Source organism: Acipenser ruthenus, chromosome 1 (assembly GCF_902713425.1).
Source record: "Acipenser ruthenus chromosome 1, fAciRut3.2 maternal haplotype, whole genome shotgun sequence".
NCBI lineage: Eukaryota > Metazoa > Chordata > Actinopteri > Acipenseriformes > Acipenseridae > Acipenser > Acipenser ruthenus.
Genome location: NC_081189.1, coordinates 105853430 through 105925518, shown reverse-complemented (window position 1 = coordinate 105925518; position 72089 = coordinate 105853430). Strand labels below are relative to the sequence as shown.

At 38.2% G+C, this 72089-nt stretch overlaps 1 protein-coding gene and 1 long non-coding RNA gene across 2 annotated transcripts in view; one reads left to right on the top strand and one right to left on the bottom strand.

Annotated features, from left to right (window-relative positions):
- Positions 1-18291: 18291 nt before the first annotated feature.
- Positions 18292-57935, top strand: LOC131739424 (uncharacterized). The gene is made up of 3 exons (XR_009330522.1): positions 18292-18445; positions 26890-27108; positions 57897-57935. It is a non-coding gene; the product is annotated as an uncharacterized LOC131739424 (long non-coding RNA).
- Positions 57936-67745: 9810 nt separating this feature from the next.
- The window catches only part of LOC117421006 (carboxypeptidase Z-like), a 21033-nt gene continuing 16689 nt past the window's right edge, over positions 67746-72089 (bottom strand). The window contains exons 7-11 of the mRNA XM_034034847.3: positions 70781-70939; positions 70533-70668; positions 70127-70266; positions 69711-69810; positions 67746-68904 (exon numbers count right to left, since the gene is read on the bottom strand). Of these exons, the coding sequence (XP_033890738.3) occupies positions 68564-68904; positions 69711-69810; positions 70127-70266; positions 70533-70668; positions 70781-70939 (876 nt within the window). The 3' untranslated portion in view covers positions 67746-68563. The remainder of the gene's footprint in view (positions 68905-69710; positions 69811-70126; positions 70267-70532; positions 70669-70780; positions 70940-72089) is intronic.

Here is a 72089-nt window from a genome sequence, read left to right as displayed (position 1 = left end):
TGTTATACAATGACATTCGAAATGCGTGTAGAAAAGGAGAAGCCATACTAATGGGGGATTTCAACTTCCCCCGTATAAAATGGGAGAACCCGGTGGGGAGCATGATGGACGAAATTGAAATGGTGGAAATGACTGCATCCTAACGCAATTTGTCAAGGCACCGACTAGAGGGGAGGCATGCCTTGATTTAGTCTTTTCAAATAATGAAGACAGAATAACTAAAACAGAGGTCAGATAGCCACTGGCAAACTCAGACCACAAAATGGTCTCATTTGAAGTATTTTTTAAAACCCCAAAAGTAATGACTAAAGCTAAGGTTTACAATTTTAGAAAAGCAAACTATGAAGGTTTGAAACAGAGACTAACAGAAGTAGATTGGAGTAAAATAGAGAGAACATCCACAGAAAAAGGATGGCTGTTTTTTAAAAATGTAGTACTAGATGCGCAAAACAATTACATCCCAAAAGTAGACAAATCTAAATCTAAAACAAAATGGCCAAAATGGTTTAATAGATCAATTGAAAAAAAAATATTCAGCGAAAAAAGGCACTTTACAGAGCGTTTAAAAGGGACCAAAAACAAAGTACACAGAAAGAGTACTTGGAACTGCAAACACAAGTCAAAAAGGAAGTTAGAAAGGCCAAGAGAGAGACATAAATCAACATTGCTAAGGGGGCTAAAACCAATTCCAAAATGTTTTTCCAATACTATAACAGCAAGAGAACATTCAAAGAGGAGGTTAAATGTCTAAGAGACACAAAAGTCAAAAGCGAAGAAAAAAATAGCAAATATATTAAATGATTACTTTTCACAGGTTTTTACAAAGGAGGACACGGACAACATGCCCCACATGTCGACCTTTTCCCATCCAATTTTAAATAACTTTAGCATAACAGAGGCAGAAGTGTTAAAGGGACTAGGAGCTCTTAAAATAAACAAATCCCATGGACCGGATGAGATCCTCCCAATAGTACTCAAAGTAATGAAAGAAGTTATTTACAAATCGCTAACCAAGATCATCCAACAGTCTCTTGACACAGGGCTTGTACCGACAGACTGGAAAATAGCAAACGTAATACCGATCCACAAAAAGGAAGACAAAACCGAACCAGGTAACTACAGACCAATAAGCCTGACTTCTATTATATGTAAACTTATGGAAACTATAATAAGAACAAAATGGAAAATTACCTATATGGTAACAATATCCTGGGAGACATCAGCATGGTTTTAGGAAAGGGAGATCGTGTCTAACTAAACGTACTTGACTTTTTTGAGGATGCAACATTGACAATGGATAATTGCAAAGCATACGACATGGTTTATTTAGATTTCCAGAAAGCTTTTGACAAAGTCCCGCATAAAAGATTAATTCTCAAACTGAACGCAGTAGGGATTCAAGGAAATGCATGCACATGGATCAGGGAGTTCGTTAACATCTAGAAAACAGAAAGTACTGATTAGAGGAGAACCCTCAAAATGGAGCGAGGTAACCAGTGGTGTACCACAGGAATCAGTATTAGGTCCTCTGCTATTCCTAATCTACATTAATGATTTAGATTCTGGTATAATAAGCAAACTCGTTAAATTTGCAGACAACACAAAAATAGGAGGAGTGGCAAACACTGTTGCAGCAGCTAAGGTCTTTCAAAATGATCTAGACAGCATTCAGAACTGGGCAGACACTTGGCAAATGAAATTTAATAGAGAAAAGTGTAAAGTATTGCATGCAGGCACTACAAATGTGCATTATAAATATCACATGGGAGATACTGAAATTGAAGAAGGGAACTATGAAAAAGACATAGGGGGGAAGCTATAAAAAAGGCCAACAAGATGCTTGGATATATTGTGAGAAGTGTTGAATTTAAATCAATGGAAGTAATGTTAAAACTTTACAATGCATTAGTAAGACCTCACCTAGAATATTGTGTTCAATTCTGGTCACCTCGTTACAAAAAGGATATTGCTGCTCTAGAAAGAGTGCAAAGAAGAGCAACAAGAATTATCCCAGGTTTAAAAAGCATGTTGTATGCAGACAGGCTAAAAGAATTGAATCTATTCAGTCTTGAACAAAGAAGACTACGCGGCAATCTGATTCAAGCATTCAAAATCCTAAAAGGTATAGACAATGTCGACCAAGGGGACTTTTTTGACCTGAAAAAAGAAACAAGGACCAGGGGTCACAAATGGAGATTAGATAAAGGGGCATTCAGAACAGAAAATAGGAGGCACTTTTTTACACAGAGAATTGTGAGGGTCTGGAACCAACTCTCCAGTAATGTTGTTGAAGCTGACACCCTGGGATCCTTCAAGAAGCTGCTTGATGAGATTCTGGGATCAATAAGCTACTAACAACCAAACTAGCAAGATGGGCTGAATGGCCTCCTCTCTTTTGTAAACTTTCTTATGTTCTTATGTTCTTAATGCACATATGCATTTTGTTTTTTTCCCTATAATACATCTTAATCTAATTTAATTCATTAACAAAACTGGGGGCATTCTTGTGCAACATGAAACAAAAACTCATTGTTTTAGAATGAACTTGCAAAAAAAAAAAAAAAAGGATGGTGTGGTTTGGTCTGGCAAATTTCATAATAGTGCTCACCAATATGATGTATAAGATGAGTTGTCTGCTTTTTGTCATAATAATTTTAAATATGTATTATTTATTTATTTATTTATTAAATTAAAATGATTATCAAATCAAAACGTCTATAGAAAGCACACCACCACATTTGCAGTTATCCATTTTTCTATCAGTCAGAAGGAAAATGTAATTGAGCCTTTAGACATCAATGATTTTTTTTCAGTTCCCCACAAAGTGGATGCATTCTTCTTTGTATTCCTTGTCTTAAAACTAAGGTAACCAGATTTCCAAAGCTCAGATTAAAAATAGTTTTAAAACAATACATTGTTTTTTAAGCATACTTCTTACTTGAATATAGTTGTATCACTATTACTGTTTTCACATTAAACTAACACAAAAAATGCCAACCTGACTGCTAAATAACCACTCCACCTTCCCTTTCCAGCTCATGGCCATGTTTTAACTAGATGTTATAACCATGTATTGTGATTTTTATCCTAAATTACTATCATTTCACATACTTTTAATTTAGTATAGTAACCTATATAAAGAAATATGATTCTGGAACCGTATTTTAATATGATTGCTGATTGTTAGTTAACATAAGTGCTATCTGGCACCAATGGAAACCAAGACTTTCTTATGTTTTGGGAAAGAATGTTGTGACACTGGGACAGTTGATGGGAAAAGGGGACAGTCCTGATCAAACTGGGATGTCTGATAAACCTTGAAACGCATCCCCTTTGCAGTAGGCTACTCACAGTTTCCTCAGAACATGTCTGCATCCTATAATAATATCATGAAAGTTGCCACACAGATACAATTTGTGATTTTTTCCACTTGCCAGAAGGCTTGCTTTTCCAAGACAATGTTACAATGTTACATGTCACTGACCTGTATTGCCAACGTTCTGTGGTTGTCATCGTCCCACATACTGTACTTACCTCTTTTTGCCAATGAACTTTCAATTCCCTATTTGTCATTACCAAATCTTTCCTTTCCCATATACTAGCCTGATTTTTGCAACATCACAGATACACGTAAGTGGACGTCCCTTACCTCTTCACAAGAATGGCTTCTCATGCATTCTGTGAATTAAATCTCTCAAAATTAAAATTCAACACTGAAACATTTTGTACTATTGCAAATGACCTACTAAACACATATGAAATAAATCAGAACTACAGAAATAAGCCATATATATATATATATATATATATATATATATATATATATATATATATATATATATATATATATATATAGAATATTCGTGATTAGCAAAGTTTCTACTGGAAAACAGGAGGTGCAAGAGAGCTCTAGGGATTAGTTAAGTGACACAGCATATTCACAGCAGGCCTATAAAAAACAAAATGTATTGGAAAATGTCACTTGACAAGATGGCTAAGGTAAAATGTTCTTAAGTGGTTTAATGTGTTTCTCACTGACAGTTCAGGGAAGAATAGAGACACTTAAAGTCATTCATAAATATGTATTTTTAAATGCCAGGCCTGCTTCAGAATAAATATTAAGCACTACAATGTCATTAAATAACTATCACCACACTGCTATTATTTTGTAATAATCTAGGCTTAAGGTAACAACAAAACAGAGGTAGTACCTTTTGGGTAATTTGGGTTTCCATGTAGTTTTCTTTAGGGAGAGAACAAGGCTGTGTGTTTTTCTTTTGAAAAGTCACATTGTCACGTGATTTGAATAGAGAGAACAATGCTGTGTATTTTTCTTTTGAAAAGTAACATACAATCAATCAATCTTTATTTTATGTAGCGTCTTTCTTAGGGGGCCACTGTCACAAAGCAGTAACAAGAAAATCCATAATACTTTATATACAGAGAAATGCATAATACATTAAATACAGTTAAAAAATATATATATATACAGTAAAAAAAAAAAAGCATAATACAATACAGTGAAAAATGCATAATACATGATATAGTGGCATAATATATGAAATAGTAGCAACAACACAGCAGCTAATAGTAGATATCAGACTTTAAGAGCAAATGCATGACAGAGTATCTCCCCATCCGGAAGGGAAAGGTAGGGACAGACTTTGGAGATGTTTTGAAGATGGTAGAAACTAAGATTTGACCACAGAGGAAATGTGGGCGTCAAAGGAGAGGTTGCTGTCCAGAAGTACCCAAGGCCAGGGACCTATTAAGAGTGTGCATAATTGAAAGAGCAAGATCAGAAGCACGGAAATTGACAAGATTAGTCAGCCAGGGGTCCAGGGGGCAGGTGGCAGTGGTTGATTGCAGCAGTAAGCCGGAGAGAGGAGAGAAAGAGGAGAGCGCAGGAGGGGCAACCGGAGGAGAGTTAAGGTGGTCATGTAGTAAACTGGGTCTGTGGCAGGAGAGTGTAGAATAGAAAGAACGAGGAGAAATCATGACAGGTACGAGAGGAGGAAAAACAGAAGATGGATCGATCGGTGGCTGGATGTAGGAATTGGTCAATGGTTTTAAAGAGAACATTGGGTTTACCGTTTCCAATAGTTATGATTTCAGAGAAGTACTTCACCCTGGCAACGGTGAGCGCATGCCTGTAGCTACGGAGATGGTCGGTCCAGAACTCTCTGTGAACCGTTACTCCTGACGATCTCCACTTGCACTCAAGCTTGCGGCAGGCAGACTTAAGCAATCGAAGTTCGAAGGTGTACCATGGGCAGTGTCGATCTTTCTTCACTGTTCTGGTTGTAAGCGGATCAACAGTGTCGATGATCTGAGTAAGGGTGGCATTGTAGAGGGTCACCGCATAGTCAACTGATGATGGGAGAGTACCAGTTTGAGGGGATGAAGAGACACATACGGAAAGAAATAACAGTATCAGTAGCGGAGGAAGGAGCAGGAAGATTAATATTACCAGTGATTAGGAAATGGTCAGAGAGAGATATCTGAGATGGAGAGATCTGAGAGGTCAAGACCCCTTGTGATGAGCAGATCCAGGGTGTGTCCTCGGGTGTGAGTGGGGACATTGACAGATTGAGAGAGCCCAAGACAGTCCAGGAGCATATTGAAGTCGGTCACTAGGGGGGAGAAGGCAAGTCAACATGAATGTTGAAGTCACCTAGGAGTAGGATTTTGTCAATAGAAGTGCAGACGAGGGAGAGGAATTCTGAAAACTCAGAAATAAAAGTTATTCTTAGGTGGACGGTAGATAACAGGAAGGGTGAGGGACATGGGAGAGGGGAGCTTGATGACGAGATGCTCAAATGAAGAAAAGGCTGGCAAAGAAGGAACCGAGGAAGCAAGCACTGAATCTGCAATAACAGCAGTGCCTCTGCCTCGGCCAGTGAGGCGAGGTTTGTCAGAGAGGGAATAGCCATTTGGGGTGGCTAGATGCAGCGAGTGCATGTTGTTTACAGAGTGCCAGGTTTCAGCTAGACTAGATAAGTTCACTGAGAAGCAGAGATTTGTTAGTCAGAGAATGACAATTGAAAAAAGAGATTTTTAAATTTGTAGCAGGCAGTGTAGGGGGAGAAGGAGTTAGTAGCAGTATCTGGAGCAGGTACTTAGCAGTGTTCATTCTAAGAGGAGAAAGAGTGAGCACGCTTTGTTCAGAGTAGAATGAGGCCTCTAGTAGCCATTGGGAGAGATCTGGAAAAGGTCCTCACTCTACCTGTCCTTGTTCTGACTGCCACAGCTCAGACTGCCCTTGGACGTGTGGCCCTTTGTCGGCTGGTGCTTAGAACGGCTGGCATTCTAAGACACTGTTTGCCAATTTATACTGTCCTGCAGGTCTAGAGCTGGTCCAGTTTACATGCTCTGAACACTTTAGATCAGTGGTGCACAACTTTTTTTGCTGGCAGGGCCACATTGACAATCCAAATGACTTCTGAGGGCCACTAATAAAACGTGTTTTTTTGTTGTTGTTGGTTTTTTTTTAACCATACATAACCAGATAATATTTTTTTGTTTACATCAAGACTCAAATACCAAAGTTTGTTAACAGCCTAGTTTCTGTTAAGATTTCTGCCAAACAATAACAAGCTGATAATAGTTACGTTATATAAAATGCAGGGAATTATGACCGGTGTTTATAGGTGTTTGACAGCATAATTTGCTTGAAATCACTTTTACAGCCTTTATCAGTCCTGGAGACTCACTAACAGTCCGGGTTTTTGATCCAACCAGCATCTCGTCATTGATTTTAAATTATTCGCTGCTTTACAAATTAAAACAATCATATTCTGGGACCTAAATGGACTGTGGGAATTGTTTATTGTGCACAAGCAATCTACAATTATTATGTTTCCCCTGAATATTTTTTTAATTGAAAAAAGCAAAAACCTGGGCTGTTAGTGAGAACTTATGACTGGATGGAAAACACTGATAACTTAAGTAGGTGATACTTACCAGGGATGCTTTTTCGGGATTAATGTGACGTGTTGCACTGCCTCTCGGAGACCAATTTCAGAATGCCAGGTTTTATTTTTGACGTTGCCAGACGCATACTGCTTCAAGATTATCATCCGTAATCTGATTCCGTAGTTTTGATTTGTTGAGACTCAGCAGAGAAAAGGCATGCTCGCAAATGAACGTACTGCCAAAAAGACAAGCAAACTTCTTGGCTGTCTGTCGCAGTTTCGGAAACTTTTCAGAATCAAGGCAATTGTAGAAATTGAGCAGATTTCCTTCGCGGTATTTACTGCGAAGCGAGTCAGAGCATTGCAGGTCTATAAGTTCAAGTTGAATACTCGATTCCACTGCTTTTGGGTCAGTTGAAAATGGGTCAGCAAATAACTTCAGCTTTTGAGTGTCTATGAAAGTCTGAGAATCGCTGCTCAAATGAATACTGAAGCTTCCCCACAACTTCAGTATAGGGCCCGGAGTCACTATTGTGATCTGAAAACACCTGCTGGCATGTAGGAAATTGAGAGAGATCACCTTGCTGCAGTTGCGTATAGAACAGTTTCTGAAAAGACGTGATTTGGCTGGTGAGGTCACACACAAGTTGTTCCTCTCCCTGAAGCCGAACATTGAGATCATTAAGATGGGCAGTAAGGTCAGCAAGGAAAGCAAGACCAGAAAGCCACTTAGCATCCTCCAGTAGGGTCACAGGTCTTTCTTTCTCTATCAAAAAAGATTTAATCTCCGGCAGCAGCGCCACAAACGTTTTCAAAACTTTACCCCTGCTGAGCCACCTGACTTCTGTATGATAAAGTACATCACTGTACTCAGCATCAATTTCTTTTAAATACGTTTTAAATTGACAGTGGTTGAGTCCATGAGATTTTATGAAGCTGACCATGCAGACAACAACATTCATCACATGTTGTAAACCCAGATCTTTCCCACACAGATTTTGCTGATGTGTAATCCAGTGATACTGGATGAGCTGCTTCTCTCTATCGCCCAGGTGCTGTCTGAGATGTGCAATCATTCCATTATGCTCCCCTGTCATTGACAGTGCACCATCTGTCGAAATGCCAACCAGCTTTTGCCATTCAAAACCTAAAGACTCAATTTTATCACAGAGACTGTTAAACAGGTCAATGCCAGTTGTTCGCCCATGAAGTGATGCCAGTACCGCTAGTTCTTTGTAAACCTCAAACTCATTCGTCACACCATGCACAAAAATTGCCATCTGAGCTGTGTCTGAGCGGTCAGTAGTTTCATCTGCTGCCAGGGAGAAGTACACAGACTTTTTTGCCACATCTTTTAGCTGACATAAAATGTCTTTTCCCAGATCTGACACACGGCGCTGCACGTTCATACGATTCAAACAGATTTTTTTTAAATTTCAGACCTTCAGTAGGACATATTTTTTCGCATGCTATTAATAAACAAAATCTCCATCGATGAAAGGCCAAGATGTCTTGGCAATTAATTAAGCAATTTCGTATCTTACCTCCATTACAGTTTTTGATTCTTTCTGCACCTTCTGGAAGACGTTTTGCTGGGCAGATAACTGTCGTTTAAGATCTGCAATTTTTTGTGTGTGTAGTTCTCCTGTTTATTCATTAAAACTGGAATGTTTAGTGTCGTATTGCCTCTTCAAGTTGAATTCCTTTGGCACTGCAACTTTCCCATTACAAATTAAACATATTCAATCCTCAGTCTTCAATAAAGCAGTATTTTTCTGTCCAAGCCTTGTTGAACCGTCAATGCTTAATATCAATTTTTCGTTTATTTATTTTAGTCATAACTGAATGCAACTACACTGTGAAGTATATCGCCGGCACCAACCTAGTAGTATAAGCAAAATCCCTGCTTTGATTGGTTTATCTGTTATGTCACTGATTTACATCTGGAGAACCAATGCGTTATTTAAAAAAAATGGAATATCATAAACTAATCATGATTGGATTTGCTGGTTACTATAGCTACCGCCTCAAATGAGTAGGTGTGTAAAAAAGCATTTTCTTGTGTGTTGGCGGGCCACATGAAACGTCTTAGCAGGATGGATTTGGCCCACGGGCCATGTGGAAGGGTGGTGGGCAATTCACTGGCACACACGGGAGACAGAAGTTTTATTTGAAAACACCGCACTGGTGCCCAGTTTTATTATTTTTGCTGTTTTCTTTTAGCCCGCAGAGGGCGCTGTTGTCCATGGCCTGAGTAACAGCAATGGTACACAGGACCACAGGAATACCAATACTGGTAAACAGTAAAACAAACTGGCGCACTCACAGGTGCTTAACATAATAATGAAAACAAAAGGCGAAATGAAAAGGGAAAATAAAACGGTAATAAAACTACAAAATAAAGGTGCTGCTTACGCACTGCCCCCACTGCTGCTAAGCCGGTCAGCTCGGGATCTCTGTCCTACACTGATATGCACTATACTCTGGGGTGGCTAAGGTTCCCCTATCACTACACACGTCCCCTTGGGTACGTAACAGTAGATTTTAATGAAATTGTTTATTTATTGCTGGCTGTTTTCCTCAGCCGTGCTTGCCTGTTTCAGTCACTCGCTCCAACCACTGGCCTTCTCAGCCAGCGTCTCTGTGTGTTTCTAATCACGGCCACCCAAATGCACAACCAAGCGCTGTTCTTATGGGCCGAGCAATCTCACAAGGCCCGCCTCTCAGCCACTCAGAGAGAGGGAAAGCCAACACACCCTCTTCCCCACCTCTCCGTGTCATCGCCATGACTGACAGGCGGATCTTATGAGACTGCTGCCCTCTTCCTGCAGTACCACGCATGTGCCAGATAGTCAGCACAGATCTCTCCCGTTACAGGCCGTATGTTGTGCACCTATGCTTTAGATAATTAATTCCTTCAACTAGCTAATGTAGTTACATCAGCAAACAAGCATTCAATTGTACTTACCAAATCACTATTTTTTTCCTTCTGACTGCAAACAGCAAACACAATCCAAGCAGGTCAGTCGCTAGAATCTGATTAGTCAAAGGAAAACATGTGATTTCAATGGAACAAGGAAGGATGTCTAATCCTGTCTGTTAAGGCTGCAATTCTTTTAAAAATCCATTAATTTAAATAATGTATACATTTCTACTACCCTTTTTGATTAAATGTATGATATTGATGTGAAAAAATGTTTTCATTCCTCTTCATATATTTTTCCACACTTACATCTTATGTAATCTAACCTTATAAATTAGTATAACGTAGTGAACATGGATGCACTTCTAATTAATCCTTTTATATTAACTTTATATTACCACTTTCTGTAGCAGTAAAAAAAAAAATTTCGGTAGCAACATACAATAGGAAATGGTCTTAATTGTTTGGTTTGTTATGTCTGTTTCCCCCTGCCATCGTAAGGTCTTAATAAAGTAGTATTTCTTTTGCATTTTACATGACTCTAGGGCTTACTGTTCTCGCCTGTCTGGTCTCCTCAAATCACTTAACGTTAACTGGAATAGTTCTAGGCTGCAGGTTTTGCTTCTCTGCCTCCACAAATGTCTGCCACATACTAAAATTATACAGGCGACAAATATTATGTGGACAGTAGTAACTGGAGCAAAAAGAAAAATGTGTTAAGCTTCATTAGTTATATGCACTGGGAATTGTATTTGTTCTTTAGGATAACTATTTATTTGCAATACATTAAGGAAACAGAACATTTTGGAATAGTATTGCGTTCTTTATTGGAATAATACTGTACATAGTGTAGGTGCTACAAAAAAAAGAAAAAAACATTTATTAGTTGTGTTGAAAGAAAACAAAGGTATATCTTTTTTTTTTATTTCAAAACGGATTTAATGTGAACTGTGTGAAAACATGGTGGTTAACTATGATGCTTTTATAACAGTGATTTTTCTTCCCATCAACATTGTCAGCTAAACGTATAAATACATTGTCACATCTGTCGCTGCTGCAGCATCTTGCACATACAGGTCTGTGCTACTTTCATAAATCTCAAGGCTTTCCTGCCTGGCAATGGGCTTTTTATAGCTTATTCTCAACCACTGTTGTTTATATGATTTTGATCTTCATATGGCTTCAGATTAAAACACAAAAAACTTAAAAGAAACATAATGTGCATTGTTTTTATGGAGCTGTTTCCTTATAATGACAATGTCAACTCACCTTTGTTGTTTTAATTTTTTGATTTTTTTATTTATTACTTCAATAAGTAAGCGATCTGCTCAATTCCTGCAAATGTGTACATTTTTGCAATACCGTCCCGAAATACCCATACCAGTACTTTCATCTAATCATCTCATTAAATTTTTTTGTTGTTTTTCTTTTTTTTCAGCTTTCCATTTTGTAAGACAAGTTTGAGAGTGTTTGTAAAAAAAAAAAAGACCACTACCACAGCTTGAAGCCATTCTCTATTACTGATAGACAGGAGACAGGGCTATCCATTTTTCAGAAAGACCCACGACTGGGGGAAGCATCATTTATTTTAAAAGTAAAAGTTTTTTTGTAATTTTATTATTTAGTTTAGTTTTAATGAATCATCCTCCTGTTTTGCTTTGTGTTTGCCTTGTCATCCTGTCTCTCTGCTGAATGCTATTGGTATGATTAAACAATTCATTAAACAGCAAGTCATTCATTACATAACAGTGTTAAATACTTAATTGCTTCATTATTTACATAATATACATACATCTATAAAGAATAGATGTACAATTTTGTAATTCAAGCGATTTTTTTTTTCCCCAGCATCATTTGTGAATAACATATGCATTTACTGCAGCAGCTCATCTCTGTGAATGCGACCAGTGTGATACAACCGTTGGCGAGAGGGCGAATGCAAGCTTTGTATTGTATTTGCTATACCGTATCAGACACTAACATTTAAATGAATTACAATGTAATCCTACGGCTATACTGTGCTGAATATTTAGTTTTGTCTGGGGATCTATACATTTCATGATGATGCGTCTGTCTAAATGTGCAGCTGCACAATGACCCACATTTACTGAGAAAATAGCTGCACTCTGACCCTTCAGCAGGCACGCGCACACACACACACACACACACACACACACACACACACACACACACACACACATTGTGTGCAATAATTATGTTGATTGAGTTGACACAAATTAGACAAATTATTTCTCACATTTGATATATTTATTTGCAAGAAGCTATATTTTCCTGAAATACTTTGAATTGGGCCACTCATCAGCGACCACCTATGGTAATAACACTGTATCCACATTACAAACTTCATACTGTATGCAGGGGGCTAAGTAGGCTGAATTCTAAGGGAGATATGTAACACTGAAAAATACTTTATGCTAAGGAAATGAACACAAGGATGTGTTTTTTTTTTTATTTTTATTCAATGCACATTTAATGAGGCTGCCTTTTATGCCTAAAGCAAAAAAACAGATGAATCAAATCATTGAGTATGACAGGCTGTAGGCTGAATTATTGCTCATTAAAAGGACTAATTACTTTTGCCGCTCTGATGCAAGATTTATTGGACAAAGGTACAATTTGGGTTGATAGACTAGAGATAAAACACAGAAAGAAACATAGTATGGTAAATCACCACTTGCCTGCCTCAAGCACTCATAGTTTAAATTCTGACAGCTAGGAGCACCGTAGGCCTGCGTGCAGAAAATATCTTATGTAACAGCCAGAGACATCTTTGACATATTGGTTTTATTTAAACGTTTAGTAGGTCTTAGGGCAAATTGTGTAAACAATTCCACCTAAATAACACAGTTAGGTGGACCAAAGTGCTTACAATATAAAAAAGAGGTTGTGTCATCATCAATTGGTTAAATAAATGGACATATACTGCCCATACAACCTTAAACTGTGCACTTGGTGGGGAAATGGCAGAAACATTCCACTTTGAGACCATGGCAATATTTTAGAAGTTGTGCTTGAACTTTAAAATCAATGATTCACAGTGATTTGCATTTGATTGCCTATCAGCAATAATAATACTTATACCACTCCACCTACTACAACCACTACGACTAAAAAAACACACACACACACATATATAACAAACACCCATTGATCCCGATGAGTTATGGATCATTGAATCTTCCTATGAATGTATAAACGTAATTTGTGGTTTCTGTTTTCATCCTTATTAAACAGATTTGCACATATTTTGTTAATCTAGAAATATTGCATCCTTTTGGTAACTATCACCAACTTTGTCACTGCCCACCGCTCCAACTCTCCAACTCTTTGACTTAGTGTCACAGATGTTTCCTGTAGCAACCATAGCAACACACTTCTGATACAGTTGTGAATGGTGATTTAAGGTACTGTATATCCACCAATGTGGGAAAGAAGTGTCAACAAATAGCCATCAAATCAAATTCATTTTCCTATGTAAAAAACTGCTTGGCAAAGAGGATATTGATTTTGATAACAAAGCCAACAGGCACAATAAAATCAGGAAGCAAAAAAGTACATTTTTACATTGTATAAAGGAATAAAGCTTTTTAAATTGTTTCATTAATTAAAGTCCATTGTAAATTTAATACTATTATGATTTTTTCTATTAATTTCATTAATGTTTGGACTGTTTGGTTTCACATATGCTTTTAGACAAGATTCTAAGGTAAATTAAACTCATTAGACACACTTAATAATTTAAAGGAACATAAAATTTAAGTAAATTGTGAGAAAATCCCTTATGACCATTGGCAACATTCTTGATTTCTTTAAAATACATTTTACATAAATTAATAAAGAGCAGCAAGTCTGTTATGACAACTTTGGCAGCTCTACTGTGACTATTATACCGCGATACAATGTATTGATTTTTCCATTCCAAAGCCTTTTTGATTTAACTTGACAGATGTTACTTCTAACCATTATAGACATATACTAACCATTAGCATTATAGGTGGTGTGGTTTAAGAGTCCTGAAAATGGCTGAGAACTTAGATAATGGACACAAAAGAAACCATTAAATACTTCAGGCAATTATTTATTGTTCAATATAGGTCTAAGTGTTGTTAGGCTCAACAGCAAAGTACAGACTATATATAATTTCAGACAAGTTTCATTGATCGTTTAGAAATACATATTGTAATGTTATACATGAATGTGTATTCTACTCTCAGCAGACACGTAAACAATTCCTGGAGAAGTTATAGAGTATGTGATTTCAGTATACCCAGACTGTCACACAAATAGAGTAATTGTGGTCCTGCTGCAGTGGCGGCAGAAGCTTTTTATGGTGGTTGGAAAAAATGCTTTACAGCAAGTCACTTACAGAATAATCCAGTCCAGCAAACTTTGGACTATTTAGTAAATAAAGTTAGAACACAAAAGTGAGCATTATATTTGCAGTTCACATTTCAAACCAAAATGCGCTCGCTACATTTTTAAGATACTGCCAAGGTCTTTACTGCACTGACATGCATTTTTTTAAAAACATTCTTTTGTGATAGGGAATTATCACGTAATTACACTGTGGTCTTGTAACAAACAACTTTTATGTTTGTATTTAGCTTCTCTAGCCTCCCTGGCAGCACTCAGTGGGGGCGGGATTAGCCACGCAAATTACTTCCGGTTGGGGGGCAGTTCAGTTTCAACCAAGTTCCAGTCTCTCTGCCAACAGCTTGTGCTGCTCTGTTTGATCAAGTAAAAAGGGCGTGACCAGAGTGGTATGGGCATTCCCGTTAGGTAGCTTAGCATGTCAATCTCTCCTTCTTTTTTATATATACACCCAGCACTGCTTCCGCCCTTTGTCTGTGTTTGTTTTTGTCCTCCTCCTCCACTTCCTCTTATTTCTAATACCGCTCTGTCCGCATGGGGATCCCTCTGGGAGGAGAAGTGATTTTCACTCCCCAGACCGACTATCCCATCTACCTAGTTTATTTTCAGGTTCGAGCACCTTTCTGTCCCTTCTGGCTGGCTGAGTCCCCACCTGCCGAGCTGGGCCATGCCAAGTGGTGGTGGTGGTGGGGGGGGGGGGGGGGTCTCTATTTTCATCTCTCCAACACGGACCCGAGACTCTTTATCCTAAACTCTCCACGCCGTCCAGTTGCCAGCCTCGCTGCCTGGGGATGCTGCTCTGAGTAGTTCAGTTCCCTTTGTCTTTTATGTTTGTCTTCTCATTCTCCTTGTTCGTCCAGCAGCTAAGAGACACCGCCTGGTTCCGACCTGGACTGAGAGCTTTGTCCTTATTTGTTCTGTCTCTCATTCTCAATAGCCGCCCAGCAGCCAGAGGATGCTGCCTGACCTGGTGAGACGTGAGAGTTCAGAGTGTTTCACATCGTTGTCTTGTCCAGTTCTTCACATCTCAAGATGTCCAGCTTTATGTCTCTAATTCCATGTTACACAAGCACCCCCGTTCCTCAAATTAAATCCCCCTTATTCTGCACTACTCAAACCCTTGTAAGCGACCAGTGAATTTTTTACATTACTTACAAGCTGTGACCCGTAGGTGTTTAGGAAGTTAAAGCAATATGGACCTGCACAGACATAAAATAAAAATATTAGCTGTTATCCATTGAGTTAGCCACATGTAAATATCATAAACAGAATATTAGATGTAGACTGGTTTAAAACATCCTTTTATGTGTCTGCTGTCATGTAATGCTTTCCTGCTAGTACATGTTCAGGGGTCTAATAGTTAAAAAGCATCATTTAAAATCCCTGTTTCTATTTCACCTAAAGGGGCCTACAAGGTATTTTTGGACCAACACGGTAAAAGCTTTCAAACACTAATCAATATTGAAAGAAAGGAAAAGGTCATTCGTTATGCATGCTGTTTAAAGCTTTTTTTTTTTATGCTGCCAGCATGCAATCTGTTTTGTTTTATTGCTTCTTGTGTAAAAAGCAAATGTTGTCTTGTTTATAATCTAGAATTGATCAAACATCATAGCTTTATGCCACAGGCAAATCACTTCTAGACTGAAAATAAGAAAGATTAGCTGTATTAAAAATATGCTCGTTCACAAAATATCCCATTCTACTACTTTAAAAACATATTCAGTAGGTAGCAGGTACTTTACCAGAATGGACTTGGACCAAAGTACTTTAGATGGTTTTTATCAATGGCCAATAAATTTAGAAAATCATGTAATTTAATATATTGTTTTGTATGATTTGAATGTATGTTGTGTTTAGTTAACAACACGTCATTTTGTTGTTATTGTTCGGTTTGAATGTGGTCTCCCAGAGGCGGTGCTACCAGCGTGTCCTCTGCCAGACAGCTTGTGAGAATGTGGCTGCTGCCGTTTATTGAATTATTGTTTGAGTGTTTCTAATTATTATGAGATGGTGTGACAGAAATACAATGAGTTTTGGTTGTAAATCTCCCTCCCGACCTGTGAGGGCGCTAAGCAGCAAAAGGAGACGTCTTTGGACGGGCTGGCCTGACAGCTCCCCGGACCAGGAAGTCGGTCAATCTGGAAGAAGGCGAGACTCTGTTGCAGCAACATATTAACCCGGAAGGGAAACAACGTAGCAGCTGCACATAGTAGAGACAGCTGCACTCGTTTACCAAGGGGTCATGCGTGATAGCATAAAGGGGACGGAGAATCGCAATCTTTTCCTTCGCCAGACAAGGAACTGGAAGGACCAGGAGAAAACTCCTATAAACTTAAAAAAAGAGTTTGTGAGTGTTTTGTTTGTTTTGTCACTGTTAGTAATTGTCTTTTGTTTGTAAATCACTAGACAGCTAACACGTATCCGGAGCTGTCGCCTTGGGCCAGCACTACCCGGAACAACACTACACCACAGTCACTGTGTAATTGTTATCACCCACCACGAGCACTACTGCACGCATCCGGACTGGTGACCATGTATTGTATTATTGTGGGATGGATAGTGTGTCTTTATTATTTGGACTGTAATCCATTTATTATTGTTTCCTCCGTGCTTTACACATTGGTGTGTATTGCCGGAGGTTTATTGTTTGGTCACCAGACCCGAATACAATTAAAAACGGTTTCCAACTGGATTATAACTCTCTGTGTTTCATTACTGCACTGCATCACCCCTACACCTGCACGTACCACTTATCACTTTGCCACAGATGGTCACATGTATAAAAACCCTGCAGCTTCTGTGTTCAAGGTGGGTGTTCGAGAGGAGGAACATGTGTGAGACAGAGCGAGAAAAACATAACAGAAACAAAACCGAAAGTAAAGAGATAACAATTGTTATGCATGCTGGAAGCACCAGCACAGTACTTGTTTAGTTGGTGTCACTTTTGTGTTCGTGATTTGTTTCTGTTTAAAACTTTTATTTTGCTATATGAGCGTTGTTTTTATTTAAATATTTATTTTATTTTTTGTGTAATAAAAATGGCACAGCAGTGCGCTTTTTCACCCAAGTACCTGCCTGTGTGTATCTCTGTCAGCTATCTGGTCTGGGGACGTCACTGCTCGACTAGCATGTCATAGGTGCTAATACGTTTTTCTTTCTACCAATCTCATTGAGAGCTTTGTAACAAAAACACCCCTAAAGTGTGATTCATGCTACTGATCTGAATTATGCTTTATTTGGGTGGCCCAGCATCCAGGATAAAGGCTGACTACACTCATATAGCAGGAGTTTGTGCTGCAGAAAAGTCCAAACTTGGGTTAGTTAGCACCAAGAAAACCTAGCGTCTTAAAGAATTCTAATGCCAGCAATAAGAATGCAAAACAACACAGGCCTGCATCCAAAAGAGCAGCTTTTAAAATATAACATTCCAGAGCAACATAACAGTTTAGAATGATAGCAAACATATATATATATATATATATATATATATATATATATATATATTAACAGATTTCCATTACACAAGAGTAGATGTTAAAACTTCATGCTGATTTGAACTCGGCTCTCGCCAAGATAAGCACCAACTAATACGTAGCTTTACAGTAAACTAATGTGATCCATCTGTGTCTCCATCCATTTACGTTTCCTTCCATATGATGATGTAGATATCCTTCTGTCTGGTGTTAATGGCTGAAGTGTAATGCTGGCTCCAGGGATCAGCTTATTTTGCCTCCCTGGCGCATCAGCACACACAACGGCTCAACCACAGTGCGGCCTCCCCAGCGCATCAGCATGACAACCGTCTGGATTGAGCTAAGTAACTCAGCCCAGCTTACTTACCTGTACATCAGCGTTTCTTTCTTTCTATTGTGCTTGAGATCCCCAGCCAGAATCTTTCCGTTTCAATCCACAGCCAGTTGCTGCTCCTCTCTGCTGCTTCAGATAAGTTCTTCACTGTGCGACGCAACTCTTGGCCACTGAATCCGACGTCTCGGAGAAACCGGGTTGTAGAGTGTGCCACAAATCCTCGACAACCCACTTCCACTGGGTAAACCCAGACTCTCCATCCTCGCTGTTCCGCTTCAGTGGCTAGTTGAGCATACCGCAGTTTCTTCCTCTCATACGCCTCATCTACAGCATCCTCCCATGGCACTGTTAACTCTACCAGGTGAACAAGGCGTGCTGATCCAGACCACAAGACAATATTTGGTCGAAGGTTAGTGGTGGCAATCTCAGGTGGAACAATAAGCCGTTGTATTTAAAGGGGTAGGCATTACTAAGTGCCAGAGCTTTATGTTTCCAAGCAGGAGGCTATGGGGACAGAACTTCAAAAGGAAAAGCAACACCAGTGTAATTGTTAACAAGGGACTCATGCCGTAATACGACTAAACTTGAGTCCTATGTATTTTTTCTTTATTCTTTGTTATTTTTGAAGAAGGTCAGTATTTTCAAACAACACACAGCTACCCTTATTGTGGGGAGCCTTTCTACAGAGCCATCTACAGGATCTCATCTCTGCAGTTTTAGGGAATTTCTTTCACATTTTCAGTTAAACAAACTGAGTTATCTTACGTTTCTATAGTTTTTGTGACTAGGGTTCTATATTTCATCTCTAGATTTCAGGACTGTTGATAAAATTGATAAAGCCTTACCCTGTCCCCAGGCTCTGTTGTATTCAGTTGCAAAGTTTAGTTCTAATCTCAGAAGCGTTCTAATTTACAAAATGAAGAAGGTTAAGTCGCAAAGGTTAACAAGAAATCTCATCATTAATAAATTAAAAAAGAATGGGGTTTCTAGCTTGCAGTGCTGGGCATCATTTTACCTTTTGATATTACCTAACATTTAGCTGCAAGGAAATAAATCACAGAGCTCCTTGTCATCAACTTGTGTTATTCCTCATCATCTTTACATGTATGATACTTAGTACCGGCTATTGAGTTACATCCAGCAGTGATGTCTCAATGTATCTAATAACCAGGAGCGATTGTCATAGGAAGTGTAAAACAAGTCATTGCACAGCTTACTGGGATTGGATTTCTATCAAGCACATTACTTCTCATACCCTTTCTTCATATGTCTAACAGATTTATCAGCCAACGCTATGAGAATGGAAAAAACTGTCAAAAAAGGATCATGGTTATCTGGCCTTTATCAATTTGAAATATGGTGTCTGAGTGTGCTTTGAATCCTTAATACCATATATCTAATTTGTTTTTTAATATATATTTTTTTGTATTTCTTCTCACACACATTCAACTTGATACTGTTTGCTTTTTATATATATGCCTACATTTTATTATTCTTGAAACCCTCCAGCAATAATGCATACTTCAGTTACACTGAATGTAAAAAGGCTTGTGATAAACTGACAGTTGTATTATATGCAACATAGTGAGTTTTTGTTGGTAATGGCTCAAGTTGAAATGGTACCCCAGTTTTTAACAGGATAATATGACAGATGCAGCAGATTGAGATAAGACCACACAATACATCTTCAGTCCCCTTTCAACAAACACAGAGACAGCAACTTTTCAGACCACAATTGTGGGCAAATTTTATTCCATCTTGGAAGAATGAAGAAATATTTTCATGATTTTTATCTACCTGTAATTACATTTTAAGAACAATATAGGTATTTGTTTGACTTCTGTTACTTCGTTTATTTCTTTTTTACTTTTGACAGTGTATACATGTCTTTAAAAGTATGTATGAAATGTCTGTTACAAAGGCATTTATCATGAGTATATTGTTTCAGGGCCAAGTTTGCAGAAATATTTGAGCGGGTACTCATATTATCAAAGGGTTTACAGGACCATGCATGAACTAACAGTAAAAGTCAGAATTAGGAAAGGTTACTGGAAAAAAATAATTCTTCCTTAGCGTTTTTCTTTAGCGTTACTGTCTTACAAACCCAATTTAAACAAATATTCTGTGCTTTAAAAAAAAACAGCAGAAATGAATTAATGTAACATGGTAAATTATAGACACTATAGTTCATAGTTTAAAAAAAGGATCAGGGAGATTAATTGAGTCCTGTTGTGTTTTCAGCTGTATACCAAGTGGCTTCTGATTGCATAAAGACTATTCAGGAGTTTTTTGGAGATTTGCCACTACATGAAGACAGGGGTATTCCTTGATATCCTGCCTGCAGTCACAGACACTGATGCACCAGCCAGTTGGGCACTAAAAACACTCAACTCTACCCATGTTATAAACAACTGCATGGCAGATTTCAGCTCAGGGTCTTTGGTAGAGTCTACAGGGTTTTGACCTTGTAGTGTGTTGGATTAAGGAAAACACACATTTGTTGTTAAGTATCTGATTAGGAAAAACACTTTCTTCAACTGAAGTTAATAGAAGCTACTTTAGAGAGTAATTTACCCAATAAAGTTATCAGACTGGGCTGAGTGGGCAGGAGCTGAGAGCACTGAAATTGGGAATAATATGTTATGACCTGTATGCAGTACAGTAGGGGCTCATGTCTAACTTGCTTCTAGAGAATCAGACAGACCTGTGGTGATCTGTAAGTATTTCTGATTCGCTAATAAACATGCGCCTCTCTGGATCCTAATTGCGCCAGGTCTTGTGTGATTGCCATTCCACTCAGTTTAATGCAGTTGATTGCACTAGAAGTTATCACAACAGGGTTAACATACTGGATTGATTTAGTAGGGTGTCAGATTTGTATATTTACAGGACCCCGATTGCATTACTAGTTTAAGATGTCACTAACTTAAGTCATTCTGAGTATTGAATTATATCAATGATGTCACCACCATGCGCTAAGGCTGAAATCACCTTAAGAAAAATGAGTTAACTCCCAAGACCATGAGACAAGTTTGTATCTGAAACTGGCACCTCATGAGATATTGCATATATTATTCGACAGCACTAATGAAACAAAATGCAGTTAACACAGGATATAAGAGCGTTTCATCATGGGCTAAAAGACTTATGTTGTTGGTTTGTTCACTCACTCAGAGCCCTCACATTGACTGGAAATCCTAATACTTTTATGATATGTGGGGGGTGGGAGGGTGGGTGTTGAGCAGAGAGCTTAGTCGGGTATTAAAAAAAAAAATAGGGAGAGATTTTCAAAATCACCATAGAAGATAAAATATAAATTATGGAAAAAAGGAAATACTGTATTGGTTTTTGTTATAAAAATCATTCAATGCACTTTTAAAACATAAATTCACATTTTTAAATCCCTGTCCCGCTTATATTTCAGCATTCCGACTGACTGTGGTGTCACACAGAGTGGATGATATCCAGTATTTGGTGCTTGTTCTGTGGTTTGGCCCACAATGATTCAGCCTAACAAATTGAACCCAATATGATCAATCAAAACAAACAAAACATTTGAAAAGACGAAAAAAATATACCAAAACAACTATATATAACTTTTAACATTAACTTTTACGTTGTACACAATACTGTGCATGGGTAACATTTTGATTTCATTTTGCTGTTGGGTCATGAATGGGGAATTTTACATACTGCTACAATGTACCAGATTTTAAAGTACGTACTGCATTACAGTCCATGTGTCGTCTCTTTTGGCAAGTGATATTTTCAGAAGTATATCGTTCTGAATTAAAATACTTCTTATGTTGAAGTATTTTTTTTAAAGCAGTAATAAGCCCTACTTATCAGTTTAAAATAATAAAAATTTACATTTAACAGAAATTGAAAGTATCAATTTAGGAATTACAAAATAAAATGTATGAACACTTACTGCTTAAAAGAATATTATAGTCCTAGACATATATGTTTTCTATTTCCTCATTGTAATCATCTACCCTGAAGGACAGGGATAAAGGTAATTGAAAATGGTCTAAGTAGAGCACTGAAAACTCTGCAGGGCATTTAAACAATTATCTTGGAATTTTTCATTGGAAGTGATGAAGGATGATGACAATATTCATGTTATCTTCCCTTCCTGATCTCTGATATTCAATACGTGCACTTTCTCAGAACAAAAATTATATAAATCTCCCTAATGAACAAATAATGACAAGAGACAGATTTGACAGTTGAAATTACTTTTCTAAACAATAAGATTAAAACTGGTGAAAAGGGATACAGACAGAAATGCTGGCACTACCTTATGCTACCGATTCATCACCATTGAGGTTTTAGCACTGTGGGTCTGAGTGAAAGTCTGTTTCTAGATCGACAGCTGACACATAGGTGAACCACAATAAGGTTTGTCCACCTAAGTGTTTGAAGAACACAACAACAATCTAGAATAGTTTCATGAATACCAATAATGATTGGGATTTGGGTCCATATTCTGCTGCAGTAAGGGCATTTTAGAACATCTACCCGAGAGAGAAATGGCAGAAAAACATGCATCTGGTATATATTGTAAATATATTTGAACCTCCTGCAATTTGGAAAAACAATGAACCCAAAGTATTTGATCAAGCCATTGAAAAGTTTTGCCTTATTTGCATAATTTAGACTACACATTTTCATTGTAAAGCCATGGTCATTGTTATGCCATGACTGACCATGAAGTAACCCTAGTCAACAATGACACCAAATGTCTGGGAGGAAAAACTACTGGATCTGACTTCATGTTCAGTCAACTGGTGTAGCATGGTTGGATGGAAAAGCAGGTTACGCTGCATTGCCTGACAACCAGTGGTTCTTCATTATTTGAAGACAGAATAACTAAAACAGAGGTCAGAGAGCCATTGGCAAACTCAGACCACAACATGGTCTCATTTGAAATATTTTTTAAAACCCCAAAAGTAATGACTAAAGCTAAGGTTTACAATTTTAGAAAAGCAAACTACGAAGGTATGAAACAGAGACTAATAGAAGTAGATTGGAGTAAAATAGAGAAAACATCCACAGAAAAAGGATGGCTGTTTTTTAAAAATGTAGTACTAGAGGCACAAAACAATTACATCCCAAAGTAGACAAATCTAAATCTAAAACAAAATGGCCAAAATGGTTTAATAGATCAATTAAAAAAAATATTCAGCGAAAAAAGGCACTTTACAGAGAGAAAAAGAGAACATTCGTTTAAAAGGGACCAAAAACAAAGCACACAGAAAGAGTACTTGGAACTGCGAACACAAGTCAAAAAGGAAGTTAGAAAGGCCAAGAGAGAGATAGAAATCAGTATTGCTAAGGGGGCTAAAACCAATTCCAAAATGTTTTTCCAATATTATAACAGCAAGAGAACATTCAAAGAGGAGGTTAAATGTCTAAGAGACACAAATGGCAAAATCATAGATGAAGAAAAAAAAAATAGCAAATATATTAAATGATTACTTTTCACAGGTTTTTACAAAGGAGGACACAGACAACATGCCCCACATGTCGACCTGTTCCTATCCAATTTTAAATAACTTTAGCATAACAGAGGCAGAAGTGTTAAAGGGACTAGGAGCTCTTAAAATAAACAAATCCCCTGGGCCAGATGAGATCCTCCCAATAGTATTCAAAGAAATGAAAGAAGTTATTTACAAACCGCTAACCAAGATCATGCAACAGTCTCTTGACACAGGGGTTGTACCGACAGACTGGAAAATAGCAAACGTAATACCAATCCACAAAAAGGGAGACAAAACCGAACCAGGTAACTACAGACCAGTAAGCCTGACTTCTATTATATGTAAACTTATGCAAACTATAATAAGATCCAAAATGGAAAATTACCTATATGGTAACAATATCCTGGGAGACAGCCAGCATGGTTTTAGGAAAGGGAGATCATGTCTAACTAACCTACTTGACTTTTTTGAGGATGCAACATTGAAAATGGATAATTGCAAAGCATACAACATGGTCTATTTAGATTTCCAGAAAGCTTTTGACAAAGTCCCGCATAAAAGATTAATTCTCAAACTGAACGCAGTAGGGATTCAAGGAAATGCATGCACATGGATTAGGGAGTGGTTAACATGTAGAAAACAGAAAGTATTGATTAGAGGAGAAACCTCACAATGGAGCGAGGTAACCAGTGATGTACCACGGGGATCAGTATTAGGTCCTCTGCTATTCCTAATCTACATTAATGAATTAGATTCAGGTTTAGTAAGCAAACTCCTTAAATTTGCAGACGACACAAAAATAGGAGGAGTGGCAAACACTGTTGAAGCAGCAAAGGTCATTCAAAATGATCTAGACAGCATTCAGAATTGGGCAGACACATGGCAAATGAAATTTAATAGAGAAAAGTGTAGAGTATTGCATGCGGGCAATAAAAATGTGCATTATAGATATCATATGGGAGATAGTGAAATTGAAGAAGGGAACTATGAAAAAGACCTAGGAGTTTATGTTGACTCAGAAATGTCTTCATCTAAACAATGTGGGGAGGCTATAAAAAAGGCTAACAAGATGCTCGGATATATTGTGAGAAGTGTTGAATTTAAATCAAGGGAAGTAATGTTAAAACTTTACAATGCATTAGTTAGACCTCACCTAGAATATTGTGTTCAGTTCTGGTCACCTCTTTACAAAAAGGATATTGCTGCTGTGGAAAGAGTGCAAAGAAGAGCAACCAGAATTATCCCAGGTTTAAAAGACATGTCATATGCAGACAGGCTAAAAGAATTGAATCTATTCAGTCTTGAACAAAGAAGACTACGCGGCGATCTGATTCAAATATTCAAAATCCTAAAAGGTATAGACAATGTCAACCCGGGGGACTTCTTTGACTTGAAAAAAGAAAAAAGGACCAGGGGTCATAAATGGTGATTAGATAAAGGGGCATTCAGAACAGAAAATAGGAGGCACTTTTTTACACAGAGAATTGTGAGGGTCTGGAACCAACTCCCCAGTAATGTTGTTGAAGCTGACACCCTGGGATCCTTCAAGAAGCTGCTTGATGCAATTCTGGGATCAACAAGCTACTAACAACCAAACGAGCAAGATGGGCTGAATGGCCTCCTCTCGTTTGTAAACTTTCTTATGTTCTTATGTTCTTATGTATAGTATGCTCTATTAAGCTGAGGAAAAGAAACCAAACCTGTAGTTAAAGATTAGTTTCTGAAACACATTTTACTTTAACCTATTAATATTGTAGCCAAGGTTAGAGCATTTCTGCTGCTCTTAACCATAAATAGCAATGTGGTTTGTTAGCCATTCTCTAAACAAACATAATTTGATTGCAATTGTAGTTCAGGAAAGTACAATACTGTCATATTTGTTTGTGATTTTATTGTACCTTTTTATTTTGCTAGTATTCTAAATTTAGAATACAGTATCTGGTATCAAACCGCATATTTTTCTATTCTATTTCTTTTGATTGCAATAGATTTCATATGAAGATCAACACTTTGAAATAGAGTCAATGGCCAGAGGCCCAATAGTTGCCTATAAACAGCCAAAAAAAGAAAGAAAAGAGGTCACTGGTAACATTTTGAATTTGAATGCATGATCAAAGCACAGGAGGTGAAGTCTAGACGTTCTAGGTGTGGAGTAGCAAATGGAATTCATTAGGACCATTCTCCTCTGGTGCCATTGTTCAAGCCTGCTCTTCTTCATGCCAGTCTGTGACTGATTTTAAACAAGGTGCCCAAGCTCCTGTGGCAATGGGATATGGCTTACAAGACATTGCTTATTCTAACAATCCAGGTTCTCTGCCGATCACATTAGTTCAAATTGACACATTCATTAACCTTGAAAGGGCTTTGAAACAAATACCTCAAACCAGCTCTTAAACTTCTTTGAAGGACATGATTTTTAAAATAAGTTATTAATCTTTCAAAAACAATGTTGTGAAATATGTGGCTGTATTGTATGACACATTTTGGCACAATGGAACTTGTTTTACCTTTTCAAAGTGCTCTGTTTTTTAAAACATATTTTTGCGTTTGTTGACAACCTATAGTATTCAAATATAACAATATATAATTTTTCAACATAACAGCAAACTGATACCTTGAACAAATTAGGTTTAAACATACCTTAAGAAAAAAATGAATTTTATGAATAGGGCCCAATATGAGCAATAAGAAAGTTTTTCATCCTTATTTCTATTAAAAAAATCATATTAATTTTCTGATTAATTTTTTTCCTTAATTTTGAATAAACATACTGAGCAAAAGTGTGTGTGTGTGTGTGTTCTATCCATCACATGCATTAATTTGTTTAGTCACTGCAATATATATATATATATATATATATATATATATATATATATATATAATTTATTCATGACTAGAATGTGCCAGGTTTTATTGTTTAAAGATCAGTGTCTGACAATTTATTTTTTAAAAGTATTTAGGGGGTATTTTTTCATTCAAAATGACCTGAAACTACAACTTGCTAATTATTGCTGGATATACATTAACATAAGGCCAAAGTAATTTTTTGATTGAGAGCTGAGGATGGCAAAAATAACTGTTATTATTATTACTATTATTGTTGTTGTTGGTGGTGGTGGTTTTGTTGATAATAATAATAATAATAATAATAATAATAATAATAATAATAATAATAATAATTTTTGTAATGAACAACCAGAGTTGTGGTAACGCTTTATTGTAATAATATTACTTTTGTCAATAACAAGGTAATATAAGGTGTTTCATTTTTAATCTGAGTAATAATACTACAGTTGTTTTCCACAAAAAAGAAAGTTTGTCTCGTTACTTTTTCTCTGTTGTACACCTACATTATTGGTCTTTTCTTTAGGAACCCCGACACAACAGACTGCTCAACACCGATGATGCAATCTCTTCTGGGATGTCTCGCGACAATAAGCCGTGAGGCAATCAAATCAGTCTTTCTGAGCCTTGTCATTGAATAAGGCTAGGTACAAGGAACAAAATGATGTGTATCCCTACATGCCAATTCTGATGATACACTTCAAAATCACAGGAAACACAGCTTCAAGAGGAGGCTTACTTGACTGTACGTACCACTTAATTATGTTTGCTTGCTTGCTTCCACAGTGGTGACTACATTTATTGCATCACTCCATCATTCCTACGTTTACTGCTTTATCACCATATAGTTCGTTTTTCTATAGACTTTTTTTGTTGTTGTTATTGTTGATTTGCTATTCATGGTTTTATTGAATTCTAATGTTTGTATGATTTTCTCTTCACAATGCAAAATTACTGAGTCAGGAAATATATACAGTACGTTTTTTATATACCAAAAATGAAGTGGATTTATACAGCAAAAATTGTAAAAACCTGTTTGACACGTTTAATAAATTAATTCCCAGACGTATACAGTAGTTCAAAAGTAAGCAATAGTCACAACAACTGTTTCGCAGGACAAGACAAGAGAAAGAAATATAACACATAATATGTAATGAGTAATAAGTAAGGACATTATATATTTTTTTCTGAAGAAACAAGTAGTGAGTATATGTGTCCAACTCTGTTAACAACACAGAATATATTTGTATAATAATTATACCAGCTAATTTTATTTGAATTTCAGATTCTTAACATTTTCCTTTTCACCTTAAACTCACACAAGCATGGTTAGATTGAGGCACTTATCTTAGACAAAAGAAGCCGGTCTGAATCATCTTTTGTACTTATTATCTTTTAATTGATAAAGTTACATAGAAATTGTTCCAAAAGAAGTGCTGCCCTTTATTTGTTTAAGATGCTAATATGGTTGGCCATGTATCACAATAATCTGGAATTATATTTACTGATAATATGTGTTGGGGGGTCAGTGTAAATCTATTGCCAGGACTATAACCCCCTCACCCCCCCTTCACCGAACAATTCATGCCAACTTACAAATTAATATTAGTTTCCAAATTGACCACACTGAGTGTTCGAGTAAGTGTTCCTTGCTCTCTCTATTATAATCTCCCAAGAACTACTTCCTGAACTCTCTCTTCTGATGTTAGCTGTATGAAGGACCACCATGACAGTTCATGCCAAAACCCCAGCGCCACTTTTTCACAGAACAAGGCCTGGAGTAACAATTAGTTCTAATTGCTGAATGGTTGAGGGCTTTGAAGGCCCTGAGTTCCTCCCAAGGCTGAGGGACTGATGAATCCAATGACTTATTTGACCTTTCGTTAGCAACTGAGAGTAGATTAATATTTACTAAGCAGAGGTCTGCATGGCTAGAGTAACTAAACCGATTAAAAGATGAAACTGTTACAGTAATATATGTTGATTATTAGTGGCTAATAATACTGTCTGTCAATAACAAATACAAATACAGAAATGTTCTAACAATATAATTTACATATGTTGAACTTTGACTTGGGAGAAAACGATAATAACACAAACAAAAAAGAAGAAGAAGAAAAAAAGTTAAACCCACAACATAATTCATGGAAAGTTAAAAGTTGAGGCTCAAAAATCATGTAATAATACCCACATGAAATGAATTACCCTGGAAAGAACGGGTAGTATACAAACACTTTCTTTGAACTGGTGAACACAAATTGATTCAAGGTGATGAATTTGTAATCAGTTATGATTGATGCAGCTGAAGTTGTGAAAAGACAGCCTTGTGTCAAGTGCACTTTCCTTGGGCACAAACATGTTTAATTTTATCCACGAACATTTTTGTACCTTTTAGACAGGAATAAAGAAAATAAAGTCAACTGCTACGTTTAACTTATATTGAAACAGATGCAGGTTCAAAGAAGGGGAAGTGTTAGAATATAGCTTTTGGCTGCTTGAGCCCTATAGGTAGATACAGGGCAGATCCTATGTTGAACGATTACAATAATGAATAGATGAATAATGACTTAAGAAGTAGGTTCCCAGCTTTAAACAAAAAGACTGTGAAGTAAAACAGAAACATGTGGTGAAATATTACAATTTCAAAGCAATGAATATCACTAACACTCTCAAGTTTCTTTTTGGCATCCATTGAAGTAAATCATAAACATGCTTCATTACACAATAATGTACATTTGTGTAGCTTTGGATCTAAAAGAAAGCTACAAAACACGTCTGTGCAACAAGAATAGTTGTTCTTTCTTGTGTTTATTGAGTTTGACATACTTCTGTATTCTATAAGATTTAAGCAGAACACAGGAATACAGATGTGTTTACCAGAAGAATACGTAGAAGTCATAGAATTGAATTCCTGAGTTATTCTTTTCAAGTTCCGTAACTTCAATGGGTGTTTATCCGGTTTTTATGGATTCCCTCCATAGTCTTTTGGGGCAAAAATAAACCAGGTTTGACATACGAAGATCAACATTTTCAAAGAAAAGGCTACGTCGAAGAAAGGATATTCCATCATTACAGTGTTTGTTTTTTTCAGGAAATCCATAAAACTAATTTTTATGAGGCGCTACAAAGTGAGAGGTTGTAAAGGCTATCACTATTTAATCAGCACAGCTTTAACCTTTTAAACATTTAATCTTAATTACATTTAGATTTATGATTCTCCTTGCTTAAGAGTAAAAAAAAGTGGTGCAGGAATAAGGATGGATCATTTATTTGTAATGATCCTAGAATCTTTAGATAGGGCCGTCTGCTAAGAAATGAATAATAATAAATAAATAATAAAGGCCAGGGTTTCTTAATGGTGCCATTTAGAGTAGCATCTCCTACAGTCTGTTTTTTATTGGGGTTGCTTAGTGTTAGTCACTGGGGATGAACATGGGGTTGCTTGCTGGAGCTTCATGGTGATCATGGGGGCAGGATGTTAGTGCAGAGAAAATACAAGAGGAAGGAGGATTGTAGTAAGATAATGGTAGCCTTCAGCTTTTCAAAACAAATGTATTGGTACACAAAACAATCCATGTTGATACCACAATAAACAAACTGAGAGAAACAAAACAAAGAGTAACCTGAATTTAGTAAGACTTTAAGAGAAGCAACAAAATATCCGTTTGACCCTTGACAGTCTGTTAAGGAAATTGATAGTATTATTTATTTCCTAGCAGATGCCCTTATCCAGGGCGACTTACAATTGTTCCAAGATATCACTTTTTTTTTTTTTTTTACATACAGTTACCCATTTTACACAGGTGGGTTTTTACTGGAGCAATCTAGGTAAAGTACCTTGCTCAAGAGTACAGCAGCAGTGTCTCCCACCTGGGACTGAACCCACGACCCTCTGGTTAAGAATCCAGAGCCCTAACCACTACTCCACACTGCTGCCCAGTGTGCAATTTATCTTCTGATGTTTATACTGTACATGTCAAGTTTCTGACGTGAATTTGAATTTTTTGAAACATGAAAATACAGTAACCAATTAAAACATGTTAGTGGTTTTGTAAGTTGTTAGTAAAAAAAAAAAAAAAAAAAAGGATAGTGTGTAGATAGCATTCCACATTTTTCTATGAGCTTAATTAGATGCACCTGGGATTGTGATCGCTCTCGTTTGGGTAATTAAGCTCAGGTGTGTCCAATTTAGTTCATTGCACAACCTGGAAGGACTCAATATGTAATGGGAGCCTTATTTTTTTTCAATCCCTGAAGTATAGACATGGTGGGATTCAAAAAATAAATAAAAGAAAAAGACAGTCCAGGCCATACCAGAACTTTGGAATATCTGCCGATAAAGCACAAAAAGAAAACTACATAAAAATAGACTGGTCTAATGTCAGTGTCCTGCTCATTGAAGAATATGATTTTAAATGGACAGGAGTCAACCACATTAAGCCCCTAAATAATTTATGGAAGGCTATAGGGACAAATACAACTTTACCTACTGTATTACCAAAAAACTAAAGCTCAAATCAATGTCTTCCTAATGAGAGCATGTTTGCTCGTATTTATTTCAGCCCAGATTAAAATGAAATGCACTCGTGTATTCTCAAAACAACTGATTCTGACCTTGCTGTATAGGTACTATGTGTTATAATAAGCAGCGGTTCATTATTCCTCCCTCATGAAAACACATCCTGAAAATCGTAGACAACACACATTTTGTGCATGGTTGTTGAACAAAAAGTAATTTTCTTACTGGCAATTCTGAAAGCAATTTGTGTTTGTAAATAATAACGCTAATCACCAAAAACCTTTGCCAAGCATTCCCATTCTTATAACTGTAACCTGGATGTTTTCCACCACTTTGTTCCCTCTGTACTATAATTCATCAGCATTTGGTATGACTTACTCTCTGAATAAACTCAATAAATAAAAAATAAATACCATCTGATCTCACATTCACTAAGTACACCTTTTCATCCAATTCATGTTGCCATGGGGATGATCAAATTCATATTATATGCATGCATGGGCTTTAGTGCCTTGGAGCATAAAACAGAAATACATTCTACTAAAAATGCTAATTTTATATTTTTAATGTAGAGCTTTTTTGTATAAGCTATACCTTAAGTGGTAGAGAGCACTTAAAGAAAACTGAAGTGGCAATAAAACCCCTATGTTAATATACCACTTATTTTTACCCTGCATAGTGATTTTCCAACGTATATAATAATTACTGTGTTGAAATTTTGTACCGATCATTTTTTAAAAGAGTGGAGTTTATTTTATTCTCTTTCCTTTTTTATATACATATTCATATTTACAGAACTGCTTATGTTGAAAACAAAAATGCCTGAGCATATTGCATCAGAAATGTAAAAATATATTTAGTAGCCACTGTCTCTGTGCAAGCTACTAAGCTGAGACTTTTGGTTGTGTGTGGACTGGAAAGAAAAAATGCATAAGCTAGAGATGTGCCAATATTTTTTGCATGCTGGTATGCAAAATGTCTTACTTTTTATTTCTCAATGTAATTTAAGATAAACATTTGTGAAGTTAGGCATAATATATACTGTATATTTTTTTTTCTGCAAAAAACAACCAGTATTGAATCCTTTTCTGATTTTTCCACACCGGGGAATTTCATAGAATCATGGTGTTGGATAGAAGGAAGACACTCACAGCACAGATTACTTATACTGTAAACATAGGCATAATGATTGCCTTCTATCTGCATGGGGTATCTGCCAAGGGAGGCTAGAGGATGACATTGCTGTGAATAAGAAGTGTCATCTCATTTAATAAATAACAAAGTTAGAGTGAAGCACATGTTGAAACAGTCTAGTTTTTCTGCTGCCACGAAAAGCACACTATACTAAAATGATGTCAGTCCTTCATGTTCAGTATCACATAAGCTACGTATGCCTTTGTCACACAGTGTCAAGCTCTGCAAGGTGGCATACAAGGATTTTGACCTCAGAGTTGGAGGCCACTATTTACATATTGGATTATCTGTTCTATTCATAAAGGCATTGACCTGGACACATTTTGTATGTCATGGTGTTTACAGTACAGTATTTATACTTGTGGGACAGATTGCAGGGCTTGAATTTCATTTTTGTGTGCTGGGGGGAGTTCCCCCCTATGCTGCAGCCAATGGGGGGATTCCATTGAGCTTCTAAGCTTTCCAACGATACTGCCCCTTTCAGTCTAGCTGCTACAATGACGGAGCAATAGACACAAAACAAAACCTAAGCTGTTAACTCACATGGTGAGAAGGTTAACACAGGCGATCGTAGTTCCGGCTAGGAGTACTGCATACACACACTGAATACATCTTTGGAAAGCCCTGAGTCTGTACTTTAAACAAGCCATGAACCAGGTAGGTGGCCTTTACAGTGCCTGAGTAATATGTGCCTAACCTTCAGTGTGCTGGCGCCCCAAAATGAATGGGGCTGAGTTTTAAGAGTTAAAGGGAAAGTTACCGCTTGCAAAACATCACCTAGATCAACCAAAACCAAAGAATCTCAAGAACCAAAGTTTTAAAGACTCTTTTAAGGAATGTTTAAACCCACAATGATCATTCTCTTTATTCAGACCTAGAATATCATGTTCCCCCTCATCAAGAATTTTGTTTACACTTTATTTTGTATGACATAAATTAATTATATGCATTTTTTTAAGTTTGACTACATATTAATAAACATTCAATTAGATATGCAATAAGGGTGATTTTGTGTAGCCGCTATTTTGCAGCCATTACAATGTTTGGCTAATTAGAGAACACTGAGTAATTAAAAAAAAAAAAAAAGTTTGTATTACACTTGCATGATGGTAATAGAAGAAACAAAACTAACTGAATGTGCCCCAAACTCTCTGTGCATATATTCACCTTTCTCTGCTCTCCTAAATGAGGATTGAATAAGAAAATACTATCTTAGCTTTACCCCAGCCTCACAATTCAGCCTGTAATATTGGTGACAGATCTTATTCCCTTTTTTCAGCTTTTGCACATGACTATCACACAAGTTATGCTCCATGATCATACACACCACTTACTTTGCTTACATTGTCTGAACTGTAGTGTTAGTGGACACTAACAGTTAAATGTGTTGTATAGAAATGTCTACTGGTGCAGAGCTGACACATGTGTTTGAAAAATAGTGTGAAAATTGCAATATATTTCACTTGTGACCATTTACAGTTCTTGAAATTGTAATCTTGAAATAATTCAAGTACAGATCCCCAGGGTAAAAAGCTTTTGCATTAAGTCAGCACATTCATTCAGGTCAGAAATGTTGGCCACAGCATTTGATTCAGCTTCAGTTTTGTGCAGGCATTTGAAATTGCATTCTCAGCTTGTTTGACCTAATGAGCTATACATACTTTCCATAATATATTGGAGAAAAAAAATAAAAACTATGGTAACCATGGCAATCTCAGATGTTAATAATTTAAAGTGCTCGGCAAACCATTTTCTTTGTCAAAGCTTCTACATTGATTGTTTTTTTGGATAGCAGCCTTCTGCGCCAGACAAAAAGGATAGAATACCATAGATGCAAGCTTACTAGTTTAACACACAGACAAATCCTGTTTTTTTGGGGGGTGGGTTGTTTTGTTTTTAAGTAATTAGCTTTTGCTCAGTCCTGTCATTTCCATAAGTGCAGTTTGTCTTAAAAAAAAATGAGCAAGAAAAACAAGAACTGAGGCTATACATGAGGTCATTGCTTGCTGAGGCCTGGATTACCACACCAAAGGAGCTCTGAGAAGCATGTATTGATCCAGACTGACAGTTCCTGCCACATTAAGCCTCACTATGGCTGCTATTCAAGTGCTTAAAGCTGTTATCATAAATACGTTCCACTATCTTTAAAGAGCATTAAAATTGCTTCACACTGTATAAGATTTATTGTCACATAATTAGCTCAATGCAACCTAACAGCAGGTCACTTTAGACTGCTAATACTAGCTTAAAGGTCATATGCAGATGATTTCATCTTAATTAACTTGTTAGCCTGAAAAGACAGCAATGCATATTCATTTTGTACACCATATGTGTACAATGGCCATTTACTAGTCTTACCTGCCTAGTACTGTTAATGATAAAATAGCCTGAGAATTAACTTGAACCAAATAAGTTGGATATTATCTTGTTCCAGCTTATGAGCTATTTCTGTCTGCTATTTCTGGCTGGCTGTATTAAAAGACCCGACCCATACCTAGGAATTATAAATGTTTGACAGTCTGTGTGCACAAATATAAAGCAAGAGCAGAAGCAAGACAGACCCAGAAACATCCCACCATGGGGAATATACAGTTCCGGAATGAAATATCCAAACAGAGCAGTTATTATTCAAGCATTATCGCTTCACTGCCTGCATAAACTGCTGACCTGAAAAACAAAATCATTGTCTGGATACCTCTCATAACAAAAAGAACCATCATGCTCTAATCTGCTACAATTCAGATATGAGTATTTGATATATCAATGATATCATGACAGCAATTGCTGCATGGCATCTCAGTGTCACATCCGGTTGAAGCGAATCTGATCGCATGATTCGTTCAGACCGCATGCATGTCCACTGCGCTGTTTGATCACAATCCCCTTTGTCATTTGAGTTTCATTTGAAAGTCTGACATAAACTGCAAAGTACAAAACGTGTATATTTAATTATAAAATCATTACTTAATGATACTTCAGTGTGCAGTGTGTTTTATTGAAGGAAGTTGCATAACAAGTAAAACCTTGCTTAAATGTATATTGTAGCTGTCGACAGACTTGTTTTTGATTTCTCTATATTGCTGTGAGTTAAGGCAAACACTATTATACATTAAAGACAGTTTCTGGCATGATATGATATGTTAGATGAGTTATTATGGTTTAAATTGTCCCCACCCCCACACTTTTAAAGCCATGCAAAACAAGGTTTATAAACAGTATTACTGTTCCCCCTTTTATTATTAATTAAAATATGTAACTATTTTAAATACAGTTGATATCTTTTTTATAGGCCACGTGTTTTGATTGTAGGTAGACCTATGGAGTTTGAAGCACAACATATAAAGTAGCAGCAGCTTCATAATATGTTTTTTGAAATGTCTGCATTTACCAAAACAAATTCTTAAAATAAAAAGCAAATAAATAAATAAATAAATAAATAAATAAATAATATTGCTAATGCTAATAAGATGTAAGAGGCTCCAGTTGTTTCACTTTTACATGGTATAACATATAAATTTGACCACCTATATATTTCTGACCTCTACCTTAACCCTGCCATTATATTATCAGTGTTAAGGTCTTATCATTGTTTAATTAAACTTTTTATATCTTACACAAAAAAAAGAAAAGCTGTGAAAGCACGAAAGCCATCTCCTCAATTTTTTGAATGAAGTTCTTTCAGAAGAAATACTTGCCGGTCTTTATAGCGAAGTGCATGCCAGGTAAGGTTTGTGGACAGTATTTCATTAGATAATAACTATTGAACATGTTCATGTTTTACCACCTGCTACTGCCTCTTCAGCCTGAACAAACCACTAATTAAGAACCCAACATACTGTAATACATATGCATTCTAAAATGGTTTTATTTTAAAATTAAACTGCAATTACTGAAGACAATCAACAGAAAATGATCCACCCAGGCTTGTTTTTAATATTGTAAGTATGTTTAACACCTATTTTTGACGAAAGTGCATATAACACCTGCTTTGCAAAATTCTGTCTTTTAGTTGATGTCTATTGATACAAATTTCGACAGATAACATTAGTCAACGTGTGAAACAAAAAAAAAAAACACTTTACAACAGCATATCCAACAAATGACAGATTGATTTATCATGCACACCCTCAATGTATCAAGCTAGAATACAGTATGCAGTAAGAAATCAATTAACCAAAGATTAAACTGCTGAAGCTAGGCACCCCTGAATTCAGAAAAATAGCCCAATACAGCAAACTGACAGATAAAGTAGTTGGATGTTACTTACATTTTTTTCCCCAGCCATAAGCCCTCAGGCTTTTTTACTTCACATAAATCTATGTCGCATTAAACCCCACGTTACCTTTTCAATGATCACTCAAGTGTTTTTTCTGCCCTAAATGTTCATTTGTCTAGATTGCTTTTTTTGTTTTGTATTTTTGTTTTAATTCTGCTGAACTTTATAATATGCAAAGTTGTGCTGACTGTAGTACATGTTCAGTCTGTGAAGAGATTGAATTATGTGGTGATCATAGCAGCAACAGGCAGCACATTTGGCAAAACAGCAGTATAACCTTTTCCCTCTGTATAGATTTCACATATAAATAATTGATGGGTAAGTAGGAATTAAGTCATATGTTACTCAAAGCTAGTGTTGGATGTTTAAAAGTTTCCTATTAAGTTTCAAGTCTATTTGAGCTTACCAAGGTTCCCACTTGGCAATATACAATAAAATGACTTCATCACATTGTGACAAACTAATTCGGTTTGATGAATATTGAAAAGCCGACTGAAAATCATAATCCTACAATGTTTGGTATTTCCTTGGAATCATCAAGAGGAATGGTAGTTCCTCATGCCAAATTACAACGAAGCGCGAGAACTGCCAGTGATCGAGAGGCTAGTGACTATCTATACCGCATGGGTACTTTATGTGTTTTTGGGGGTATTGGGGAGGCAAAACTAAATCAGCCAAAACCACCACTCCAAAAAAAGTCAATACCTGTCATACAGTAAGAGAAATAAGTTGCCAAAGTAAGGTAAAAATGTCTGTCTCCTCTTTTTCTTCTGCCATATTTTTACAGACCCCAGGCACTTTTATCCACGCATATGTATATTAGAGAACATCCGAGTATAATGACAATTAACTTGTTCTGTCAACATGGAAATATACTAGGGAACACACTTATTGTGACATCTGTATCATTTATATAAAATGATGTGTTTCTGTTTTAAAATAGAACATTTGCCTGCACAAAAAATCTTTATATAATAAAAGGTCTGGTATACGTGGTATTTGAACCTATAACCTTCACTTTACAAGCATGTTCTGTTAACTGGCAGTGCTACACGATTAGTTGAGAAAAGCAGTATTCTGAAAGATGAAGTCAGCCAGCTGAGAATTCTCCAGACTCCTATTTGAGATTTTTTCGAGTAATCATTCATCTTCATAATCCTCATTCTGAGATTCTGATCTTGAATTCTGAAAATTTTTAGTTTCCTGTCAGTGTAACACTCATTGTGGTCCCTATTGGCACAAGGAAGTACGGTTTCCTCTCTCGATACTGGTTGATGAGAGTAACGCTATTTGTGGTCCCCACTGGACAAAAAGGAACGTTCATTTCTGAGAATTAGGTATACTGAAAGTAAAAGTAAAACATAAATAAATAAGCATTAATATAAATATTGAAAGAAATGAATACATAAATGAATACATAGACGTTTATGTTTTTATTTATTTATCTTGATATTTTTCACTATCATATAAAAACTGACATTTAATACTGTATGAAATGAAAATAAATATTCAACAGCTCTTGTTCAATTATATATTAGTGAAGATTTTTGTACATAAAGGTTGTCATGCTTTTATATATTTTTACTTTCAAATTAAAAAATATATTGTAACGACTCGGACAATTGCTTTGTTGCAAGACTTGCTGTCTGTTCAGTTTGTCTGATCTGTCTTTTATATATGTTACATGTATTGTAAGGGGAATGGGACGGGTGACGGCCATTAGAGAATGGGGGGAATGTGTGTTGTTGTTTACGGGGGTTGGATAGCATTTGATAATTGAACACCGTCTCCCTGAGTTAGGGCTGCCACCTGTCCAGGTTTGATCCAGACAGTCCGGGAATTGGCATCTGTGTCCGGGTGGCAGGAATTAACAAGCCCAGACACCCTGATGGCCGTTTTTTAAGTGAAATGCATCAGAAACACCAACCTTCCTATAATATTTTCATTGACATACATTAGTTGCTTAAACGGTTTCCAGAAAAATGTTCTGTTTATACTGATCTGTACATTTTACTTTGTCCCCAGCATCTGAATAATGCTGAAGACAACAAACATATCCACATGATGCAAACAATCCAAGTGAGGGGTTGCAGTCACATGACCCCAGCAGCCTACATACTGGCGGTATTTGCAACCACAGAGCAAATACCTCCAGTCACATGAATTAGAAAGATATAATCTATGATGTGCCAGATACTTGGAATTTGTGACCTCTACTGTGCACCACCGGTGAGCGAGCACACTTTGACGTGATTTGACCAAGTTTCTTTTTTCCTTTTAAGAAAACGTACTTACCGGTACATGTTACCATTGCTGCATTGGTTGGCTTGAACAACGCAACAGTCAGCATAACAGTCCTGTGCCAATGTGGTGACCCTCTGCTTTCTGGGACGTGGCCTGTCCCTCACAGAGCTGGTTTCCTGGTCTGCTGATTTTTGAAGCAGAACATCTCATTCTCTAGGCAACTTCTCTCGCAGACAGATATATATATATATATATATATATATATATATATATATATATGTATATATATATATATATATATATATATATATATATATATATATATATATACAGACGTGCTCAAATTTATTGGTACCCCTTGTCACAAAGACGGCCAGAGTGGGTGGCGTCAGACCAGAAAGGAATACACAGAGACGGTGGTTGTGATGATGAGCCGAGTGCAATGGCTGCACTCAGCGTTTAATAACAAAATAAAAGGTTTAAACAACGGAATACAAAACAGGACATGGCACTTGACGCCAAAATAAACAGACAAACAAAACGACTGACACTAAACAAACGGTGCACGGACAGACAAACAAACATGGTGAGAACAAACACTTATCTTTACGATCTTTTGCCACATATACCCCCCCTTGTGCGCAGCACACATGGCCTCAATGGCCACCTCCCCCCTTAAATACCCAGCAGTCCAGGCCAAAGTCTCGGGCTGGGAAGGGAGGCTTCAGTGGGCCCATGGCTGGAAATGCTGTCAGCTCCCCTGCCGGTAGTGGCACGGCTGACAGCATGCTGGTCCCGTCCTGCAGCGAAAAAGCTGCGTGGGCAGGTGGTCCCCCGACCTCCCCCTTCTTCGTAGCCGGCAGCTCCCTCCTGTGGGGCTCCGGCCACAAGAACTCCTGCAGCGAAACTGCTGCTGGGGAAAGTGGTCTCCAGACCTCGTCCCCCTTCTTCGTGGACGGCAGCTCCCCTTTCTGGGGCTCCGGCCACCTTACTCCCTGTGGAGGTACGGGCAGCAGAGGCAGCTCCTGCTCCTCTGCTCCGGGCGGTGGCGGAAGCAGAGGCAGCTCCTGCTCCTCTGCTCCTAGTGGAGGAAGCGGTGGAGGTGGCAGAGGCAGCTCCTGCTCCTCTGCTCCTTCCGGTGGAGGTGGCGGAGACAGAGGCAGCTCCTGCTGCTCTGTTCCTGCCGGTGGAGGTGGCGGAGGCAGAGGCAGCTCCTCTGCTCCTGGCGGCGCTGGCTCCCTCCGCTGTGACGGCTGGGCTGGTGCGCGCCGTGCTGCCTTCAGCAGCATGAATAGAGGCTGCTGAGGGACACCAGCCTCCTGCCCCTCTCCCCCAAAATTTTTTTTAGGGGGTTGGGCCTGTAACTCCTCCCCTTCCGGCTCTTGGGGCTGAAGCAGCAGGCATTTTCCCTCTGCTGGTGGCTTGGGTCCCAGAGCTGTGGAAGCCCCGACTTGCCTCCCTTTGGGCTATGGACGCACCGACTCCTCCCTTTTGGGCTGTGGACGCACCGACTCCTCCCTTTTGGGCTGTGGACGCACCGACTCCTCCCTTTTGGGCTGTGGACGCACCGACTCCTCCCTTTTGGGCTGTGGACGCACCGACTCCCCCCTCTTGGGCTGTGGACGTTCGGGCTCCCCCCACTCAGGCGTAGGACGTTCAGGCTCCTCCCACTCAGGCGTAGGACGTTCGGGCTCCTCCCACTCAGGCGTAGGATGTTCGGGCTCCTCCCACTCAGGCGTAGGATGTTCGGGCTCCTTCCACTCAGGCGTAGGACGTTCAGGCTCCTTCCGCTTGGGCTGTGGACGCTCAACCAGCAGGCATTCACCCTCTGCTGGTGGAGATGGGGACAGCAGGTACTCACCCTCTGCTGGTGGAGATGGGGACAGCAGGTACTCCTCTGCTGGTGGTCCTGCTACCTGGGCTGCTGTTCCGTTTATGGTTGCCTCCAGGGAGCTGAGGACAAACTCCACACCTTCCTCCAAGGTGTTTGGGGTGTGTTCCTCCTGATATGCCTCCCATCTCTCACTGTCCATCATCCACAGGGCCCGGACGACTATGGGTAGAGACTGGGCCTCCAGCCCAGCATTCTCCAGGAACCAGCCCCGCAGTTTGATGGCGTCTTCTGCCATTGACTTTTTTTTTTTTTCCCCAAAACAATATTTGTAATCCTTTATTTTTTTAAAATTTTTTTTTTATTATTATTTTTTTTAATCCAGACCCCTCCTGGTCTGATGCTTGGAGGCGCGGCTATCCCACGATGACACCACGTGTCACAAAGACGGCCAGAGTGGGTGGCGTCAGACCAGAAAGGAATACACAGAGACGGTGGTTGTGATGATGAGCCGAGTGCAATGGCTGCACTCAGCGTTTAATAACAAAATAAAAGGTTTAAACAACGGAATACAAAACAGGACACGGCACTTGACGCCAAAATAAACAGACAGACAAAACGACTGACACTAAACAAACGGTGCACGGACAGACAAACAAACACGGTGAGAACAAACACTTATCTTTACGATCTTTTATATTTACTTTACTCCTCTCTCTCTCTCTCTCACCCGTTCTCCTCTTCCGAACACCCAACCCTGACTGACTAAAAATGTGCCTATTTATACTGTTGTGCTGGGATTCAATTACTAATTAATTATTCACTTGAATCCCAGCACGTGAATTAATTCTGTGCAACCCCGTGCTCACATATTACATTTAACCAGCACGTGAAGTGATTTGTGCCCTCCTCGTGCTTACATACAAATCTACACTTTTTAAATATACGTGAAACAGACCTGTTTATATCCCGTGTACCAATCTATACACCAACATTAACATACGCACGCATACATACATACACAGAACACACAAATGCACACAGGGGCGGGGCACTTTGCCACACCCCTCCACAAAAAACGAAGAATGCACAATTTTCTCTGAAATAACTTGAAACTGACAAAAGTAATTGGCATCCACCATTATTTATTCCATAATTAATAGAAATCAGACTTTGCTTTTGATTTTTTATTCAACATAATATTGTAAATAAAAAAAAAAATGAAAATGGCATGGACAAAAATGATGGGGCCGCTAACCTAATATTTTGTTGCACAACCTTTAGAGGCAATCACTGCAATCAAACGTTTTCTGTAGCTCTCAATGAGACTTCTGCACCTGTTAACAGGTAGTTTGGCCCACTCTTCCTGAGCAAACTGCTCCAGCTGTCTCAGGTTTGATGGGTGCCTTCTCCAGACTGCAAGTTTCAGCTCTTTCCATAGATGTTCGATAGGATTCAGATCAGGACTTATAGAAGGCCACTTCAGAATAGTCCAATGTTTTGTTCTTATCCATTTTTGGGTGCTTTTAGCTGTGTGTTTTGGGTCATTATCCTGTTGGAGGACCCATGACCTGCGACTGAGACAGAGTTTTCTGACACTGGGCAGTACGTTTCGCTCCAGAATGCCTTGATAGTCTTGAGATTTCATTGTGCCCTGCACAGATTCAAGGCACCCTGTGCCAGGCGCAGCAGAGCAGCCCCAAAACATAACCGAGCCTCCTCCATGTTTCACTGTAGGTATGGTGTTCTTTTCTTTGAAAGCTTCATTTTTTCGTCTGTGAACATAGAGCTGATGTGACTTGCCAAAAAGCTCCAGTTTTGACTCATCTGTCCAAAGGACATTCTCCCAGAAGGATTGTGGCTTGTCAATATGCATTTTAGCAAATTCCAGTCTGGCTTTTTTATGTTTTTCTTTCAAAAGTGGAGTCCTCCTGGGTCTTCTTCCATGGAGCCCACTTTCACTCAAAAAGCAACGGATGGTGCGATCAGAAACTGACGTACCTTCACCTTGGAGTTCAGCTTGAATCTCTTTGGCAGTTATCCTTGGTTCTTTTTCTACCATTCGCACTGTTCACTCTGGGGTCGATTTTCCTCTTGCGGCCTACAGTTCCATGGACCTTAAACTTCTTAATAATATTTGCAACTGTTGTCACAGGAACATCAAGCTGTTTGGAGATGGTCTTGTAGCCTTTACCTTTACCATGCTTGTCTATTATTTTCTTTCTGATCTCCTCAGACAACTCTCTCCTTTGCTTTCTCTGGTCCATGTTCAGTGTGGTGCACACAATGATACCAAACAGCACAGTGACTACTTTTCTCCATTTAAATAGGCTGAATGACTGATTACAAGATTGGAGACATGTGTGATACTACTTAAAGAAACTAATTAGTTTGAAATATCACTATAATCCAATTATTTATTATCTTTTCTAAGGGGTACCAACAAATGTGTCCAGGCCATTTTAGAATATCTTTGTAGAATAAGCAATAATTCATCTCTTTTCACAGCTTCTTTGCTTTATTCTATGACATACCAAAGGCATGCAAGTATACATGATAAAATAGCTTTTAATTTCATCACTTTTCAGGAGGAATGAAGCATTATTTCAATGAGCTGTAAGGGTACCAACACATTTGAGCACATCTGTATATAAAGCAGGATTTGAGCCCTAACTAATCATACTTTCACTCCAACTACATAACCACTATGCTACACAAATTCACATCTTAACCCTTTCAACAGACTAGGCTACTATTTACATTTACCCTTTCCAAACGGCATTACATTGCCTCAATAAATGTTGAACAACTTTGCTATTCCCGTAATGTGTGTGTGTTATAAAGTGAAAAAAACACATTGGAAATGTGAAAAAAACGCCAAGTTATCAAATGTGCCCAGCCATTTATAGTAGAGATCTCAAAAACACAAGCCAAGTTTCAAGAAACCATTGGGGCAACCTTGCCCAGCACAAAGCAAATAGGCACAACTGTAAAACTGATGGGGGCCAAGGTTGCCCCAATTGTTTCTTCGTGCAACCTCAAGGACACTTGTGCCTAATGAAGGCATAGAGAGATCTACAATGTTAAGTCGGTGGAACCTGGTGAATGTATGCAGAGTAGCCAAGCTAGCCACATTACAAATATCAGTCAACGATGCTCCTCTAAAGAGGGCCCATGACATAGTCACTCCTCTGGTAGGACAGCAGAACACTGTCAGATTATTCCAGTAAAGTGTAATTTAATACAGCAATCAGTATATAATTATTATGTGGGTATGTATTTATTTGTTTATGTATTCACTGTTCTTTTTGTTTTACTCTTATCAGCTATTTTTTTTTGTTTTTTTCTTAAGCACGGTAATGAATAGGTTTCTTTGAAAATTCCTTTTCTAAAAAGGTTCACACTCCAGAACACATCGTCAACATGTGCCAACATTGATCTCTGTACCGGTTGCAGCTTCTCCTTTCTCGATCACTGCAGGTCAATGGAGCATAGACAGAGTAAAGGAACACACACTCTAACTAGCAGAAGCTTTTAAAATTAGAGACAGGTATGACACTAATTTATTTGTTAAGCAGATTACTTAGTTCCTTCTTGTTGTCTGTGTCTGTGTTATCTGTTCTTATCATCAGGGTCAGCAATGAATCAAGACAGCCAAGGTAAGCCTCAAGGTGCAGTGCAATCAGCCTTAAACAGCCACTCAAACATGTTGTTTCAAATCTAGTTCTGAGATGCCGGATGCTTCTTTCAGTGAAATCTGATCAGGAGTCATTTTTGCCTCAGGCCTCGTGGGCCTTCTGTTTGCCTGTTCCTTCTTTCTGCTTCCTGAAAGAATGGAACATAATGACCCATTTTTCAGTTTGGGGTTTCTGATACAATGTCAGGTACCTGGCTGTAACCAAACTCTGGGAACTCTTCTATCCACTGGGATTAACAGCATTTCTTTAAAAAACAAAAAAATCATCCTGTCCGTAGGGTTTCTACACCTGTCGGCTAATAAAAAAATTGAATTACTGGTACATTACAATTGGTGTTTAGAGAGACTTATTTCACTTCCAATAGAGCTTTGAATAAGTTATCTTTATTTTGTCTAACTGTCTACCTGCTTGGCTTATATCTGTTGGCATCAAATGAATCATTTCCTTAATCATTATCACAACCCCAATTGCTGCACATTCCAAAGGTATTCAATTACCTATTCATGTTTTTAAACTAAACTAAGCAAACATATTTAATACTAAGTAATTCTTAAATTACCACTTGGGTATTTCCATACTTTGAAAGGCTTGCCAAGCATGTAATTAAAATGCAAACAACTCCATTATGCCCTAAACCCATCTTCGCATCTTTTGTACATGTTTATTTGAAACATAAGCTATTTGTAAGATGGAAGCAGAATGACCTAAAGTGTGTAATTTCACTCAAGAAATGTTGGAAATCTGACATGGCTTTTATGACACCAGGTTAAATTAAATTTTCCCATTGATGAAATTTGTAACATGGTAATTACATGACAATAGCCTCAAAGCATTGGCAAATACACCTAGACTTTTATCTCACTACTAACTGTTTGTGTTGTGAATACAGTGCCAATCATTTCTTAGACAATAGAAATACACTTGGGTATTAATAGACAATCTGAATGAAATTCTCACTGGCATATCCTAACCCATTAGTCCTAATCTTAAACTACTTTACCAAGATTAATGTTAATTGGGGTCTGTGAAACCAGACATTTTAAGTGAATTGAAGAAAACATTTTAACTTGATTGTATTCTGAAATGCCCCACCTTACACAGGTGGGGAGACTTGGGAAGGCAATTTTGATGTTGAGATGTGCCATGCAGTCAGAAGTGAAACTCGGGCACAACAGTTACATACATTATGAATTATTTACTAGGATTAGTACTTATAGTACAACACCACCCCTCTAAAACTCCAGTAGCAGTTTTATTTTTGTAGGTGTGCACTGCTCCTATTACTGTCCACTGCTGGCAGTCCTGCTGCAATGTAATAAACTGAATTCATTTCTTGCCAGTTTAAAACATGCACACAAGCTTACCCAGCTGCACCGTAAGTGAGAAAAAATGACGAGAAGCATTTCTACACCCTTTAATGATGTAAGCGACATGTATTTATGCTTGGATGTATTAAAGATGCTCACTAAAAATGAAACATTAGTGGAGAATCAAAGATCATTGTTGATTTCAGGTGAAAATGAGTACATGCAATTCTTACAAACATTTGTGGTGCTATGCTCTTTTTGTTCAAAAGAAAATGTATGCAAATTATTTAAAGTGTTTACTTGAGAAATCAAATGGATGTGGTAACGCTGTACTTTTCTTCTTGGTAATTGGGTTTTAAAAGTTTACCCAGACTGCGGCAGAGATGGTTGCAGGGGTGACGCCAGACCAAGGAAATGAAACAATAACACAGAACATATGGGGCAAACTGAGGCGCAAGGGCGCTCAGCTTTTTATTAATTAAACAAAAAACAAACAGTTGAACAAAATATACAAAGAAAAGGGCACTCTGGCCAAAGTAAAATAAACACAAACTATACACTTTTAGTAAAACGAGTACCTGGGTTTGCTTTCTGGTAGCATTCACTCGCTCTTAACTCCTCTTAATTCTCAACTCCCCTAATGAGCTGGAGTGGGTCTTTTTATATTCTGTGCCTGGAGCCTTAATTGCCCATAAGAATGCTTCCAAAAAGACATGTTAATAGTTTATATTTATCAATTAACAAAATGCAAAGTGAGTGAACAGAAGAAAAATCTACATCAAATCAATATTTGGTGTGACCACCCTTTGCCTTCAAAACAGCATCAATTCTTCTAGGTACACTTGCACACAGTTTTTGAAGGAACTCGGCAGGTAGGTTGGCCCAAACATCTTGGAGAACTAACCACAGTTCTTCTGTGGATTTAGGCAGCCTCAGTTGCTTCTCTCTCTTCATGTAATCCCAGACAGACTCGATGATGTTGAGATCAGGGCTCTGTGGGGGCCATTCCATCACTTCCAGGACTCCTTGTTCTTCTTTACGCTGAAGATAGTTCTTAATGACTTTCGCTGTATGTTTGGGGTCGTTGTCATGCTGCAGAATAAATTTGGGGACAATCAGATGCCTCTCTGATGGTATTGCATGATGGATAAGTATCTGCCTGTACTTCTCAGCATTGAGGAGACCATTAATTCTGACCAAATCCCCAACTCCATTTGTAGAAATGCAGCCCCAAACTTGCAAGGAACCTCCACCATGCTTCACTGTTGCCTGCAGACACTCATTCGTGTACCGCTCTCCAGCCCTTCGGCAAACAAACTGCCTTCTGCTACCGCCAAATATTTCAGATTTTGACTCATCAGTCCAGAGCACCTGCTGCCATTTTTCTGCACCCCAGTTCCTGTGTTTTCGTGCATAGTTGAGTCGCTTGGCCTTGTTTCCACGTCGGAGGTATGGCTTTTTGGCCGCAAGTCTTCCAAGAAGGCCACTTCTGACCGACTTCTCCGGACAGTAGATGGGTGTACCAGGGTCCCACTGTTTTCTGCCAATTCTGAGCTGATAGCACTGCTGGACATCTTCTGATTGCGAAGGGAAGTAAGCATGATGTGACTTTCATCTGCTGCAGTAAGTTTCCTTGGCCGACCACTGCGTCTACGGTCCTCAACGTTGCCCGTTTCTTTGTGCTTCTTCAAAAGAGCTTAGACAGCACATCTGGAAACCCCTGTCTGCCTTGAAATTTCTGCCTGGGAGAGACCTTGCTGATGCAGTATAACTACCTTGTGTCTTGTTGCTGTGCTCAGTCTTGCCATGGTGTATGACTTTTGACAGTAAACTGTCTTCAGCAACCTCACCTTGTTAGCTGAGTTTGGCTGTTCCTCACCCAGTTTTATTCCTCCTACACAGCTGTTTCTGTTTCAGTTAATGATTGTGTTTCAACCTACATATTGAATTGATGATCATTAGCACCTGTTTGGTATGATTGTTTAATCATACACCTGACTATATGCCTAAAAAAATCCCTGACTTTGTGCAAGTGTACCTAGAAGAAGTGATGTTGTTTTGAAGACAAAGGGGGGTCACACCAAATATGGATTTGATTTAGATTTTTCTTCTGTTCACTCACTTTGCATTTAGTTAATTGATAAATATAATCTATTAACATGTCTATTTTTGAAAGCATTCTTACTTTACAGCATTTTTTCACACCTGCCCAGAACTTTTGCACAGTACTGTGCATATAATAAATTTGTATCCACAAGGGGTGGGCATCCCGTCACAAGGCTTATTACAGGTTTGAATCACAAAGTATTACATATACTTTTAACCTTTTAGACTACTACTGTTTGTTGTTTCCATAACATGTTAACTCTTCGTTTTCCAGATAGAACCTCATAACTGTATAAATGTGTTTATGCAACAAGTGACTAATTTAGAGTGTGGGGTGGTATATCATTTATAATTATTGTGTGCAGGTGTGTGTTCTTTTGCTTATATTGTTATTATTAAGAGATTTTTTAATTTTGTTATGTGATTTATTTTGATTAATGTATTGTTTGAATATGTGTGCGTAGTGTTTATTTTTTTCTTTGTTTCACTAATCACTAAAGAAGGAAGCTGGTAGTCAACGAGGTGCAAAAGCAGGAGGAGAGGATGAGGTGTATAAAGGCCATTTCCCAGGCCAAACAGGGAGAATGGATGAGATGGGAGAGTGTGGAACAACGCAAGATTGGCTGGCAAGACCTATGGTCAATGGAACAGAGCAGGATCAGTTTCCTCATCAGGTCAACATATGATGTTCTCCCATCACCACAGAACCTAAACCTCTGGGTAGGAGAGGATCCCTCATGTCCTTTGTGTTCATCACCTGCAACATTAAGGCACATTTTGACAGGATGTAAGGTGGCTCTTAGCCAAGGACGGTCGGCCATGCTTTTTGAACTCCAGCAAGAGAATTGTAGAGGTATGACACAGGCCTGGTTTTTGGGATGGAACCACATAACAGTCTCACGTTTTGATTGGTCCTTGTCTGTCACAGGAATATGACGTCAACATGAGTGGGAAAGCTGGAGGCATTTTTAACATTAACAGAGAGAGAGAGAGAGAGAGAGAGAGAGAGAGAGAGAGAGAGAGAGAGAGATCTGCTTTCCAGAACCTTTCAATTAAAATATAATGTGGTATTTTGCTGTACTAATATAACCAACTATGGGTGATTAATACTTTATATAGCTAAGTCATCTCTGACAGAACATAGACTTTTTATGTCTTACTGAAACCTGGCATAAACAGAACGACTGGTTTTGGCTAAACCAGCTTGCTATTTCAGGCTACGGTCTTCTGGAAAAGGCTCATGCTTCAGGTCGTGGTGGCGGGTTGGCTGTTGTGTATCGACTTGCTTATAATGTTACAACTGTTGTTCTCCCTGCCTTTATTACATTTGAATGTCTAGCCTTTAAATTAGTCTGCTGTACTTGTGGTGGTGGTTCTGGTTTACCATCCCCCAAAACATAATACTTCATTTCTGAATGAGCTGTCTGAGCTTTTAATGTTTTTACGTTCGAATTATGATTAGATCCTGTTATCAGGAGATTTTAATATTCATGTTGATTCTCAATCCTGTTCTCTGTCAAGAGAGTTTCTGTCTCTTCTGGACTGTTTAGGGTTCACACAACATGTAAATGTCCCTTCTCACAATGGTGGTAATATTCTTGATTTAGTTATTACTACACGCCTGTCAGTTACTAATCTCCAAGCTCTCTATTTAACAATTTCTGATCATTTGGCCATTTTGTTTAATTTTGATTTACCAGTGCCTGCAGGAAAAGTTAAGTGCACTGTTAAATTTCGCAATGTTAATTCTATTAATCCAATCGCCTTTGCTGACAGTTTGTTTCTACTCCATTTTACGACGATCCGACTCGGGTTCTGGCAGATATGATGTGCAATGTGCTTGATATCCTGGCCCCTGAGAAAACAAGTTTGGTTTCCTATACCCAGTGTTCTCCATGGTATAATGATCAGTTACGCTCCATGGAAACTGCAGAGTGTAGACTTGAACGCAGGTGGAGGGATACTGGCCTAACTGTTCACTTTGAAATATGGAGTGAGCATAAAACTATATAGGAATGCTCTAAACTCAGCCAGATTGCTTTTTTTATTCTAATCTCATTAGAGAGGGCTCTGCTAATCACAGGCATCTCTTCTCGACAATAAATTCCATGCTACAACCTAAACGTGTTTCTGTATCTACTGGTTCTAGGGAGCAATGTGATAGGTTTCTTGACTATTTTCTAACTAAAATCGATAACATCATACAGGAACAGTTTCTGCCCCGCTTGCCGTTCTGCCCCCTAATATATTGGCTTTTAACGGTACCTGTTTGTTCTGTTTTGCTGTGGTTACTTCTTCAAGGCTGGCTGAAATAATCACTAAAATGAAGCCTACCACTTGCTCCCTAGATCCAGTCCCTACAACACTCATTGTGTCACATTTTTCAGTTCTCAGCCTGGTGGTGACTGGCATAATCAATGAGTCACTGAGTTCTGGAGTAGTTCCACCAGCATTTAAAATATGCCGTTGTGACTCTTTTGATAAAAAAACAAACCTTGATGCAGATATTCTTTGTAATTATAAGCCCATCTCTAATCTGCGCTTCCTGTCTAAAATCCTAGAACGCGTAGTGGCTCAGCAGCTACAGAGTCATCTATCGGAATGCGATATTTATTAACCTTTGCAGTCAGGTTTTAGATCAAGACACAGCCCTTGTTAAGGATGTTAATGATCTCTTCATGGTCGCTGACTCGGGTACACTGACCATTTTGGTCCTATTAGAGCTTAGTGCTGCATTCGATACCGTAAACCACGCCATTCTAATTAACCGCTTGGAATGTTGTGTGGGTATTACTGGCATTGTCTTACAGTGGTTCCGATCATACTTGTCAGATCGTAGGCAGTGTGTTTCTATGGGAGGCTATACATCTGACCCTAGCCCGGTATCTACAGGTGTGCCACAGGGCTCTATTTTAGGACCCTTACTTTTTAATATCTATATGCTGCCACTTGGACAGATCACACGTCGTCATGGTGTGAGTTTTCACTCATATGCAGATGACACACAATTCTATTTTCAGACTACATCTGACACAAGGTGGCGGTTTTGGCTCTTGATAATTGTCTGACTGAGATTAAAACTTAGATGCAGCAAAACTTTCTACAATTAAATAGCGATACAACCGAAGTAATGCTACTTGGCTCTCCTCCTTAGCATAGTGATTGATGGGCCTGAAGTTAATCTAGCTCTGTAGTTAGGAATCTTGGTGTGGTCTTTAACCCTAGCCTTACTTTCGAGTCACATATCTGCAATTTCACCAAGGTATCCTTTTTTTCACCTTTGTAACATTGCTCATCTGCGCCCCATGCTGTCTGTGCCTGATGCAGAAAGGCTAGTTCATGCCTTTTGTTTCTTCCCGGGTCGATAATTGCAACGCGTTGTTTGCGGGTGTCTCCAAGGCTCCTATTTGAACCGCTGCTTGCATTTTAACTGGCACTAAACTGGGTGCCCATATTACACCAGCTCTTGCATCTTTACACTGGTTGCCGGTTGAGAGCAGGATTGATTTTAAAATACTGTTGTTAACCTATAAGGCTCTGAACGGTTTAGCCCCATGTTACATTGCTGAATTGCTTACACGTTACACACCCGTACGTAATCTACGTTCTTCATCCTCCGGTTTATTGGCAATACACAAAACTAAGCTTCACTCCATGGGCAATAAGCCTTTTTGCCGCTATGCACCCAAACTTTCGAACAACCTTTCAGGGATGCTAAGACCGGTGATGCTTTTAAAAAACAGTTAAAGACATACTTTTACGTTCAGGCATTTTATCATGATTTGGTTTTTGATTTTTGTAATTTCTTTTTATATTACGTATACTCTTAATATGCTGTATGTATATATAGTTCTATGTGTTTTTGGGGTTTGTACAGCGCTTTGAGATGCGTGCATTTAGGCGCTTTATAAAATAAAGATTATTATTTTTATATATATATAATTCTAGTCAAAACAGATATAAGAAAATGTAGACTGAAACCAAGTGAATCAGAAGCTTAACCACAATTAGTGTGACGGTTAAACCTTTATTACTGTCATTTCAGTGCATTGACCTCTAATTGTTACTGTCCTAGAAAGAAGAATAGAGTAGTCTCCGTGTATAGGAACACCTCCTAAGAGAACACTTTGCCTAAGGGAACACCCTTGTGGTGTAATGGATTTTTTCCATTGTAAATGCTCTGGCTAAAGGAACAGGAACTTTGCTTAACAGAACACCTTCTTGGCACCGAATGAATTCACAATGGATACAGTGCTGTTTTGTAAAAAAGCGACTTGCCATCGCGAGAGTGTTTTGAGGGACACTGATTGGTTTATTAAATCTTTCCAAACCGCCATCATATCATTGAATTTTTTGTATTCTGATTTCCACAAGTGCACCTCATTGCCATAAAATGCATGTAAACAAACAGAAAAATGCGCCGCTGTTTCTCTTGCTACACAAAGTTGGAAATTGTTGAAGCTCTTGAATAAAACCTGAATCAGAATGGTGTTTCCCATTCTGGTGAGTTGCTTCACCATAATAATGTGCATGTCTTGCATATTGCTGCTGCATTTTATAACATGTGCAGGGGTGCTAATTCAGTTTGACAGTTAGTTTATTAATGTTGTTAACCCTAAGTAATGGCCATTATTTTTGCCTCTGCCATTGTGATGCACCAAAACACACCCGCCAGCTAATTTCATAGTATTATTTGTTTATTTAGCAAGCGCCTTTATCCAAGGTGACTTACAGAGACTAGGGTGTGTCAACTATGAATCAGCTGCAGAGTCATTTACAACGTCTCACCCAAAAGATGGAGCACAAGGAGGTTAAGTGACTTGCTCAGGGTCACACAATGAGTCAGTGGCTGAGCTGGGATTTGAACCAGGTTACAAGCCCTTTTCTTTAACCACTAGACGGCACAGTAACATATACTTGCCTATTTTTTGCTTTTACTTATTCAGTTCATTTCATGTTGATGCACATGCGTCATGACACATAATACATATGTATTTATTTATGTATTGATTCATGATTCAGGAGGCAGTGTGGTCCAGTGGTTAAAGTCCAGGGCTTGTAATCAGAAGGTCACCGGTTAAAATCCCACCTCTGCCACTGACAGTCACCAGTTCAAATCCCACCACTGACAGTCAACAGTTCAAAACCCACCTCTGCCACTGACTGACTCACTGTGTTACCCAGAGCAAGTCACTTAACCTCCCTGTGCTCCATCCTGTGAATGAGATATAATGCACAGTTCACAGCCTACCTCTGCAAAACACTTTGTGATGGTGGTCCACTATGAAGGCGCTATATTAAAATAAAGGCTAATGACCAAATGTCTCACATTTGTGCATTGTAAATCTTCAGCATGGCATTTTGTGTCACAACCAAAGTGTGATTTTCTATAGAAAAACCCAAGGTCCTAAATGCTTTAAAACAGAATGTTATTTTTCATCAAACTACTACATATTTGGAGTACAATATCCCTCAACACCATTGTGAATTGTTTTATACTCAAATTTACCAGAATGTTTGTTGTTCTGCATAAGTGGATCACAATATTGTTCAGTACCATGTTGAACTAGTTGAAATTGCTCAATTGTGCATTACTGTAAGCTCATTCATGATTCTTTTCTTAATGGAAAATGTGTATGCAGAAATGCATATATTCTTTGACATTAATGATTATTTTGTTAATTGACAATTTACATGCAGGAATAAATACATTCTTCGATGATATCATTTACCAATATGTTGACATTTACCGGTAAAATTTAAGATTGACCAGATTCTGACTTTAACTGTAACACATATAAAAGGAAATTACTTTTCTTTTTTTTAATATATATATATATATATATATATATATATATATATATATATATATATATATATATATATATAAGAGACCACCTTAACCTAGTTGGGCCTGCTTTGTTACAGCTCAGCAGTTTTTTGACAACAATGCTCTTTGGTTTTGTATAGAATCACGCATGAACTGCCACATTATTTTTGCTCCATGGATTTGCTCAAGTTTGCTCAAGGTCTGTAGCAATGAAAGTGGCTTATTATCGCCTACTGAACTAGTTGTCTGCACATGTACAGTCCAGTAATTGCTGCCATTAAACAAGTAGATGGAATTGGAGATGACACACAACCATTATTAGAAAATCAAGTGCTATTTTTGCAATTATGTAAGTTTGGTTGAGCAAGGCGAACCAGCCTTGTGATTCCTTAAAGTGAGTTCATAGCAAACAATGGTACTTTTACAAGTTCCACACAATGGTTTTAATCAGAATGAGTTGAATTAGGAAGTCCTTTTTTATAATAAGCCAATACAAACTATGCAGATGATGGTTAAATTTTATGAAATCTGTCTCCCATAGCTTTTCACAATAGTATAATTAAACAATAAGAAAAAAAAATGGAAATGTGGAAGCCTATAATTACTATTCAGCAATGATAAAATGTCCCAAAAGGAGAATAAATTAAACATAAATGAATTTGAAATGTATTTGAGGGGGGAAATCAGCTCAACCATGGTTATAAAAACAAAAATCCTACTGGAGGAAAAAAATATATATTTTAGGTTTTATATTAAAATACTCCCTGCTAGTCTAAAAATCAGATGTAAATTACAGCAGCACATACCACAACTTAATTATACAAATAAATGGTTTAACAAACAAGCTCTTTATTAGCAATCAGAAGTACACAGAAGGGCTTAAGAAAGGACACACAACTGCATATTCCTACTGCTAAAAGAATAAACTGAGCAGACTCACTGAGCTGAAATGAAGCATTATGAGCAATCGCCTACCTTCAAACAGCCTGACATTAATTTGATGTGGCAGCTGAGAGCAGCTCCATACAACTTTCTCAGCCTCCCTAAGTAATTTGTGACCATCTCACATGGGTAGCTGGGAAGCACTACTACCAGCCAAGCAGAGTTCAATCCATTGCAAGATTGTTCTGAACTTTGAAGCATGTGAACCTCTCCTCAGAACTTTCTCTCTCACACCTAGAGTATGCCACAAGCCCCCAAATTTGCACTTTGATCACTGTTCACTGTGTTCAGTTTACCTTTCACATTGCCCAGTCAGATGTATTTGAACTGAACAGTATCTGGGCTTGTCTTTTAAAACATGCACATGCTCAGTTTTGGAGTTGCTATCCGTGCACTTTAAGTAAGCAAACTATTTTGGTGCTCTTATTTCCTGCATTTGGAGGGTTGTCATGTTCTGTGGTATAGATTAAATAGCAACGTATTTATGGACAGGGGGAACTCTGTGTTTAGCTGCTTCAGAAAGCAATTTTATTTCCCTGGAGGCAAAAAGGTCTGTAATTATTTGCTTTTAACTACAATTACAAGGAGAAATCTGACTTGTAAAAACATTCACAGGAACTGTTGTATGGGGTTTATTCATACCTATTTGGGATATTTACCTCACTCTGTTTCACTTCTGTCAAAGGAAATACTCATTGTGGTGCTTTTGGGGAGAGAGCATAGTTCTCACAGAATACAAATAACTTAAACAACCTAGTAGTGTTATTTTTATCTACCAGTCCCTCTGCCTATTTGTGTTGTATTATGATATAACTCACGTGCCCTTATTTCATTGACTATACAATCTTTTAAAACACTTTTCATGTTTGACTATAGTGTCCTCAATTTTGATCTCAGCTTTCTGTTTTTAGCAAGTCTGCTTGAAATACCGGTAGTGGTTTGAGAAAAACGATCTTTGAATAACAAGACAAACAAAACAATTGTTTTTAATATTTAATATTGTTAGTCCATTATTTATCAATAGATAGAAGTACAGGTGTTTGGGGGGGGGGGGGGTTGCTCGCAATAACCTGGCCGATTTATTCATTTGAAAGAAGGCAGGGAGAGTTATGGAACGACTGTCCCTTCACACAGTCATGTATCATCTTAGATTCCTCTGTTCAAACTCAATTTGAAACTACACATGTTTTAGTAAAGTGTCATTCTGTAAAAAAAAACTGCACAAGCTTGTCAGACTTTATCACTCTTAGGAAGCCAACTGCCTCCTAGTGACAGTCAATTTTGCTGTATGAATCAATTTGTCTCCACTGACGGAAAATAATTGCAAAGCAAACAGATTACCTACACCACACTGAAGGCACTTCACTCCAGGGACACTGGCTGTAGCATCAGCAGGCTTCAACATAAAGGCTTTACTGCCATTATGCCTTCCTCCAAAAAAGATCTCTTGCCTGGAAACTAAACCAAGAATAAATTAGAAAAAATGTATATACATTTGCATTATTACCGTACTGTATATTCACTGTGGTTTTTTTCAGATCTCAAAGCATATTGCCTTTGTTTAGCGTGGTATTGTATTTTATGTAAAGTTAGTTTTCTCTAAAATAAAGAAATACTTCCTCAAGTGAAGTGACCCCGATCAGTAGTAATACAAATCTAATTAATTAAAGAAGGCATTTGTCAAATTGTCATAGCTGGGTGTGCTGAGTTAGTGCTGTACTTTATTGATACTGGTTAATGGTAACCACTCCATATTACAGGGTGTTCCATATGGGTCCTAACTCAGTAGTAGGCAACGTCAGGCCTAGAGGGCCAATCCACCACCTGTGTAACATTTTTGCTGCCAAGCTACAGAGAACCCTCCTCTGCTTCTGTTCCATGGTGAAAATGAAAACTTTATATTGCTCAATTAGGTTTTACAACCACATAACATTAAATGATTTATATAATCTAAAAGAAAATACTTTGGTCCAGCGATAAAATATAGATTTCAGACAGACTGTCAGAAAGCTGCAGCAACTGAGTTTTTGACAGCGTTGCAAGAAACAGCACCATCAAGTCCCATTAGCTAAAAAAAAGTATACGATATTTTAAGGATGATGCTTTCTAAAATGTTTTTTATACACGGATACAGGGTCTACTTACTGTTATTCATGGTCTCTATGGTGACTCACTGAGGACATGAACAAAATAAAAATGTGTTCTGTCGAGATCCTGAGATAATTTATCTTGTAATCTCAGCATAACAGTTTGAAATGTCAAGATCCTGAGATAATTTATCTTGTGATCTCGACGTAACACATTTCTATGTATTTATTAATTTTTTTCCACTGTCCTTACTTAATGGGATTGCAGTTACCTTCAACAATCATTTGCACTGTGCGGCACCTTATTTTGTTGGTGGTAAGCCAAAACATACTGTGTAATTACACAACTTTTCAGTCCCTAATTTCAGAGCCGATCAGCTGTGTACAGGAAGCAAAGGGATTATATACAATTTATACAGGGTTATAATATAAGTGGCAGGCTACCCTTTGTGTTGCCACATACAGTAGATACTGCATTGTATTTACTCAACACCAGCAAGGTATTCAATGCAGCAGCAATAATATACCAGTAATGTACAAAGGTGTCTTAAATCTAATGGCAAAGAATAACCAGGGCCTTCTTCACCCTATTTGTTAGTAATGCTCTTGCAATTAATGAATGTAATTTGCTCTTGTAGCCCACTAAGAGCGTGTAGCCCACTAAGAGGCTCCTTTATTGTTCATGAATTTTAATGTGACAGCGCCTTATTTTACTTTTGCTTCTAACTTTTATTTACTGTACTTTTTATTCTAACTTAGCTGCAGTCCCTGCCCTAAATGAGTTGAGTGCTGTGGGAGTGCTCTTTTTTTCTGTCTGCAGTGAGAAAAGACCCAAAGCAGATGGTTCAGGTGTCAAAGTCTCTTCTAACCAACCTGACCCCCCATGAACAGTGGATAGCTGGAGATTAGTACACCAGGAGAACTCATTTTCAGAAATATACACAGAGAAATAAAAAAGCTTCTAAGTTTGCATAATAGTGGAACTTCTACAGTTCAGTCTGAGTTTATATTAAAGGGTACGATGGACACAAATTATACGATTGAACGACAATATGATAACCCTTAATGATCATGACAGTGCCATTCCACAATGTGTTCCCAATTGGAATATTCTAAGCTTATTACTCGAAAGCGAGTGTGACAGGAGTGAAAGGGGTCCCTCTTGTAATTCGCCCTCCCGACTACTGGCAGCGCTGTGTAGGAAGGACCGAGACAGAGGAGAAAGGCTGAGTCATGGTTGGGGCAGAAGCCGCAGTGGTGGTGGCCATCTTAACTTGGGGCAGGACCTCATGGTCGAGCCACATTATTGCAATCAGCTGTGCTGCGCTCAACGATTGGCTGAGGTGTGGCAGTGCACTGGTTGTAAAGGTGGTGCTCGGCACTATTTAGGCTCTGGGGTTCTGCCATTCGGCCTCCCTATCCTGAACTGAGACGGTTGTGCTGTGTGAGCTCTGTGAGTATTTTTTTATTTTTTATTTGTTTGTTGTGTTTGTACCCAGACTGAGGATTCTCAGGCCGTCTGCCTCCAAGCTTGGACTTTCCCCTCCGTGATCCTTGGCATCTCCAGGAAGTCACTTTTCTGTTCTGTGTGGATTATTGTTTTCATTGCAAGCCTCTGCTTACCATAGCTGGTAACAGAGCCAGTTGTTTGTTTTTTGTTTGTTTGTTTGTTTGTTTGTTTCACTGCAACTGTGTGGAAACCCACTGCTCAGGACTTTGTATTTCTTTTGTGTGCTGTAAATAAAATCCAACCCCAACTACGTGCTTCCTGTCTCCTTCACTTCTGGGTCATGTCACTTCCTCCCATAACCCACCACAGGGAGATACATACATAATGCTACAAGTATAACAAACAGCATATAGCTGTGATGAAAATGTTGGTCTCACGTTTTGATGTATACACTGCCGGCCTCTTTATTAAGATATGTCTACCCAATTGGATTTGGATTTAAATAATAACAACAACTTGAAACAAACCATGCAGCTGCTTCACAATAACTTAAGACCCTGAATGCATCTCGGGCAGGCAGCAAGTATAGCTACAAAGTTGTGTGGGGTGATGCGCTGTACCGGGGCTCATGGTGGTGGTCTGTCGCTGTAAAGGTGTCCTGTGGTGATGGGGTTGCTCTGTATTAGGTCATGTGGTGGTGGGGTTGCGCTGTACTGTGTCACGTGATGGTGTGGTTGCACTGTACTGGGTCACGCGGTGATGGGGTTGCGCTGTACTGGGTCACGCGGTGATGGGGATGCGCTGTACTGGGTCACGCGGTGATGGGGTTGCGCTGTACTGGGTCACGCAGTGATGGGGATGCGCTGTACTGGGTCACATGGTGATGCGGTGGTGGGGTTGTGCTGTACTGGGTCACGCGGTGATGGACGCGTGGTGGTGGTTTTCACGGTAATAGATGCGCTGTAGGGTCTGGATACGCGCTAGGTTGCCATTTAAAATGTGGAAGTAGCATATACTACTAACACAAGTTATGTGTTATCAACAAACATCATATTTAATGTGGCACTTACCAGGCCTTAAACAGAGTACATCAGACAAAGATCAGACAATGTCCCTCCTAAATACAAAAAGACTAATGTTGTGCTGAATTTTAAGTGGGCTGTAATTTGTGATTTACTGTCCTTATTTCAGGATTTTACATTTGCACACCCATAAATGACATAATTTATCTTGATACTGATTACTGGGGAAAACAATCCCTATTTCTAATTCTAATTGATATCAGTGTAAAAGTTGTCATTTTGGAATCTATCTTATTTATTCAAATCCAACGACAGAATGACTTGGTATATTCAAATTTACAGGTTATGCTGCATTGCTAAGGATATTTGAAATTTATCTAAAGTAAGCCTTTCTCTTAAAGCAGCTATTTACAACAATAATGTTTTAAACACTTTCTTTTTAATACATTGTACTTGCTATAGAAACATGTGTTTATTTCACTCACAAGTATGGCAGTAAACAACCCACTCGCCCCATTCAGGGTCTTGTCCATAATTTAGCCATCCTTGGAATGACGTCAATACTCTGTGTATTCTATGTCAGTCCCTTACTGTCAGTTACTGAATAGAACCTCTACATAAACCGCATGGTAACCTAACATATTGTACAGTCAGTTTAAAATAATATTTCTTATTGGATTTTAACACCGTAAATAAATAGTTTAACTAACTGTAATCAATTAAGGCAAATGATTGTCATCAATTAGCATGTGTTCAAGATGTCTTTATAACTCTTCTAGTGTCGCTGAACAATGATTGTCATCAATTAGCATGTGTTCAAGATGTCCTTATAACTCTTCTAGTGTCGCTGAACAAGCCATCAGACGTTTCTGCAAAGTGGAGATTAAGGCAGGAAGCTGTGTAGTTAAATGACACACTCACGGTTCATAAAGCATAGCTAACTGATCTAGAGAAAAATGACATCGGAGCCTAGAGGTATGCATTAATAGATGCTGTAAATGAAAAAAAGAGATTAAAAGGAATACCTTACTCTGCTGGCAAGGAAAGTTAATATGCAATTAGGTTTAAAGCCCCCTTATTATATACAAAACAATTTGAATTTTAATAAGATACTAATGTAAACGCAACCTTTTTTTTATTTTGACCTCTTGTTTTTTTGTATCATGTAATGAAGCATTGTGGAGTTTCCCTTAGGAATGCAATGGCATAATATATTTTGATGTCTATATGCAATCATTTCAGTATGATACACATAAAATGCATATGGGCAAATTCTACTGTATAATCAATAAATATTGAATTGCCTCTTGTAACAAATCTGGGCTGCAAGTTCCTAACATATAGCTTTCACTAGCCCAACCAAGCCAGAACTCGTTTAAAGGTTAGTCACCGTTACCATCATCGCAATCTCCAGACATATGATAGTCTCCACTATATCCCTTGTCTTCAGGGATCCCCTGCCAGGATGATTATTCTGCAGGTACAGTACAATAAACACAGAACTACTTCATTTGGCCTTTGGCATCGCTGCCATTATTTTATTTTGGGGTGAAGGTGTTAATGTTATTTGTATTTAATATAATGCACAAATGAGACAAGTGTGACTTGGCAGCAGTTTCACATACAGCAGAGTCATACAAAAATGAAACAATGATTCCTTTGTCAAAGAAAATGCGAACATATAAACATTACTTCACAATTCTATAATTCACAGACTCCGTTCATTCAGTTAGGCTGCGTTCACAGTCAATTGTACATTTTTGTCCCACACCACAAAAATGTAATTTCTGGGAAATCTTTTATGTCAACTGATAAAGCTTGTCTACAGCAATTTCTGTGGCATCGATGATCCGTGTTTTTTTTTTTTTTTTTTTTGGAAGAAGTGTCTGTTAGATTAGGACAGGCAGACAAAAGTTAATCTGTTATTCATGGAGGACATTCAAATCTCAGTTCAAAGTTAAGTGTTTTTGTCTCATGGAACAAATGGTAAACCACATGTTGCCTAGCCAAGTTTGAAGTACAGCATTAATTGTAGACAAGCATTGATTGATGATTTTATATGAAGGACATTTTGTCAGCTATCAATTGGCATAAATATTTACAGTTTTCCAGAAATGTATTTTTACAGCTTAGTGTTGACACTGACCGATTAGCTCCTGATCTTGCTGCCTGGATCTAAGGTAAATAGGTCTCCCATTGGTTCATTTCAAGGATATTTGAATGCTTGTTTAGTTGCTATGACGAGACTGCTTTCTAACGGAATGCTAGTGGACTGAGTGGATGGAATGCAGGCACATTGGATGAAAAACAGATCAAACAAGTCCTGGTACCCAGTACCGGCATTAAAATAAGTCCTGGTACCCAGTACCGGCATTAAAATAAGTCCTGGTACCCAGTACCGGCATTAAAATAAGTCCTGGTACCCAGTACCGGCATTAAAATAAGACCCGGTACGGAGTACTGGTGAGTACCGGCAGAATTTCACCCCTGGATTTGCACATTAAAAGACATCCCTGCTAGATAGCACACTAAATTAAATTTTCTAGCCCTGTTCAGTTCCTTTTGACTAACGACTGAACAAGACATTTTTGACTCAATTCAGTTGATGTGATTTTGGCGCCTCCATATGGATACTAAGTTGTATTCATAGTGACCATAGATAGGTAGAAGAGATACTAAAGTAAAGTGGAATACTTTTTTTAACATATGAATCCAAAAACAAAGAAAAAATAAATGAGGCATGAGTGTAATTTATGAAAAATGTAACAAAAAAAAAAAAAATGAATACAATACTTCTGCAGTATATGATGTTATTCTACAAAAATGTTCTCTTTGCTTCAGAAATAATAAACTAGGCGTATATTAGTTTCAGAAAGAATCCTAGCATCTGCTCTTGTTCATCTACAAAGCTTCCTTTATTAACTTCATATTTGGAGGTAATCTTGATACGCCCGGCTGATGCTCATTTAGCCAAACTGTTCATCTGAAATGATTCCCCAAGGACAAACTGGCAAGCTTGTTCACCACAGAAACCTTGCTTGCTGTGGGATAAAAAGTAATATTGATATCAGTATACACATTACAACAAAGCATAGGTTCCATAGCGCACATGTAACGTGGAATTCTGTAAGAAACTAGATGGTAACTTTACAAGTAAAGTTGTGGGGCTTGCTTTAGTTTTTTAAAAGTATTTTGTGGTAGTGGAAGAAGTTTAAAAAGTTTTACTTTTTAAAGCAAAGCAGTTACATACAGTCAAAGTTAAATTTATTAAAATAATGGGTCTGATTACTTTGATAGACTCCTATATCAACCTTATTACTTTGGACTGTGGGGCAGTTAGATCACACATTTCATCAGACACGTACACTTTGATTGGTAGAAGATATTTTTGAACTGATTTCAGATTTGAATAGCAGAGAAGTAGAGGAAGATTTCATACACTCTAATTTTTTGTCTAACTTGTTGGGAAAGAGGTCAAAGTAGCTGATTTGTGTCAAAAGTCACACTGTTTACTCATTGTCTCATGCTTAGAATGACAATTAATTCAACAGTGGGAAGTAGCCTACTGAAAGACGTTGATGCGGTTACTAAAACAGCTGTACCTCTTGATTGGTAGACACCATTGCTGTTTTGATATTTGAATAGCTGAGAAGTAGAGGAAGATTTCATTTGCTCTAAGTATTTGTCTAACTTGTTGGGAAAGTGGTCAAAACGGCAGTTATTTCTAAAAGTTCACAGAAAACGTAGTTGGTGCGGTTACTAAAACAGGTGTACCTCTTGATTGGTAAAAGTTATTTCTGTTTTGATTTCATATTTGAATAGCAGAGAAGTAGAGGAAGATGTCATATCCTCTAACTTTTTGTCTAGCTTGTAGGGAAAGTGGTCAAAATTTCAGTTGTTTATAAAAAGTTAGAGAACATTTAGTTGGTACGGTTACTAAAACAGGCGTACCTCTTGATTGGTAAAAGTTATTTCTGTTTTGATTTCATATTTGAATAGTAGGGAAGTAGAGGAAGATGTCATACTCTAACTTTTTGTCTAGCTTGTTGGGAAAGTGGTCAAAGTAGCTGATTTGTGTCAAAAGTTATATTGTTTACAGTAAATAGAATGTTGAAAGTCTGGGAGTTTTTAAACAATGGCGAGCTTTAGAATGTTGGAAAAAGTCCCATTAAAGTGATTGAAGATAGACAAAAAAGGACAAAAGCTTAATAGTTTAAAAAGTACATAAAATATCAAAAAGTTGTATACAAGCACACTATTCCAGACCGGTCTACACGTTTTAAAGTTTCAACGGCGTTTCTATACAAACGATTAGGGGTAGATTAGAATTTTCCTATAGGAACTGGTCAAAATTCAAATCCGTTAAATGAGTTTTATTATATTATATAAATTGTCAGGATCAAAAACGTTTGTTAGTTACGACGTGGCACTGGTGTGTAGATATGGACCTGATGGAGTCAAAATACACTCAAATGGACAAACTTTAATATCTAGATAACTGTACTTGTAAACACACACATTCTCTCTGTAAATTGCTGATTATTAGAAATTATGAAACTTCACTATATTGGCACTAGATTACATTTCAAAACTTCGAGTCGTGAGCAAAGGGACACAAATTCACAACATTTCAGACTACATATATCTATGGTTTACTGTAAAGTTAGTTAGGTGTATACTGCCCTCTTCTGTTCATCAGGATACAGCAACATAACACTGGCTGCAGTGCTGTCAACTTTCCAAGGAAGTTTTAGTGTTTAATAATTATGGATGCTGTTGAATGATATGTGCAGAGATGAGGGGTTTGGTTCAGTTATCATTTTAATAATAATTAACATGGACTTGACTGGTGATCGCCATTATAGTAGTAAATCAGAGAACAGGCAGGACCTGCGAACCGGAACTAACACCAACACAGTACGGTGGCCCATTGATACATATTTAGTTGGAATGTGTGCTTACATGAATATTCTACGGATGCCAAATTGCTGGTCAAAAAGTATAGAAATCCCTTTTTCAATTATATCATTTATTGACTGGAATATCAAATGGTAATGGCCCACAGTTATGAAAGACATCTAATAATAACCCACTTGAGGGTAATCAGATAATACCTCAGGTTTAATTTCTGACCCTTTAAAATAGAGGTTTGGATGTTTGTATATAAATTAGGGGATTATGAAAATTGTATATCGATATCATGCACTTATTTCGATATCAATAATATCGAAGTCTTCCAAATCACAGAACCATAGTAACAATTGTAATATCAAACATATTGTAGTGTTTTCGGGTTCTTCTGGGACAGAAATGAGACTGAAACTGTGAGTAATGAAGGCTCAAGCCGTTTACTTATTTCTTTATTTATTTTGAGCAATTATTTTTATTCATTTTCCAATTTTTCTCCTAATTTGGAATGTACAATTATTATTCAACCTGGCTCACAGCTGTAACCCCAGAACTAACTCGGGAGAGGCAAAGATGAGCACTCACATCCTCCAAATGAGTGCCATCAGCCACTGCAAGCCCACTATGCAGCCATATTCAGAAATGATAGCCTCTGAGGACCAAGCAGTTCCGAACTGCGTACAGGCCGGCCTGCAAGCGCCTGCCCAGCCACAGGGGTTGCTGGTGTGCGGTGAGCCAAGGACTCCCCAGCCGATCTAACCCCTATCCTGCCCAGGCAAAGCTTGGCCAATTGTGTGCCGCCCCCTGGGAACTCCAGTCCACGGTCAGCAGTGGCATAGCTTGGATTCAAACCGGCGATCTCCAAGCTAGGGCGCTGGATGCGCCACTCGGGAGCCCTCAAGCCATTTAATTTTGTACAGTAATTAAATCAAATCATAAAGTGAGGGAAGGGAACTGGGAGTCAACAATGAAATAAATTCATTACAAGTAGTTTGTTTGCCTTTATCCTTCCCCTATTTCTCTCACTATCTATCCACACACACTTTTCCATGTACCCCCTTATATCCCCTCGCTCCCTCCACCCCTTACAGACCCCCGCCCCACGTCCTCCATGCCAAACCTGCACCCAGGTTCCCCCACAACATGCAACCCTTGCACGCACACACACCTAATGCAACCCCCTGCACGCACACACACACACAAAACATGCAACTCCTGCACACACACACACAACATGCAAACCTTGTACACACATACCACCATGCAACCCCTTGCATGCACACACACCCTCTACACTATCCTGATCCCCACCCCCCCGCCCCCAGGATCGCTACAATATATTGTAACATGCACAGGGGCTCATACACCAAAATACGAGCTGAGAGTCCCTTGTTAGCCCTATTCTGAAGGGCAATCAGCAGTCTGGATGCCGATTGGTGGGTCCCCATAGGGCTCTATGGGAAGTGATGAGCGGGGACACAGGACTGCTGCTGGTGGTTGTTCAAAGAGACTCAGGGAGAAGGGGGCCGGGATTTAGCGGGTGTGGTAGAACTGGGGGGCGGCCATGTTAGGAGTGGTGAGTTGAGTGGCGCATAGGGACAGACTGTAAAGGAGCCCCATGTGTATTTAAGATAATAAAAGATTAGTTACGGCATGGTTGTGGCCAACAGCAACCCTGCAATTGTTGTTACAGCACATAGCTGTTTGTTAATGTTTGGTACATTTTGTGCCTTTGTCAGTGCCAATAAACTGGTGTTCAACCCTGTTTTTTTTTGTTTGTTTTTTTATAAATTTAGTCATCGGCAATTCTTTTACCCCCGTTTTCTCCCCAATTTAGTATGCCCAATTATTATCTGTATCCTCGGCTCACCGCTTGCAAACCCCCGCCGACTCGGGAAACGGCGGCTGGAACACGCGTCCTCCGAAACGTGCTCCTGCCAAGCCGTCATTTTTCGCACTGCAGATCCACAGCGATGCCACTAGACCTATAGTGCCGGAGGACAACACAGATCTGGCGGCTCCACTGCAGAACCACAGGCGCCCTATCGGCCACAGGGGCTGCTGATGCGCGGTGAGCCGTGGATTCCCCTGCCGACCTAAGCCCTCCCTACCCGGGCAGTGCTCAGTCAATTGTGCGCCGCCCCCTAGGAAATACCGGTCACGGTTGGCTGTGACATAGCCTGGATTCGAGCTTGCGATCTCCAGGCTATAGGGCACATCCTGCACTCTGCGAGCGCTTTTACTGGATGCGCCACTCGGGAGCCTCGGTGTTCAACCCTGTTTAGCCTCCTTGTCACTGTGATTTCCAAGTATGTTACAATATAGACGTTACCATAATCTGGGGCTATTTTGGACAGTTTTGACACATTTTTTGTAGTACTAAGTTTGTGATATATTTACAGGTGTACCTTAGGGCTATATAATAGAGTTGAAACATTTTTGTAACACGTAACTTAAAGACCCTTTTTTATTTAAAATGTGTCAAATGTTCCAGGGCTTTGTGGAGTCTTTGGACACCCCTTTAAAACTGTGACCTAACCACTTTAAACCGTCCTCATTTCAACATTGGACACCTGAGAAAGTTAAAAAAAAAAAAAAAAAGAAGAAACAGAAATAGTGGAGTTTGTCCTCAGGAGAAAATAAATTGTGCTTTTTGGCCAAAAAATCAAAACAATTTTGCTGTGCTGGCAGAACTATAAACCCCTGAACTATTTTGTTTTCTTTCATTACTCAAAAAGCTGTAGAGAACAAATATAAACTGAGTAATGTTAACCTGCAAACAAATATTTGGGTCAAATATTTTTTTTTTCTTTTTAAGTTTCACTTAAAAACAGTCCATCAACAACCTTCTTCAAACTGGACAGCACCTCTTCGGTGAGTTCTGTATAATCATGGTAGCTTCGAGCACCAAGTTTTCTTTTATACGTTTGAACCATTTCTACCATCTCTGCAATCTGATTGCCCTTCAGCTATGAGGATTTCCTAGTCTGAAATTCTTATCGCGAGATTTAATGTTAACACCCTCACATGATCAGTGACGAGATGAAAATCACATATGTGGTAAGTAATGAATCGCTGAAGCATGCACATATCTCAAAATAATGCCAAACGGATGGCCAATGGTCCGTATGCAACATGCAAATAACAATACATCAGAGCAGGAGAGGGAGGAATGAGAACGATTGAGAGACAGCAAAGTACAATTGCAGTAAATAAGCCTATGAGGGTTAGCCAGAACGAGCGCTGGGTAGTAGCTGTGAGAGCGACTGGAGTAGGAACGAGAATAGAGGAAGCAGGTACTGAGTCTATAGAGGTGATATAAGCACGGGGGTTCATTATTTTGGCGTGGTCTCAGCCGAGTGTTAAAGAGAATAAAAAGTGGATATTCCGTTTGCACCTGTAATCCCCGAGTCTGTCCATTTATTCTATTTAAAAGAAAACAAGAAACTCTGTGTGTGTGTGTGTGTGTATATATATATATATATATATATATATATATATATATATATATATATATATATATACAGTTGTAGTCTAAAGTTTACATACCCCAATGGAAATTTATAATTTCTAGAAATTTCTCGAAAACAAAGAATTTTAGGAAAAAATATTTTGTAGCAAAAGTTTTGCTTTTGTGGATGAGGAAAAAAAGTTACAATATATATATATATATATATATATATATATATATATATATATATATATATATATATGTCTACAATTATTTACTTCAGCAATTTTTTTGCAAAACTCCAAAAATGTTCATTCAAAAGTATTCATACCCTTTGATGCTATGATAGTATTGTCTACAAGGTGCAACAAATTTCAATATGATAATGCGGAACCTGATTCTACAAAAGTCTAGAAAATGCTGGATTGTAGGTGAACATTCTTAGAGATATAAAAGGTTGTCATTACCAATAAGTCAATATGGGAAAAAGTAAAGAGGTATCTGAAGACCTTAGGCAGAAAATGATTTATTGCATAAAGCTGGAGAAGGATACAAGAAGATTTCCAAGCATTTGAGTATCCCAATTGCAACTATTGTTTCTATTATCAAGAAGTACACGACTCATAGTACTGCCTCACAACACTGCCTTGGTCTGGAAGAAAGAAGGTTCTTTCACCAAGAACAAGTAGAATTGAAAACAAATTTCTATGACATTTCTGGTTTCCCCAACATGTTGGGAGCAATAGACTGCATGTAATGCATGATTTATTTTGTGTTAACGGTATGCTAAAGTAAAAAGAAAGTATGCTAGGTATTCATTTGATTTTACTACTGTACTGTATACTGTATAGGCGTACTGTACAGCTTTATATTTTTTTCATAATGTAATGTGTAGCCTACCCAAAACATATTAGTGCTATTTCAGATCAATGATTTACATTTAAAATGCATTGAGCACTATAAATGTATGTGTGTATGATTTTATTGTATGGTTTTTAAACCTGACATCTCCGTAAGTGAGACAAACATGTCTGGTTTAGCAAGGGGCTACTGTGTGATTATGAAAAGATTTTTGGGGGTGAAGGTTGGAGCCCCACTTTAGAATCTGATAGGATTAAACTGCCTTTCATTTTTTATATATAAAACAGTCTTAAAATAGGTAAAATGAAGACGGAACAGAATGCATTGTACAGATGACGTTTACATTTAACAAAAACAATGTTATTTTGATTCTTGCACCCTTGCATGTATAGACCTTATCCTTCGGGCACCCTCTGCTGCAGCAAACAGTGTGCATCTGGAAGAAACAACATGTGATATAAATGCTCTTAAAATTTAATTCCTCCTTAGAAGCCAGGTTGGTTGATTGTTGCCTAGTAAGGCGAAGTATGACCACCACCACGGCTTCTCCTGCGTCTCCGCTTCAGGCTGTCGGCGTCCACTGCGTCTATACTCATCAAACTGATTGTAAGGATCGAATCGATCATAGTTGTCCTGAGGAATACTAACAAATCGATTCGGTTCCACCACTCTCTTCAGTGCAAAATCCACACGCCCAGCTTTCATCAGTCGTGATGGTAGACGAATCTTCTTCATGACCTTCGAGTAGCCTCGAGCAGAAGCTGTGATTATATGTACTCCAGAGGGTAATATCCTCCAGTAGTCTCCATCCTCAGCTAAGAGGAAAAAAACACAATAAATATCTTTCTAACATGACACCGCCATCATCACTTCATTCATGAGTGAGCTTGAAAACGGGACTAAGAATTGTATTATTATTATTATTATTATTATTATTATACTATGCTGAGTTTAAATAATACCTCCATAGAACAGATATTTTAAAGAGTATTTAAAAAAATACAGAAATACAGACAGCCACAAATAAAATATTTTTGCAAACTTACTGTATTTCTTTATAATGTACAAATTATATTTTTGTGTGGTAAACTTCTATCTAAAGCCCTCCCCCCCACACAAACAATATATTTTTTATTGATGCAATAGCCTCATTAATTTGCATTCCCTGGTATGAATAGCCAATGGTACCCAAAAGCTTTAGTTTGCCTGCCCTCTCTTTTTAAACATAGATATCTTAGAATTGTCATAGAAATGCTGATAAAATACCAGAACATAACAAACCTGTTATTACAACACTAATACAAATATTAATGTACATGCCTGTCTTATTTGACAAGTCAGACAGCTGTCCTTTGAGCACTTTTGATAAAGTCTTGTCACAACTGCAAAAAAGAGTTCTCTATATACATGTAAAAAGTGTAACATACATACAGTACATATGTATAAGAGTCAGACCCCCTCCTTATAAACCCAGATTCTAATACTAGATAATTACTTGTACTAAAGATCTCCAGATATATGTGACATACATATGTAAATAGCGGATAAAATGTTCATAGAAACAGATATTTTAAAAGTGTCTGGAGCCTCCAGAGTTGTGTACTGTGGATCGAAGGGTTACCTGTGGTCACATCATGTCGTATTCCTCTTACTGAGATGCGTGCTCCTTTGATAGCTTTACCAGATTCATCCGTTACTATTCCCTTTATTCCTCTATGCACCTGAAAAAGCAGCACAGCATCATGAGAAGTGTTTTCCCTTTTTTTTACCAGTTTTGGCAGTTTTTAGTGAAAAATGCCCCACTGAGTCATTCTGTGTTGCTAATAGATTACATTGTTTGGCTTACTGCGGCACTGCAGCACTGCTATATGACGCACTAGTTCACACCCAGCCTCTGCCAGACTGAGTAGAGTAAAAAGCCCAACAAATGACCCACATCAGTCTTTCTGTATTTTGTCATCTCTCCGGACAGTTCCTGAGGGACAGTGTTCAATGGATAAGTCTGTATGTATTTGTAATTGGCTTAAAACTACATACCGTCTCCATATAGGTCAAAAGCGCCTCCTTGTTTTCCTGCCAGGCTGTATAAAGTTCACTTTCACCAGGGAATTTATCACAGCCCAGTTCCACCGTTATCTCAAAACAGTTAGTATGCAGGTAGTTAAAATCTGCCATTCCTAGTAGAAAGTGACAGTTTTATGTTCACAGTTTTTTTTAAAAAAACAACAGATAATTAGCAATGAACACTGCATGTATACAATATATCATTCATTCAGACAGAGAACACCCAGGACTAAAAAACCATATATGGCTCGAGGAAAGGGTCTATATTCCTAACCACTGGCATGATGTCTTTAACTTTGCAAAATCAAATGTTCAAAACAGAATTTTATTCAAAAATGTTTTATGACATGCATTTATTGTAATCTGGCTTTTGTCATACCCCCTGGAAAGCTGTACCAAAGAGCTCCATTCACAATGCCTTTTTTACTGGCGAAGGCCCCACCACATCTGTCATGTGACTGATCAGACATAACAGGGTGTTGGTCAGCATACGCCTTTGCTAACAGCTTGAACACCTGGGAAAAGAAAAAGATAAAAAAAATTTTACTGCTTCGCCCAGTTGTGGGAACTGTAGCGACCTTGTGTAGAATTTGACATCTTTGCTTTACGTTGGCCTGGATATGTCACCTGTTCATCAGGAGTCGGAGAAAACATCTTTTCTTCTTCTGGATGCCTCGAAAAATCATAAGGATAGGAAACAACCAAATCTCCTCCATGTAAACTGGCAGACAACACGAAGGGTATTGACCGTATCCACTTCATAACAGCATACGTCTCAGGAGCCACCTGTGTTACACAAAATCCATACCATTGTACAGCATGCATTTTCACAACGTTTTTCAATTCATTGAGTCTAATCGTTTATCATCTAAAACTTTTTACCTGTATTTCTAAAAGGATTTTATAGCTCCTCTGTAAACCACAAACAGAAAGCACACAGTGTCATCTGGTGGATCTATATATCAAATTTATATCAGCACTGCATCAATTTCCATTTAACCAGCTTTATACATGTTACATGTTATTGTGTCTTCTAACTTGATTATAGTACCCCTTATAAAAGTTTACCATTGTAAAGGCATGGCACAGTGTAACGCAGTGTGGAGTAGTGGTTAGGGCTCTGGACTCTTGACCGGAAGGTTGTTGGTTGTGGGTTCAATCCCCAGTGGGGGAGACTGCTGTTGTACCCTTGAGCAAGGTACTTTACCTAGATTCCTCCAGTAAAAACCCAACTGTATAAATGGGTAATTGTATGTAAAAATAATGTGATATCTGTATAATGTGAAATAATATATAATGTGATATCTTGTAACAATTGTAAGTCGCCCTGGATAAGGGCGTCTGCTAAGAAATAAATAATAATAATAATAATAACTAAGCATGGTAAAGCATGGGTAAACATTGTACAGAATAGTGAGGTGTGTCATTGATAAAATACATTCCATGTTCTTGACTGCCATAGCTACTCATATTTGTTCATTCGTAGAGGATAAAGTTTAAAGTTTAGGTTCGAGTAAATATTTATTTTTTAGCTTTGTACATACCGGTAATCATTTATAATACCCCATAATCTTCAAGGCGTCTGGTTCATTTACCTCGGCAAACATTACAATCATTAAAAGTACTTTCTGATAAGAGTTCAAAACTCCAGCTTTGCAGCTAACTGATACACTTTGCATAGAATCTCAAAGCAAGTACACAGAACACCACGGAGCCATGAAGAAACTCTCTGCGACAATGAAATGCCAGCCTCAATGAAGCATATTCCTCCTTTCTGAGTATAAGTTTTATAATCAAGCCAATACCTACTTTGCTCTGGAGAAGCATATCTAAATGCTGGTAAAGCATTGATAAGGTTTTAAAGGCAAGTTCATTAATAGAAATCTAGAGTTCTGGCAAAATTTAAGAAATTCAAATAAAAATGAAAACATCATTC